The sequence below is a fragment of the Arvicanthis niloticus genome, chromosome 5, assembly GCF_011762505.2.
Source record: "Arvicanthis niloticus isolate mArvNil1 chromosome 5, mArvNil1.pat.X, whole genome shotgun sequence".
Taxonomy (NCBI): Eukaryota; Metazoa; Chordata; class Mammalia; order Rodentia; family Muridae; genus Arvicanthis; species Arvicanthis niloticus.
The window spans coordinates 15,495,198-15,550,131 of record NC_047662.1 but is presented as its reverse complement, the minus strand read 5'-3'; the positions used below and the strand labels follow the sequence as shown (position 1 = coordinate 15,550,131).

At 48.2% G+C, this 54,934-nt stretch overlaps 3 protein-coding genes and 1 long non-coding RNA gene across 4 annotated transcripts; 3 read left to right on the top strand and 1 right to left on the bottom strand.

The window, feature by feature from the left end:
* Positions 1-7,996: 7,996 nt before the first annotated feature.
* On the top strand, positions 7,997-13,948 carry LOC143442191 (uncharacterized). The gene is made up of 3 exons (XR_013110201.1): positions 7,997-9,409; positions 11,518-11,670; positions 13,152-13,948. It is a non-coding gene; the product is annotated as an uncharacterized LOC143442191 (long non-coding RNA).
* Positions 13,949-14,252: 304 nt separating this feature from the next.
* Positions 14,253-23,034, top strand: LOC117708304 (aldo-keto reductase family 7 member A3). The gene is made up of 8 exons (XM_034501831.2): positions 14,253-14,274; positions 14,688-15,104; positions 17,336-17,523; positions 17,724-17,828; positions 18,078-18,174; positions 18,410-18,509; positions 21,664-21,793; positions 22,655-23,034. Exons 1-8 carry the CDS (start codon positions 14,268-14,270, stop codon positions 22,814-22,816), a joined length of 1,206 nt encoding a protein of 401 aa, XP_034357722.2. The 5' UTR covers positions 14,253-14,267; the 3' UTR covers positions 22,817-23,034.
* Positions 23,035-24,523: 1,489 nt separating this feature from the next.
* Mrto4 (MRT4 homolog, ribosome maturation factor) lies at positions 24,524-30,017 on the bottom strand. The gene is made up of 8 exons (XM_034501832.2): positions 29,716-30,017; positions 27,491-27,549; positions 26,717-26,820; positions 26,135-26,216; positions 25,792-25,859; positions 25,388-25,539; positions 24,969-25,045; positions 24,524-24,856 (listed from the first exon to the last, which is right to left on the bottom strand). The coding sequence occupies exons 1-8, from the start codon at positions 29,741-29,743 to the stop codon at positions 24,704-24,706; spliced, it is 723 nt and encodes a 240-aa protein (XP_034357723.1). The 5' UTR covers positions 29,744-30,017; the 3' UTR covers positions 24,524-24,703.
* A 16-nt stretch (positions 30,018-30,033) lies between these two features.
* On the top strand, positions 30,034-54,413 carry Emc1 (ER membrane protein complex subunit 1). The gene is made up of 23 exons (XM_034501830.2): positions 30,034-30,182; positions 31,513-31,637; positions 31,958-32,023; positions 32,259-32,352; positions 34,074-34,202; positions 35,879-36,005; positions 36,486-36,635; positions 36,936-37,103; positions 37,240-37,311; positions 37,634-37,696; positions 38,767-38,889; positions 39,790-39,886; positions 40,174-40,296; positions 41,719-41,918; positions 42,046-42,195; positions 42,998-43,159; positions 43,721-43,840; positions 47,280-47,417; positions 48,335-48,508; positions 49,009-49,219; positions 50,929-51,013; positions 52,122-52,251; positions 52,363-54,413. Exons 1-23 carry the CDS (start codon positions 30,088-30,090, stop codon positions 52,540-52,542), a joined length of 2,982 nt encoding a protein of 993 aa, XP_034357721.1. The 5' UTR covers positions 30,034-30,087; the 3' UTR covers positions 52,543-54,413.
* Positions 54,414-54,934: the final 521 nt, after the last annotated feature.

Genomic DNA, 54,934 nt, shown 5'->3' with positions numbered 1-54,934 from the left:
TGGGATTAAAGGTGTGTGCCATAAGACAACCAGGATTATTTTATGTGTATTGTATATATGTGTATATGTCTAGTACTGAGGAGGTCAGAAGAGGGCATCATATTGTAGCAGTAGTAATACGTTAAACTTCTCTGAAATCCTGGCGGTGATCATGCGTCTCACCGACACCTGCCCGAGTTCTCTGGGTTCGTGTGTTGGGAGCTGACTTTAGTAGAAAGCGGCTAGATCAACTTTGCAGCCATCTGGAACCAAATACCCTGATGAGAGACTTGGTTGTCAAAAGCCTACAACAGCTGGAGCACACTCTGATAAATATATTGTTTATCCCACATAGCTTGTTTTGCTGTTTAGTGACCTCAGCTGTATGGTGCACGTGGTAAAGTGTTTTCACCTGTGTTCTCCTGCTTGTGTATATAAATACCTCAGAATTCCCTTCAATAAGGGAGACATGAGAAAATAGAAGAGACTGAATCACACCCTGTCTTGTCTCCATTCTTCGCGTCTCTTGCCCCAAGAGCCCCACACTCTCTCTTGACCAGAGCACTTAGCCCCAAAGCGTTGAGGCAAAGCATAGAGGCCGAATGTGGGCCTCAACATTCTTGAATGAAAAGACCCACACCACACCATACACACACACACACACCTTTTCTATTTTGATATGTCTTAAATAGCTCAATGGCTGGGCCACTCCTGAACCTCCACGTGGCTAACACACTCCCCTCTGATATGCCTAAATTAATGTTAAATCTATATCTCATCTGTACTACCCCAGACCCAATCGGGGGAGTGCCCCCCTGGGTACAATGTTTTTAAAGGCAAAACCCACAAAGACCATAATTTACTTAACACTTAAATGAGGCTAGGAGTAACCTTGAAACACTCATTTCTGGAAGAATATAGTAATTTTTTTTTCATATTATTTCAGACATTGCATGACAGCTATTTTTTTTTACTTATAACTTTATGAGTTAATGCTAAGTTTGTATATACAATAATTATTTTTGATTAATACATCTGGATCATACACAATGTCATGGGAAGATCTAATGTGTTGCCAGGCAACATTACTGTTGAGGAGATAGAAGGCTGAGAACCATCTAAGCCAGAGGGTCACTACCCCTTTAGGGGTGTTGATGGACCCTTTCACAGGAGTCACATATCAGATTTCCTGCATTTCATTTATTGACATTACAGTTCAGTAGCAAAATTATAGTTACGGAGTAGCAATGAAAACAATCTGAGGGTTGGGGATCACCACAACATTAGGAAGGGTGAAAACCTCTGGTCTAAGCAAACACAAAATGAAATCAGGACAAGATGGTGTTAACTTCCTCACTGGGTCCTGAACCCAGGACCACGCAAGCATTCAATCAGCCATAATCCAAACCCACTTTTGGCTTTTGAAACAGTCTTGTTATCTGGGCTTGGCAGACCTGTTGTCCTGTGTTGCCCAGAACAGCTTTGAACTTGTGTTGATCGCCAGACTCTGCTTCTGGGGTGCTGGAATCACAGGGGTGGGCCACCACTGTTGAGGTGTGGTCTTTTGCTGTATATTGGAATGCTAAGTGTGGGCCCCCAAGATGTGGTTGCCCAGAGATGAGAGAGTCCACAGGTAGAATCTACTGACACGATATGACCTGACCCCAAGTTATTTATGATTGGTAAATAAAGATGCTGAGTCATGAAAGGATGGTCCTGGGGGCTGGACAATTGGAGTTAAGAGTGGCCCAGATGAGCCAGGCAGTGGTAGTACACACCTATAATCCCAGCACTTGGGAGGCAGGTGGATTTCTGAGTTGGAGGCCAGCCTTGTCTACAGAGTGAGTTCCAGGATAACCAGGGCTACACAGAGAAACCTTGTCTCAAAAAAAAAAAAAAACAAAAACAAAACCAAAAAAAAAAAAAAAAAAAAAAAAAAAGTGGCCCAGATGAAACATAGTAATAACTCAGCAGATCTTCCCAGCTGTTTAAGGCTTACTGTAAATAGTAAAAGCTGTGTGTCTTTTATTGTGTTAAAAGTTTCTACAACACCTTCTGCTATTTGGTTCATGCTGGCCTGGTACTTGCTGTATAACCCCACTGACTTTGAACTGATGCCAAGCTTCCTGTCTCAGCCTCAAGAGTGCAGGGATTACAAGCAGGAACCACTGCCCCTGACTCCAACTGTCTTTTTAAAAGGTTATGATGGGAAAACTATCCATTTACCCCCACGTCACAATTTCCTTCAGTCTCCATTTGGTGTGAATCCAAATTCCCTACTGCATAAATTCTCAAAGATTGCCTGTAGTGAACCTTCGTTTCTTGAGATTCGCTCCACTTTCGATTCTCTGAACAGTCTGAGCTGCCTGAAAGTTTGAGGGTGTCTTCTCCTGGATTAACAAAAGTCAAGGCTGACAGGTCTTCTCTGCTGACCATGCACCGGGATCCTCTCTAGAGCTCCCAGCAAACCTCACTTTAGAGACAGCACCCCAGGGTTAACCCACATGCTAAACTCCTTCTAGGAGGGTACAGAGACAGACCCCGAGCAGCTCATGGATGCGCCGGGCAAGAGAAAGGTGTCTGCAACTTCCGACCTAGTTCATGGGGGGCCTGCCACCGACCTCCCGTTGGGTGTCACGGTTGTAGAGGGTTCTCAGCTCTGCAGAAATCTTGGGCAGTAGCCATTGCTTTCCTACCCTTTCTCCGCTAGCCCCGCCTCCTGTGGGAGTGGTCACGGAAGGCTACTTAATGAGGAGGATGACAACGAACCTCTACAGCAGCCAGCTACTGGCTTCAGTCTTCCTAAATCTCTCTCTGCATCTCTCTCCGATTCCCTTCCTCAGCACCGCCATGGACCAGCCACTGATGCGGACCTTGTCCGCCACTGTGTTGGGTGTCATGGAGACAGAGAGCAGCCTGGATGCAGCTTGCAGGGCGGTGTCCGTGCAAGCCTTCCTGCAGCGCAGCAACACAAGATAGACACCGCCTCCGTGTATGCAGATGGTCAGTCCTAGCCTATCCTAGGCGGCCTGCGGTTCTGGCAGGGCAGCAGCAGCTGCAAAGGTAAAGGTCATGCCTGTCATCCACCTGCAATGAGCAGAGTTGATTCCTCCCCAGTACAGCTTCTTCCTGCTCCTGGGGCTGTGGTCGCACCTTGTCCACCCGAGAGCTCTGAGAACACAGCCTCTGCAGGCTAGCTTTACACAACTCTGCAGTTTCCACCCTTTCAGAAAAGTGGCCTAGCACCCTGTCCCCACAATAGACCAACCCGGGCTCTGCCAAATTCCATGTGGCAAGCCTGCCTCTGGGACTTTGAGAACATTGGGACTCTCACACTGTGCAGCCTCTCTCTAAGTAGCAGGTAGGTGCCTCTGAGCCCATCATCTGATGGGCTCCCTGTTTTAGGAGTCAGCAGAGCCCCAGCAAACTCCAGCAAGACTTTGGAACAAGTGATAGATCTGCCTTCTTACTACAGCCTGGCTCAGGGGTATTCTTCAGGATTGAGACATTGAAGAAAGCTGGTCCCTGAAAGAGACCAAAAGTACCTGTAGGAGCCAAGTGTGCAGGGGCTTCCAGCTGCTGCTGAGGCAGGGGGATTCTGAGTTCAAAGCAATGAATAAGAGTAGGGGGATATGGAGAAGGGGGAGGAAGAGGAAAGAGAGAGAGAAAACTAAGAAAAACTCTAGAGGGCTTGGAGACAGGGACAAAGGCAACAAAATTTCAAAATACTGAGAGAGCTGGGTATGGCCTCCTTCTAGCTGAGGGCAATAGGTGTGGGGAAGAGCAAGGAAATGGTCTCCCACAGACGTATGCCACCAGAAATGTTTGCATGTAAACATTTTTTACATAGGAAGGTTCAAAACTGTTGCCTGGGGCTCATCACTAATTTATTTGTCTATTTTAATTAATTAATTTTGTGTATCCGAGTGTGTGCGCACATGCCATAATGTGTGTATGCGGAGGTCAAAGAACTGAAGAACCAGCCTGCCTCCATCTTAGGCTTAAAAGCCATCTTACAGATAAGACAGTCCTGTTTATGACTAAACCTCTGTTTCCCAAGGGTTGGACCATTCCCCTTTCTCAGAGGAGAGCAGTAGGAGGAGGAGCTGGGCACAAAGGGGCTGGGAGGAGGGGGGAGTTGTGATCAGGATGTAAAGTGAAACAATACCGAAACTAATGGGAAAAAAAAAAAAAAACAAAGGATAAAAGATATCTGGTACCAATCTTTTGAAGTTAATTCTATACTTACTCGCAGGCTCAGCAGGGTCATCTGTTGATATTTAGTTATATAAAGTCAACAATGATGATCCAGCAAAGTCTTTCATCAAGCCCACCAAAAGTTAGTGGAAATGTTTCCGGCAAACTCATTCTTTCTGTCTTGTTTTGTTAATTTCCTCGAGGGCTCACTGTATAGACAAGGCTGGCTTCAAATGCACAGAGATCTACTTGCCTCAGCCTCAAGGGCTAGGACATTTTTCTGGTTTTAATCAAAGGAAAAAAAAAAAACTGTGTTAACACAAACAACTATACACACTCAGGTTTGGAGCGTTTTTTTTTAAATCTACATGTGCCAAAACATAAGAGATAGCCTAAAGTCCTACAACTGCAGACCCAACAAATTAACATTGTGTTAAACTGGAGAATTTTGATGAGTAAATCTAAGTCCAAAATTGTGTGATTAAAACAAACTGTATTTTGGGGTGTACACAGGACTGGCCAGTCTGGCTGCCCTTCCCTAAATCAGGATTTGAGAGAGCAGTCCCTGCTGGCCTCTTGAAGTCCTTTTTATGAGACAGATGGAGTGTTCTCAGGAGCGAGAGTTGGCTGTCATACACTATTAGAAAGATACAACGAAAGGGGAGGACAGGATAAGGCTACCTGTCATGGGAACAGGCTCACAGGTTTAGTGAAAAAAAGTTTTACAGTTTAGATAGAAGAAACAAAAACTTATTTTTTCTTTTTTTGTTGTTGTTGTTTTTTTTTGTTTTTGTTTTGTTTTGTTTTTTGAGACAGGGTTTTTCTGTATAGCCCTGGCTGTCCTAGAACTCACTCTGTAGACCAGGCTGGCCTCTAACTCAGAAATCCTCTGCCTCCCAAGTGCTGGGCTTAAAGGCATGTACCACCACTGCCCAGCCAGGAACTTGTTCTTAATTACAACTAGAAATCTTGCAAGGATTTAACACAAGACAAACAGGAAGTTACTCTTTTACTACAAACAGACACATTAACCCACACACCTTAACCCACACAGGAGAAAGCAGTTACTCTTAACTGGGGTGGGGAGGTTGTAAAAGTGGAACTAGTAGGTGAGGAGGGAATGAGAATTTAAAGTGAATAAATAAGTAAATGAAGAAATAAATAAATATTGTGGTGTTTGTTTGTCTGCTGTTTGAACTTGGAAACTATTTCCCCAGTACTAATCAAAGGTGTCATCCATCAGATTCCTGAAGACAAAGCAAAGCTTTGGGAAGTTCATTTCATCCATCCTAAGTCGTGGCTCAGCAGTTCTGAGTGCCTGCAGCAGAATTGTGAAGAGGAACGCTCACATCCTAACCTGGGATAACTGGCTGGGTGTCTGATGTAAACAACCCCAGCTCTGAAGGGTACTGAAACAGGATGGTGCTGGTGCTGGCTGGCTGTCAGCCTACCTGAAAAAGCACTAGTCACAGATTCAGGGAAAGACTCCATCTCAAAGGAATAGTTGGGGAGAAATCAAAGAGGACACAGATACCCTCTTCTGACCTCTGCATATGTGCACACATGTTTACCCGTGCACACACATTTGCCTGTGTGTGTACATGCCTGCACACACATGATACTTAAAAAAAAATAAGTACTCTAACTTTAGTTATGAACACATCTATTTGGTTCTGTAATGAATACACACACAGCCGTGTAGGTTCAGCTGAGGTGACCTTGCTCTAATCAGCTATGGAGCCATGCCCTTGCCTTTGAGAAGCTTCTGAAGTGTGTTTGAAATGTAAAACTGAGATGGTGGTGCCATGTCCTGCAAGGGTTGGAAACTCTGGCTAAGGGTGGCAAGGGAATAAAGAAAAGACACAAGCTAACAGAAATAATTTTGCTAAAATGTTCACAACACATGTGTTCCCATCCCCAAAGCCTTTCTGTTCCTTCCACCAAGGTCAGAAGAATCTTCAGCCCCTAGCCTTGAGACTCAGGTGCACCTCCTCTGATCCTTCCACACCTCAGCAGCCTGGGAAATCTGCCAACTGGCCCAGACTTTGTCTCTGCCTGGCAGTACACAGACATATTCTCTCTCTCTCTCTCTCTCTCTCTCTCTCTCTCTCTCTCTCTCTCTCTCTCTCTCTCTCTCTCTCTCTCTCTCTCTCCTTCAGAGAGAAACAGCAAATGGTTCCCAACAGGCATACACCTAATAGTGGTAGGTTTGTGGTTTATAACCACCTAGTTTGTGGTTATACCCAAAGATGTAGGATCAATGGAACCTTGAACCCCAAAGTCTGAATGGTCCTGGTACATCAGATCCCTCTCACTTGGTACTCAGTTGGCATGATCCAGCCATTTTTCTTGCAGAGGGTACAGATCTAAGCTACTTCCCAGGAGGCATAGTTGTGTTGCAGGAAAATATTAGAAGTGGCACCATCCTGCGCTATAAGGAGCAAGACACCAGTGGGCTGGCCGACTATGCACTGGTGGGCAATAGCCAGCCTGTTCTCATCTTGTGGAGACTCTCTGACTGAGGGCTCCAAAATCTTCACCCAACTCGCTAAGTTCCCTCTGGTGGGTCGCTACCACACCAGCACCATGTTTCAAAACTCCAACGGTCTGGTCTTCTGTGGTGCACATCTGGCATTCCCACAGTTTTCTGCTGTACCTTTCTCTCTGGAACCCAGCTGAGCTGCCACGTGAAGGAAAACACCACACAAACTTAGTTCAGAAACAATGGTAACACAACCGCTTGACGCAACAGCTAGAATCCTAATCTTGTAAGCCATATTAAATCTCTCTTCAGCTGAACTTAGAGCTCATCATTTCCAATAGACCAGTTGAAACATGAGGCCCAGGATCTGAGTGAAAGGACTCAACTGATTCTTGCAAGTTGTTCTATTAATCCCAAAGATGGCGGACAAGGACCACCGACCCAAGTCATTGTGGCCAAGTTAATTAAAGCAAGTAATTATTAAAGCAAGCCTTTTTATTCCTGTGCATGGCTGCCTCCCCCTAAGGTAGGGTTTGAGAGGTCAGAGGAAAGTTTTCACCAAGCTGTGCTTAAATGTGCCTAAAATAAACTCAAAGTCAGACTCAACATTTAAAGCAACAAAGCCTGTTACCGTTGTGTGGAACCAAGCTCCCTTCTTGCCCTGCCCGAGGTATCCTTACTAGGCCAGCTATGGTGGCCGAAGAGACTCCCACAAGCTACATCATCCCACTTCCATATGTCAGTTGTGGGGACACTCCTCAGTACAGCTGAAGCCACTGCTAAACCAACAGGCACCCAGAACTTGGGAGCAAAGTCCAAGACCTTGAGCCAGGCTGCAGTAAGAAGGCAGATCTATCCCTTGTTCCAAAGTCTTGCTGGAGTTTGCTGGGGCTCTGCTGACTCCTAAAACAGGGAGCCCATCAGATGATGGGCTCAGAGGCACCTACCTGCTACTTAGAGAGAGGCTGCACAGTGTGAGAGTCCCAATGTTCTCAAAGTCCCAGAGGCAGGCTTGCCACATGGAATTTGGTAGAGCCCGGGTTGGTCTATTGTGGGGACAGGGTGCTAGGCCACTTTTCTGAAAGGGTGGAAACTGCAGAGTTGTGTAAAGCTAGCCTGCAGAGGCTGTGTTCTCAGAGCTCTTGGGTGGACAAGGTGCGACCACAGCCCCAGGAGCAGGAAGAAGCTGTACTGGGGAGGAATCAACTCTGCTCATTGCGGGTGGATGATAGGCATGACCTTTACCTTTGCAGCTGCTGCTGCCCTGCCAGAACCGCAGGCCGCCTAGGATAGGCTAGGACTGACCATCTGCATACACGGAGGCGGTGTCTATCTTGTGTTGCTGCGCTGCAGGAAGGCTTGCACGGACACCGCCCTGCAAGCTGCATCCAGGCTGCTCTCTGTCTCCATGACACCCAACACAGTGGCGGACAAGGTCCGCGTCAGTGGCTGGTCCATGGCGGTGCTGAGGAAGGGAATCAGAGAGAGATTTAGGAAGACTGAAGCCAGTAGCTGGCTGCTGTAGAGGTTCGCTGTCATCCTCCTCATTAAGTAGCCTTCCGTGACCACTCCCACAGGAGGCGGGGCTAGCGGAGAAAGGGTAGGAAAGCAATGGCTACTGCCCAAGATTTCTGCAGAGCTGAGAACCCTCTACAACCGTGACACCCAACGGGAGGTCGGTGGCAGGCCCCCCATGAACTAGGTCGGAAGTTGCAGACACCTTTCTCTTGCCCGGCGCATCCATGAGCTGCTCGGGGTCTGTCTCTGTACCCTCCTAGAAGGAGTTTAGCATGTGGGTTAACCCTGGGGTGCTGTCTCTAAAGTGAGGTTTGCTGGGAGCTCTAGAGAGGATCCCGGTGCATGGTCAGCAGAGAAGACCTGTCAGCCTTGACTTTTGTTAATCCAGGAGAAGACACCCTCAAACTTTCAGGCAGCTCAGACTGTTCAGAGAATCGAAAGTGGAGCGAATCTCAAGAAAGGAAGGTTCACTACAGGCAATCTTTGAGAATTTATGCAGTAGGGAATTTGGATTCACACCAAATGGAGACTGAAGGAAATTGTGACGTGGGGGTAAATGGATAGTTTTCCCATCATAACCTTTTAAAAAGACAGTTGGAGTCAGGGGCAGTGGTTCCTGCTTGTAATCCCTGCACTCTTGAGGCTGAGACAGGAAGCTTGGCATCAGTTCAAAGTCAGTGGGGTTATACAGCAAGTACCAGGCCAGCATGAACCAAATAGCAGAGGGTGTTGTAGAAACTTTTAACACAATAAAAGACACACAGCTTTTACTATTTACAGTAAGCCTTAAACAGCTGGGAAGATCTGCTGAGTTATTACTATGTTTCATCTGGGCCACTCTTAACTCCAATTGTCCAGCCCTCAGGACCATCCTTTCATGACTCAGCATCTTTATTTACCAATCATAAATAACTTGGGGTCAGGTCATATCGTGTCAGTAGATTCTACCTGTGGACCCTCTCATCTCTGGGCAACCACATCTTGGGGGCCCACACTTAGCATTCCAATATACAGCAAAAGACCACACCTCAACAGTGGTGGCCCACCCCTGTGATTCCAGCACCCCAGAAGCAGAGTCTGGCGATCAACACAAGTTCAAAGCTGTTCTGGGCAACACAGGACAACAGGTCTGCCAAGCCCAGATAACAAGACTGTTTCAAAAGCCAAAAGTGGGTTTGGATTATAGCTGATTGAATGCTTGCCTGGTCCTGGGTTCGGGACCCAGTGAGTAAGGTAACACCATCTTGTCCTGATTTCATTTTGTGTTTGCTTAGACCAGAGGTTTTCACCCTTCCTAATGTTGTGGTGATCCCCAACCCTCAGATTGTTTTCTTGCTACTCTGTAACTATAATTTTGCTACTGAACTGTAATATCAATATCTGAGATGCAGGGAATCTGCTATGTGACCCCTGTGAAAGGATCCATCAACACCCCTAAAGGGGTAGTGACCCTCTGGCTTAGATGGTTCTCAGCCTTCTATCTCCTCAACAGTAATGTTGCCTGGCAACACATTAGATCTTCCCATGACATTGTGTATGGTCCAGATGTATTAATCAAAAATAATTATTGTGTATACAAACTTAGCATTAACTCATAAAGTTATAAGTAAAAAAAAATAGCTGTCATGCAATGTCTGAAATAATATGAAAAAAAATTACTATGGTCTTCCGGAAATGAGTGTTTCACGGTTTCTCTGACCTTCATTTAACTTGGAACTAAATTATGGTCCTTGCTTTTAAAAACATTATTTAACTCTGAGCTTTTGTAACTGTGAAGCATGAACCCATTCTTGGTTACTGGCCAATAAAGAACTCATATACTTTCTTTTTTAAAAAATACTTATTTTATGTATATGAGTATAAGCTCTTTTATTTATTTATTTATTTTATTTTATGTATATGAGCACACTGTAGCTGTCTTCAGACACACCAGAAGATCTCGTTACAGTTGGTTGTGAGCCACCATGTGGTTGCTGGGAATTGAACTCAGGACCTCTGGAAGAGCAGTCAGTGCTCTTAAGTGCTGAACCATCCCTCCCACTCCCATAAAAATAAATCTTTAAAAAGAGAAATGTAATGGCTTAATTGCAGAAAGGAAATACTTTTTCTCATCATTTTTCCTCATTGTAATATGAAACTAGTATATCTTTGGATTGGATTGTTACTGTGTTTAAACTTAAAAATTACTGTTTGGATCACTAACCTGAACCTATCTTTCAAAACTGTTAAAATTTTGGCTTGTGATTAAAAAAGAATTTCCAACATTGTCTCAAATTGCCCTAAAAATAGTTTTGTCATTTTGTACCAAAAATTTAAGCAAAACAACCTTGTCAGCATTGGCACATAAAATTAAAATATTGATCAGTTCTGAAAAGCATTAAAGCCGGGCGGTGGTGGCATACGCCTTTAATCCCAGCACTTGGGAGGCAGAGGCAGGCGAATTTCTGAGTTCGAGGCCAGCCTGGTCTACAGAGTGAGTTCCAGGACAGCCAGGGCTACACAGAAACCCTATCTCAAAAAAGCAAAAAGCATTAAAAAGATGCTCTGAGTTGAGTTTACCAAATAGTTAGTTAACCATGATTTCATTTTGTATGTGAAAGTTAACAAGTATATCTATCTTGTTAGCATGGTCTTTTTATTTATTTATTTTTTAGACAGGATTTTTCTGTGTAGCTCTAACTGTCCTGGAACTCCCTCTGTATACCAGGGTGGCCTTGAACTCAGAGGTTCTTCTACTTCTGCCTCCTGGATGCTGGGATTAAAGACCTGTACCACCACCATTTGGCTGGCATAGTCTTCAATAAATGGAAACATTGTTACCAAAGAAGTTTTTTGTTTCACGTTTGTTTAGTCTGTGTGTTTGTGTGTGTGAGTGTGTGTGTGTGTGCATGTGTGTGAGTGTGCACATATGTGCTTGTGTGAGTGTGTATATGTGTATGTGTGTGTGTGTGCCTGCTGGTGTGAGTGTGTATGATTGTGAGCATGTGCGTGTTTGTGTGCGTGTGTGTGTGTGTGTGTGAGTGTGTATAGTGCATATGTGTGTGTGTCTGTATCTGTGTGTACAGGTATGTGTGTCTGTGTGCATGCATGCTTGGAGTGTGTATGGGTGTGTGTGTGTGTGTGTGTGTGTGTATATGTATGTGTGTGCACTTGCTCACAAAAGTCAGAGGGCAACTTTCAGGAGTCAGTTCTCTCTTTTCACCACATGGATCTTTATGTTTAAACTCTGGCCCCGTAAGGGTTCAGTAGTCTCTGGAGTCACTGGAGAGTCACTGGAGAGTCGATGGAGCCACCAAAAATTGGTCTGAAAGTACAAAACACTTTTTTTTCTTTTGAGACAGGGTCTGATAGAAGTCTGCAATGGCCTGCAACTTACCACATGGCTGAGGAAGACTTTGAACTTCCAATCCTCCTGACTCTATGTCCAAAGTTCTGGGATTACAGGTGTGACACACCATATCCAGCTACAGTAACTTCTTTCAGACTTCTTACCAGTGAGTGTTTTCTTTGTATTCCTGTTTTTATATACCTATATAACTGGAGCTCAGTAAATATTTCTCTAACCAAAAGAAGTGTCAAATTGGAAAAGTTTAAAAGGCCTTGTGCTCGGTGAGTCAGCCCTTGAGCTATATTCCCAGAACCCCAATTTTTATGTACTTGAGTGCTTCTTTTCCCTTCGTTTTTTGTTTGTTTGTTTGTTTGTTTTTGGTTTTTGTTTTTGTTTTGTTTTGGTTTGGTTTGTTTTTTCGAGACAGGGTTTCTCTGTATAGCCCTGGCTGTCCTGGAACTCACTCTGTAGACCAGGCTGGCCTCGAACTCAGAAATCCTCCTGTCTTTGCCTCCCAAGTGCTGGGATTAAAGGCGTGTGCCACCACTGCCTGGCGTTTTTTTTTGTTTTGTTTTTTGTTTTTTGAGACAGAGGTTCTCTGTGTAGCCCACACTGTCCTGAAGCAGCACTGCTCAAACCTCTTGATCCCCCTGCTTCTACATCCCAAATGCTGGGTTATAGGTGTAGCCTGTTACACTCCTCAGTTTATATAATGTGGGGACCAAACCCAGGCCTTTATGTGAGTTAGGCAAAAGTTTTACTGACTGAGCTACATCCCCAACCTCTATTTGGACATTTCGAATCAGAGTCTTGTTATATAACTTTAGTTGACCTGGTAGTCCCCATAGTGCCCTGGCAGATCCTGTGGCAACCCTTCTGCCCTAGCCTATGAAATGCCGAGTCACCATGACGTGGCTGTCTTTCTTTCTTTCTTTTTTTTTTTTTTTAAGATTTATTTATTTATTTTATGTATATAAGCACACTGTAGCTGTCTTCAGACAGACCAGAAGAGGCCATCGGATCCCATTACAGATGGCTGTGAGCCACCATGTGGTTGCTGGGAATTGAACTCAGGACCTCTGGAAGAGCAGCCAGTGCTCTTAACCACTGAGCCATCTCTCCAGCCTGTGGCTGTCTTTCAATTATTATTTTTTTCTTCTTTGTTTTGGAAATATGCTCTCACACTGTAGCCCAGGCTAGACTGGAACTCACTGTATAGTCCAGGCTAGCCTCCAGCATGATACAATCTTCTCAGATATGAGTCATCACGCTCAGCACAGTCGCCTATTTTAATGTGCAGCTATGATGGTTGATGACAATTGCATAGAGTCTGGCAGTCATCTCCACAGTCAAGATACAGAAGAGTCTCATCATGCAGCAAAGCTCTCCATCACCTCTGCTCCCAAAGGCCCCTGGTGTGTTTTCCAGTGCTGGAGTGTTATGAGAGATTCAGGATCCAAGCACCCAGCCTTTCTGGGAGTGAGCTTTTAAACACAAAAACCACATTTGGGGTTGGAATATTTCACTTAGCAAGAACAGCTAGCCAGAGTAGGACCTACAAAAGCCAAAAAGCAAGTTTAGTACATTTACAGACTTTCTCAGAACTATGGACTTTGATGGATTGGGTCTTTGTTTTCATTTTGGCAGGAGGTGCTGTCTCCATGCTGTGTTTTATGGCCTGCATGGTACTTCCATCATGGAGTCAGTTGTGCTAAGGTCTGGGGCCTGCTAAGGCCTGGGACTCTGTTACAGAAGGAGGCCAAAGAGGGTCCTGAACCTTCTGGAACTGAAGCCTCCATATAAGTGCTGGGATTGAACCAGGTCCTTTGGAAGAACAGCCAGTGCTTTTAACCGCTGAGCCATCTCTCCAGCCCTTTTGAGTTTTCTCTTGGTCCAGTCTTCTCTTTGCAGCAGCAGTGTCATCCGTATAGAATTACAGTGTGTGGTCCCGAGTCTGGCTTCTTTTACCAGCTGGCATTCATCCGTTACCGTGAGTTCACACCAGCTGGCATTCATCCATTACTGTGAGTTCACACCAGCTGGCATTCATCTGTTACTGTGAGTTCACACCAGCTGACATTCATCCGTTACTGTGAGTTCACACCAGCTGACATTCATCCGTTACTGTGAGTTCACACCAGCTGGCATTCATCCGTTACTGTGAGTTCACACCAGCTGACATTCATCCGTTACTGTGAGTTCACACCTCAGGTCTTTGTTTCTTCCACACTTGAGGGACATTTGGATTGCTTCTGTATTCTGCCATTTACAATGGAACAACTATAAATTCTCCTTCAGGGCTGGAGTCGGTAGAGTGGCTCGGCATCACATAATCCTGGCGGGATTGTGTACTCCTGTCATCCCAGCACTTAGTAGGTGTAGGCCAAAGAATCAGAAGTTCAAAGTCACCCTCAGCTACATAATGAGTTGTAACCAACCTGAGATACACGAGACTCTATAAAATTATATATGTGTATACATACACATATGTATATATGTGTATATACATATGTGTATATATGTGTGTATATGTATATATGTATTTGTAATTTTAAAAACCAAAAAAAAAAAAAAAAACCCACTTGTATATGAGCTTCTGTGTGAACATAGCATTTCATTTCTTTGGATTAAAAAAAAACAAACAGAAGAATAAATTGCTGAATCATTTCCACTGACCTTTGGTAAACACCTAGGTGTAAGACTGATAAGAAATATCAGTCCCCACCCTTCTCTTTTCTCCCCAACCCTGGCAGAACTTCTCACATGTTTGGTAAGTTTATACCTAACCTATGCCCAAGCCTCAATTCATCTGCCAAGCTATAGTTTCTAAGACCAGGTCTTTTGTAGCCTAGGCTCGCCTCACACTTGGTTTGTAGCCAAGGTGTACTTTGAATTTCTGATCTTCTTGTCTCCACCTCCCTTTTCAAAGTCCAGGGGTTACAAGTCCATGCCTGGAGTTAGTTAGTTAGTTAGTTCATTAAAACAAAACAACAACAACAAAAACTTGTGGCAATTTTTGTCCCTCAGACTCCGGAGTGTTGGAATTAAAGGCATGAGGTCACCCACCCCTAAACTTCATATAGCAGGGGACAGAGATCCAGGATGGCTCAGGAGCGAGGCAGAGAGAACAGGGGAGGGGGTTCTAGCCTTCACCAACTTAACTCAAGGGGACCTACCACCTAGTGCCAGGTGGCACTGGTGGAGCAGGTCCTCAACTCTACAGAAGTCCGGTGCACCAGCCAGCACAACCCCGCCCCACTTCTGCTCGCCAGTCCCTTGGGCGTGGTCACAACGTGCTAGTAAAGCTGTGGGAGCCTCTGCACCTTCTAGAGCTGCTGACTGCTGGAGCCAACGTCCTCTCTTACCCTCCACCTTCTGCCACCTCCACCGCGGTCATCATGTCGCAGGCCCGGCCTGCTACAGTGCTAGGTGCCATGGAGATGGGGCGCCGCATGGACGTGACCTCCAGCGCCGCGTCGGTGCAGGCCTTCCTGCAGCGCGGCTACAACGAGATAGACACCGCCTTCCTGTATACGGACGGTCAGTCCGAGACTATCCTAGGCGGCCTGGGGCTCGGGCTGGGCCGGAGCGGCTGCAAAGGTAACCATCACCCCTGTCATCCCCTTGTCCCAGCATAGCTTCGTCTGGCTCCCAGAGCTCTGATCTCCCCCTGTCCACCCAAGAGCTCTGAGAACTGCAACTCTTCAGACATGCAAACTATTCAGGAATGTCTAGCTTTGCATACTTTCCACATCTTCTTCCGCGAAAGTGGCCTACGATCCTCTTTACACGATGTGCCTAACCTTGGTCCGGCTCCCGGCTGCTGTCCAGCAGGGACCCCTGATCTTCAAGGACCCCTGTCTTTGTGGCACTGCTCAGCACCAATTCAGACCGAAACCTGCTTTCTTCTTTGCTAATGGCCTGGAATCCTGTAGATGGTGAGCCTGTTGGTTAAGAGAGCCTCCTGCTTTGTGGTGGCCATAAGAGCTACAGTAGCCCCGAAAGGGAACAGGGGCCAGGAGTGGTGTAGGTGTCTTGAGGTATTTTTTTTTTTTTTTTAATTGGTTTTTCGAGACAGGGTTTCTCTGTATAGCCCTGGCTATCCTGGAACTCTGTAGACCAGGCTGGCCTCGAACTCAGAAATCCGCCTGCCTCTGCCTCCCAAGTGCTGGGATTAAAGGTGTGTGCCACCACCGCCCAGAGTCTTGAGCTCTTGACTTAGTTGGTCCCCTGCCTTAGTTTCTCTCTTGGTGGAACTACACTTCCCTGGGTGGCCGCTATCATTATAGAACACTTTCCCCTCAGGCACTGCTCCACGCCCACCCCAAGCACCCTGCTATGGAGTTTTGCTTCATGATTCAGTACTTCTTGATTTGTGGCACAGTGGGAGCCAGAATAGGAGCAGACCTGTGCACTCAGTGGCCTGCTGTTTCCAGATCTCCTGGCTCTCCCCCTGGGGAAAGTGATGGGTTCTTTATATTTTGTGAAAGGTTCCCACTGCAGATTAGGAGAGCCTAGGAGAGCCTAGGGTTTGCACGTAGCTCCTACCTCAGCCTCCAGCGTGCTGGCATTACACACATTACGAATTCCCATGAGAACCTGGATCTGACTTCTGTCTGAGTTGTCTTTTTTTTTTTTTTTTTTTTTTTTTTTTTTTTTTTTTTTTTTTTTTGCCCCTCCCTCCTTCCCCTGCTTGGGCTCAGGGTGAGTTGGGTGAGAGACACAGCTTAGATCTAAAGCTGATGTCACATCAGGAAGGGCAGGTCAAGCACCAGAATGGAAAAGTTGCAAGTATGTGATTCCTCAGGTCTCAAGGGCTCTGCTCTGCTTTTCGGCTGCTGAACTGACTTTTCAGATATGGAAAGTTCCTTTGTCTCATCCATCCATCCGTCCATCTACCCGTCCGTCCATCCATCCTCCAACCATTCACCTGGGCTTCTCAGCAGGGACAGGGAGAGGAGCAGGGACTCACAGATGGTCCAGTACTGGTCTGTCTTGATGAACAGAGTCTGTAGCTGGCCCTGACTTTCCTTCTCACAGGCGCTCAGCAAAGAAGCCTTCCTGTGTCTGTCCCCAGTTCCTTTGGCACCTTTCCCCCAACCCCCGTGATCAGACCTGCCCATCGTTCACAGGGCATTCAGGGTCATCTTTCAAACATCTTAAGATGACCACAGAGCCCTGGACCACAACCCCTAGTTTAAAGTCAAGACTCCACATGGGATACTCTCAGGGCCGTTTGCTTCTGGTCTGTTGCCTTTTCTCTTTTCATGTGTCCTCTGCCTCAGACTCAGTGCTCTGGTACCTGGGGTGGCAGGTATAACTCTCACCCAGGACCTTCTTGCTCATGGATTTTAAAGCAAGGTTTACAGGTCCAATAAGCAATTGTCACAGGGAGGATGCTGGCTATTCCTAATGCCCACTGTCAATTAAGCCTGTTCAGCCCTCAGGACTTCTCCATAAGCTGTCCCTCTCATTGTTACTTACAGTTGGCAGACCTGAGAAGCGATCAGTTTAATCAAAGCCGGAGCTCCGAATGGCACCGCTGCCATTTGAGCCCAATTATATCTGTCTATGTCTGTCTGTATATTTATCTCTCCCCATCTTCTCTCTCCCTTTCTCTTTTCCCCTTTGCGCGTATGTTGATACAGTGTTTCACTTGAGCCTAGACTTGTACTCTGTACCCAAGAGTGACTTTGAGCTCTTGAGTCCTCAGGCTTGGGATCGGAGGAGGCATGCACCACTATGCCCTGCCCTGCCCTGTTTCTTTACCATTACAGTAGATACTCTGTTTGATAAAGTGACTTCAACTTACCTTTTTCCTCCTTGGAAAGTAAAAATTGCCACCAAGGCTGCTCCCATGTTTGGGAAGACATTGAAGCCTGCTGATGTTCGGTTCCAGCTGGAGACGTCACTGAAGCGGCTGCAGTGTCCCCGGGTGGACCTCTTCTACTTACACATACCTGACCACAACACTCCTATAGAGGACACACTGCAGGCCTATCACCAGCTGCATCAGGAGGTGAGGGAGGGCCCTGATGCCCTCTGACCCTTTCATCTTGACCCTGCCAGGAGAGCCGAGTGCTGGGAACACACACAGAGCTGGGCACAGACTCACTCCAGGCTCCTTACACAGTCTCCCCTTTCTGGTCTCCTGGAGTGAGCTGAGCTGTGATGGAACCTCTCCCTGAGCTGGACTGTGATGGAGTCTCTCACTTATAGGGCAAGTTTGTGGAGCTTGGTCTGTCCAACTATGCTTCCTGGGAAGTGGCTGAGATCTGTACCCTCTGCAAGAAAAATGGCTGGATCATGCCAACTGTGTACCAGGTGAGAGGGATCTGCTGTGCCTGTGCCGGGACCATTCAGACTTGGATCAAAGGCTCCATTGATCCTGGATCTTTGGGCATAACCACAAACTAGGTGGTTATAAACCACAAACCTATCACCACTAGGTATATGCCCTGGTTGTCAAGATCCAGGATCATTAAAGACTAAACTGAGGGACTTCACAAAGGTACATTTGGGGTCCCTTTTTTTTTTGACACATTTCCCCCCTTTCCAACTGTCTCCCTTTAGGGCATGTACAATGCCACCACTCGGCAGGTGGAGACTGAGCTCCTCCCCTGCCTCAGACACTTCGGACTGAGGTTCTACGCCTACAACCCTTTGGCTGGTATGGGCTGCCATGGGGACAGGCCCTGTGGGTGGGAGAGCATGCCCAGCCCAACGCTGAATTGCTGCCCTGGTGAATGCCCAAGCCAGACCCTGGGAGTCAGGGAGCTTTGAGAAGGGGGTGCCCAAGTCCCCATTTTTCCAGGCTTCCTTCTGCTCTCCAGTTCCTAGCCAGGAATGACCTGGATGTCTCTGGGAGGAGTCTGGGCCAGGGTCTAACTGCTGATTTCCCACAGGGGGCCTGCTGACTGGCAGATACAAATACCAGGATAAGGACAGGAAGAATCCTGAAAGCCGATTCTTTGGGCATCAGTTTTCCCAGATATACAGGGACCGGTGAGCTATGGTGCGGTCTGTGTCTGAGGAAGAAGTGCTATAGGTTTCCTTAGTTTGAGGGAGAATCCTTTAGATTGCTTTTCTGGGGACCTGCCCTTTGGTGGTATTCAGACCTAAGACTCTGGATATTAGCTGTCTTGGGCATTTGAGGGACATTCTTGGGCTGTCATTTGGATCCTGTGATGTCTGTACTTTTGTTACTCTATGTATCTTTCTTGGGAAGAGGTCTTCCAGTGCCAACGGCGAGAGGACAACCCAAGATAGACCTCAGGGAGTCTGGAGCTTGGTGTTGAGTCTCTGAGTCTATGTCCTGTGACATCTTACATCTTGGTAGTAAAACTGTCATCATTGTCTCAAGCAGTCATAGTTAGACAGTTGTTGGGGACAATCTCCTTTCTCTTCTTCCTCTTCTTCCTCCTCCTTCTCTTCTTCCTCCTCCTCCTCCTTCTCCTCCTCTTCCTTCTTGAGTCAGGATTTCTTGTACCCTTTGTAGCTTCAACTCACTTTGTTGCTGAAGATGACCCTGAACTCCTGATTCTCTTGTCCCCACATCCACAGAGCTAGGCTTTTTTTGTTTGTTTGGTTTTGGTTTGTTGAGCCAGGGTTTCTCTGTGTAGCCCCGGCTGTCCTGGAACTTGCTCTGTAAACAAGGCTGGCCTGGAACTCAGAGATGTTGGGATTAAAGTGTGTTGCGACCCAAGCTGCCCCACGTTGGGCACCAGAAATGTTGCTGCCCAAGCTGCCTCAAGTTTGGGGGCCAAAATGTCACAGACTGCTCTGTCAATGTTGGAACCCACACTGCCAAAAGCCTTGGGGGCTAAATTGTTAGAGTCCACACTGCCCCAAGCTGCTCTGGTCCGAGGGTCTGGGTTCAGCAAGAGAGAGAGTGAGGATTGACTCTCGAGGAATGGAGACCAGACAGAGTGTGATTCAATCCTGTTTATTCTTCAGTCTCTCTTCTTCTCTCCAAGTCCCAAATCTTGAGTTCCTAGTCCCTAGTTCCTAGTCCCTAGTGCCTCCAAGTTCCAAGTTACTTCTTCCAAGTGCTAAGTGCCTAATGTCTAATTCCAAGTTCTTCCTCCAAGTGCCAAGTGCCTAATACCTAATAATTCTTCTTCCTCAATGCCTAATTCCTACTCCAAGTTGTACTCCAAGTTGTACTCTCTAACCTAATTCCTAGTTCCAAGTTGTACTTCTGAGTGCCTAATAATCTGTTGTTTTTCTTCTGTCTGCCTCTCGCCTTTTATATGTCTCACTTCTAAGCCACACCCTTAAGTCACACCTTTAAGTCATGCCCTTAGGCCTTGTCTCTAAATCTGATCTCTAAGTCATGCCCTTAAGTCTCGGCTTTAAATCACAGCTTTAAGTCTCACACACCCAAGGGAAGATCCTGGGTATCTAAAGCAAGATGTTATCAGAGTGTGCTCAGCTGTTGTAGGCTAATGTAATCAAATCTCTTGTCAGGGTATATGGCTCAAGATGGCTGCAAGGATGATAGCTGCCTTCTGTCGGCTCCCCACAAAAGTGCACCACCATTACCTGCCCAAAGAGCTAGGATTACCAGTATCAGTCATCATACTCTGCTCCAAAAAAATTTATTTTAATTATTTATTTTACATATATGAGTACATTGTAGCTATCATGAGACATACTTAAAAAGGGTATCACATCTCATTACAGATGGTTCTGAGCCAACATGTGGTTGCTGGGAATTGAACTCAGGACCTCTGGAAGAGCAGACAGTGCTCTTAACCACTGAGCCATCTCTCCAGCCCACTCTGCTGTAAATTTTAAGTATCTAAAATTTTGATCCAATAGGGGAAGCCGAGGCAAAAGGATTACAAGTGTGAGGCCTGCCTATAGCTCGGGATGGAATGCTCAAAGCCTTGGGTTCAATTCTCAGTACTGGGGGAAAAAAAGGTTAAAGTTTGAAAACTCATCAGCTATTGTCTTCTTTTTCCTTTAGTGACTTTTTTTGTTTGTTTGTTATTTGAGGCAGAGTTTGGCCCAGGCTAGCCTGCTAGTTGTAATCCTCCTGCTTCAGCCTCCTGAGAGGTTGGATTAGATGTATGTGTCCCCGTGGTCAGACACTGTGAAATTCTTACACTTTCTTCCTCTCTGTCACCTCAGATGCCATGTCCCCAAGGTTCATTTCTGAGCATAAGCTGATACATTTGCTTTTTGTATTCTCTGTCTGGGAAGGAAAGGCCCAGCAAGCAAGTTCCTGTGTGAGGACCCAGTGCTGGTTTTGTTGAGAAGGCCAGAGGTGTAAGCAGCAAGCAGTTTATGCTAGCTTTCCTTGTGTACCCTGCTTGACACAAGCTCTATCTGTTGGGAGTGTGTTGCTTACTGCTAGAAGACTTGTTGAGTGTGCATGAGGCCTTGCATTTAATGCCTAACACCTCACAGCAAAACAGCAAGTCACACACTCCTCCTTGTAGCTTTCCCCACTACAGTCTGTGATCCTCCTGCCTGGGAGTAGAAACCATGGCCTTGAACAGTTGTTCTCAAGTTCACACACTGTCAGAGCCCAGGCTTCTCTTCTGGAGAATCAAGGCCTGGTGGCCTTCACCATGGTCACTCCCTTTAGTCTCTGCAGCATGATTAGCTCTTTGCCTGGTGAGGACCCTGAGACAGGTTGGCAGGGAGTGTTCTCTCCCTCAGTAAGCAGATCAGTGAGTGTAGGGAAGGGAGGAGCCTCTACCAACGCCACAGAAGCTGGACTGGTGCCCAGGACTTGCTCCAGGCTTTTGTGTGACCCAGGGCTTACAAGTATGGTGCTTTGGGCATCTAAGAGGGCATCAGATCCCATTACAGATGGCTGTGAGTCACCATGTGGTTACTGGGAACTGAACTCAGGACTTCTGGAAGAGCAGTCAGTGTTCTTAACTGCTAAACCATCTCTCCAGCCCCTGGAGCTGTATTGTTATCATTTGATGAGTATGTAAAATGCCAGGGTTCTTCTTTTCCTCTATGTTTGTCCCTGATCTGGCAAGAAGCCTGGAGACCTGTTTGTTCTGATACTTACGGTGCAGCCTGTTCTGTACTTAGGGGTAGCCTGAGGGCATAGGCTACTTCAGGGATGCAGGGGTTGGGTCACCCTCTTGTGGCTCTCAAGATCCTGACCCTAGTGTCACCCTTCCTACCCACCCAGCTACTGGAAGGAGGAACACTTCAATGGCATCGCCTTGGTGGAGAAGGCTCTGAAGTCTACCTATGGCACCTCTGCCCCCAGTATGATCTCAGCTGCCCTGCGGTGGATGTACCATCACTCACAGCTCAAGGTAGCCCAGCTGGTCCTGGCTGCTCAGCCTCCACTGTGAGGTCGGATGGGAGGAGGTGGAGGCATAGAAGTGACAGAGGCCAATCACTGAGACTGTCTTCTCTGGCCCAGTTTCATCGCTCAGGATGGTGAACCATGTTAGCACTATCTTACCTGACTAGGTGTCAGTGGCTACGTGAAGTCTAGTCATCTTGATTTGTTTTTTTCTCTTAAAGATCTCATTTTGATGTTGTATGAATGTTTTGCCTTATGGGTTCCGGGTGTATGCAGTGCCTGCAGAGGCCAGGAGAGGGTGGCAAGGGTTAAAGGTGGTTGTAAGTGGGTACCATGTGGGTCCTGAAAAGTGAATCCAGGTTCTCTCCAAGAGCAGACACTGCTCCTAGTGGCTGAGCCATCCCTCCAGCTCTAATATCTCCATTTTCATGTGGAGAAACTGGCTGAGAGGCTGGTTTACCTAAGGCCCACAAGTTCATGTGGCAGGAACTAAGCATAGCTCTGACTCTGAAAATTACATTTAAAGAAGTATTTAATACAGCACTTCCTGGAAAGAGAACTCAATTCTATGTTCCTGGGGGAGCGGGGTGGGGTTAGGGAGAATCTCTTCCTGCTGTCCCAGCCTCTTCTACCTAACTCCTTTCTCCAGTGTGGGCATTCTTAGGGTAATGGTGCTCTTTTTGTATCTGGTACATGGCAGGCTTGGAGAAAACTGACTCCCAAACTGTCCTGCAGAAAAGCCTGTACAGCCTTGCTGTCTGCAGGGAGTAGTTATATCTCCAAGCAGCAAAATGGGCTTAAGTAAAAACAGGTCCCAGATCTTAGCAAGGGACAGGCAGAAGTGTGTTGAAATCAGGCTCTCTTGTAGGGCGCTCATGGGGATGCAGTCATCCTGGGCATGTCCAGTCTGGAGCAACTGGAGCAGAACTTGGCCTTCGTTGAGGAAGGGCCCCTGGAGCCGGCGGTCGTGAAAGCCTTTGACCAAGCCTGGAACCTGGTTGCCCATGAGTGTCCCAACTACTTCCGCTAAGATGCATCTGATTTGGGAGGTGCAGCTTACAGGCTGTCCCTCCTTGTCCTGGACTAGATCTGATTCGGTTGTTCTTTCCCTCTCCCTGCTGACTTCCTATACACCCAGTTGCCTTCAATGTCAGAGCTGGCTGAGCCCCAATACTTCCTGTTGAATAAAACTGTTATCTGTCACGGCTGTAGCCCAGGCTACAGCAGACCTGGTGGCCTTCTCTTGAATGCCTGAGGCTTGCCTCCTTTTTCTTCTGAGGGCCCAATGGAGATGGGCAGGAGTATGCCTGGTCTTTAGAGAGCAGGGGCTTGGCAGTGGCACAACGCTTCCCTCAGAAAAACTGCCAGGTTCTATCTGGCACCAGATTCATACTTTCCTCCCGACTGTGGAGTCCCATGGCAGTGGACAGCAGCTAGGTGCTCTCCGCTCCAACGCTCATTTGCCTAAGACATCAGATTACACAAGTTGAAGGCTATGCACTTTAAACAACCATCCTCCACTCAGGACACAGGCAACAAGAAGCTGAAAGGCCACCTGGTAAGCCAAGGCTCTTCCCCAGGGTCAACAGAGCAGGAGGCAGGAGCTTGGCCTAAGTAAAAACAGACCCCAAGGAAGGCAGTGAGTACTAAGGAGTAGGGCTGGGGCATCTCTCTGGTCCCTTGGATTTTGAGACAATGTGCCTATGTAGCCCTGTCTTGAATTCTGTCCCCCAAGTGCAGCATTAAAGATGTGAGACATCACCAACTGGCCTTTTCAAGATAGGATGCCATACATTCTAGGCTGGCCTTGAACTATGTATCAGGCCCCCTTGTCTCTAGTTCCCAATTTCTGGTGTATATTACCAAGCCTGCCTTTTTTCAACCTCATAGTTGATTGGTATCAAACTTTTTTTTCCTTGAGACAGGCTCTATGTAGCCATGGGTGGCCTCCTATTCAGAAACAGGCCTGCTCCAGCCTCCCCAGCGGTAGGACTAAAAGGGGTATGCTGTTATATCGGGCTTGACCTCAAACTTCCAATCCTACCTCAGCCTCCTGAGGTGCTGGGTTTCCAGGCATGATCATATTGGCTTCTCCTGTTTTTTGTTTATTTTTTTTTTGGGGGGGAGGGGGCATGATCATGAAGACCTAAGGCCCGTCTCATTCAGTCTTGCTATTCACCACACACAACCCTCCTCTAGGGTAGAGGTCAGGAACCCTGAGAATTTTCTGACCCACAGGCCCAACAACATCATCACAGTTTCTGTGTTGCTGCTAGGAGAACCTGCCGGCCTTAAGCATGGTTTCTGATAAAGGCAAACGCTTTACCACTGACTTGTATAGTTCTAGCCTTCTGTGGTATATGGCTCCTAGCCAGCCAGGTGTGGTAGCACTTGAGGACCAGAGGCCAGAGAACTGCTTCAAGTTCAAGACCAGCTTGTGCTTCAATGAGAGCCTAAACAACCGCCTGTTCCCAATTCCGACAGTAGCCTCCCCCTGCCTGAGTGGCAAGCCTGTGTTCCTGGCATGTCAGTCTGAGCCCTGGCTGGCATGTTTATGTATTAAGTGATGAAGCTGTCAGAGAATTAGCCTTCTTCAGCAAACCCACTGCAAGCAAAGGGCCAGAGGGGAACCCAACTCCGGGAGTGTTCTCAGCTATCTTCAGTGCTGGCCTTCACAGCCCTAGCTCCAACTAGGTTGGAGCAAAGCCGTAGGCCTTGTTTACTAAAGAGTCTCCTCTTTAGTAACACCCTGCAGACACAGTTTTATTCTTTATAGAAATGCCATTCCCTAGCACCCTCCCTTGTCTTTATCCATAGCAAAATAAATAGCTGCTCCCTCCAGAGGGGTGACAGCAGTCCTGGGGGGTCCAGCAGATATGAAGAACTTGCTGGAAGGCCTCAGTCCTGGCTCTTAGAGTCAGCTGTCATCATCTTCCTCCTCAGATTCTCCCTCAGACTCAGGTGCGCTCTCGGGCAGATCATCATCCATCTGCTGAAATCTTCCCGACTGGGCATCCCACATGTATTTGATGGTCACTTTGAATTCAGCCATCTCATATCCTAACAGCTTCTGTCAGACGGGGAGGAAGGGGAGTGAGGAGGAGCAGCCATCTTCAGCACAGGGCCGTGCCCTGCAGCTCAATGGCAGCAGCCCCTCTCCCAGGTTGCAGGTCCAGACTCACCAGGACACGGGCCTGCTCTGGGGTCAGCACGTCACCCTCCTTGCATACCTCATAGTCAGACAGCAGGGTCACCACACCTGTGGGAGGGCAGCACCATGTCAACCCTGGCCCTCGGAAGCATGCAGCCACAGACCATCTTCCCCGCAGCTCAGTACCCAGAGGGTCACTGACTGCCTCCTCTCCACAGCAGACAGTGCTCAGCTCTGTCTTCACAGGACAGACTGGAGAAGCAGCTCATCTAGGGGAGTTGGGGCAGGTGCCCTGAGCTGCTCCTTGCTCTGTACAAGTGCTCTGCCTGCATGATGCCTGTGGCATCACATGAATACCTGCTGTCTCTGGGGGCCTGATGTGGGTCCCGGGAATCAAACCCATGTCCTCTGGAAGAGCAGCCAGTACTCTTATCCTCTCCAGCCTCCTACCTTTCTTGAGGGCAGTGGGCAGACCCAGCTGCCTCAGCTGTGGCTCCATGGAATGAGGGAACTGCTTCAGGGGCCCTGGATCCAGGCTCACAGTACAAGTTGCTTTGTTCCCTGCTCGAGCAAAATCCATTTCTGTATACTTTGTGAACCACCTAAGTTAGAGAGAAAGGTGAGGGTAAAGTTCCTGGAAACGCCACCATGCAGCCGAAGTCCAGCCTCCTTTGAGTGTCATGATCCGGGGCTTCCTGTCCCTAGCCATACTGGATTCGGACTGGCAGGCAGAGGGGAAGACCATGCCAGAGAGAATAACAGAACCCTGGTTACAGAAGCAGTTTCAGTAAGAGGCTTGCATCCCTTCAGCTTTCCCTGACCCCCAGCCTCTCCCCTCCTTCACAGACACTCACTCATTCACCTCCTCCTTCGCGCGGTTGGTAAAAAGGAGCCCAACTTCACCCCTCAACTTCTTGCTGACCTGAAAAACACAAGTGAACACCACTGCTTCCTCACCAGGAGCAACTAACCTATAGGAGACACCTGGTGTCATCTACAACGTTTCTAGTTGGTAGAACTCCTAATATGCAGGTTATAAACGGGCATAGTCCCATGCATGGGTCTGGAGATTAAGAACACAGAGTTAGGCCAAGCTTGGCTCTTCTGAACCCATAGGTCAGTCACCTAGCTGAAAAAGAGCAGGAGGTGGCAGCTGAGCTTCAGCCTAGCCTCATGTAGTGAGGGCCAGTGACCTACCTGATGTAGGTTGTCTTTGTATTCGTCAGATGGGCTTCGACCCAAGGCCACCATCATCACCTTGTTTTTGCCAAAGAACATCCTACCATGAAGAAGAGGGTGTGAGCTAATGCCCAGGAGTTCAGGGAGCCCAGAACCAGACGACAGGAGGTGTGTGTGGCCAGAGTCCCTGTTTTCCATGCAACCCACCCATGTATCCCCAGGATTCCTGTTTTCATCTTCTTATCCACAGAATTGGATCTTGCCTAGAGTTTGAGACAGCTCACTTCGAACCTCAAAAATCACCTGTCCATGTCTGGTGGGCAGAAGCGTGTTCAACAGTCTTTACAGGAGCTGGTACAGCAGTACAGTGACCCCAGAGCCATCTACACAAGTACTGTAACCCATCAGCTCCTGGAGCCTTCTTTGGGGGTCACTTTCCTGAAACATCCCAAGGGACCAACAAATCCTGTCCCCAGCAGCTCAGGAAAAACCCAACTCTAACAGAAACCATGCTTTTCAGCAGGCAAGCTGCAGACTGGAAGGGTCAGCCTGCTCCTGTGCTCTGATGAGGGAGAGAGCCTCTTCCCACGGAGAGCTCACCGGCTGTGCTTCCAGGCATTCCGGATGTCCTTCAGCTTGCTGTTCCTCATGTTGGCCACAGAGAAGATGAAGAGGTACTTGTAGGTATCCACACATTTCCGAAGCTGTGAGACAGTTCATGAGGCTCTGGAGTTGAAGGGCAGCACAGGCCGGACAACTCTGGCCTCACACAAGCGAGGGCAAGAGGCCTTTAATCTTCCACTGGTGTGACTGACACTAGGGTCACCTACTCCAGAGGGTGAGCAGGGACCCAAACCCTATGGTCTTTCCATGACCAATGTGGAACAATCATCCTGTTTCCTCTGTCCACTTAACTGATCTAGAGTCATCTACCCACCCTGGGAAGTCCCCACTAAATCAAAACACAAGGAGCCTCATCTTATCACCAAGGAGAGACACTTCATCCTTACTGCCCTGGCCAGGCTTCTGGCTGAAGCCGCCCTGTGGTAAATAAAGCTCCATTTCCAAAGAATGGGGGATTTGTGCACGGGAGATTGTACTTACCTTGTCCAGAGCCAGCAGGTCAGCTGCAGATGGATGGCCACAGTCACCACCTGGTGACCTCCAGCCTTCTAATACCAGGCAGCATTAAAAACTCACTAATAAGCTTTAGCTACCCCTAAGCGCAAAACAGCAGTAGCATCACGTGGTCCTGGGTCACAGGGATGCTGTGGGGAGGTGTGGAAACTCTGACACTGCTAACAGTTCTATCCCAACTCTATTAAACAAATACACAGCAGAGGTGGGGTAGGGGGAGGGGGAACAAGTACTTACCTCTTCTATCAGATGCTGCTTCAGTTCCAAGCCTTTCTTGGCAGTTTTTGTTAGGGAAACTAAAACCAAAAAATGGAGATGGTGGTGAGTGTTGGGTCTGGATTCTGGATGCTCTGGTGACTCAGTCTGCTTCCCTCTTTGGAGGCTTGGCTAAACTGAGCCAATGTGACGGAGGCAGCAATGGACACTGTCATTCCTGGCATTCAAGGCTGACAGAACATTTGCTTACCTAGTATTCTTGTTTTTCGAGACAGGGTTTCTCTTTGTAGCCCTGGCTGTCCTGGAACTCACTCTGTAGACCAGGCTGGCCCTGAACTCAAAAATCCACCTGCCTCTGCCTCCCAAGTGCTGGGACTAAAGGTATGTAGCACCACTGCCCGGTGCTTACCTAGTATTTTTGGACCCAAAGATCCCTAAATACATCCGCCTAGCTCCTGGGGCTGACTGCTGGGTTTATTGCAGTTTGGTAACAGGGCTCACTCCTGCTGACAGAGTGCTGTCGGTGGGAGGGAGCCCTAACCTGGGGCTGGGGCAGGACTCAGCTGCTGTAGGAATGGTGCACAGGCCCTCAATGGCTAGGCTAGGCTATGGAATGACAGGGACCAATTCTTCCTTTTGTAAAACCCAGGATCTTGCTACAAGGTTGTGTAGGCTGGCCTTGAACTCAAGATACATTTCCTTGCTTCTGCTTCCCAAGTGGAAGGATTACAGGCATGTACCACGCCATCCTGTTGGTAGTGTGTTTTTTCAATTCTATTATATACACTTCAATTAAAAGTAATCCAGGCCCTATTTGTCCTACTTCCAAGAGTTACTGGCATTTGTTTACATCTGACCAGGGGCTCCCTCCAGACCCTAATGACTCTATGAACTCACTAAAACATCAGCTACAATGCTCTGGGTGTCCCCAGGAGGTTATATGGCCCTTCATCTACCCTGCCTGACACTCTCAGTCCTTCTATACAAGGCACAGAGTCAAAAGCCAGAATGACACTGAGCAAGTCATTCCCCGGGCTCTGCACCACCAGGATTCTGGTATGACTTAATACACTGCTGGTGGTTACTGGCCTTGCTGCCCTCGTATTCTCCAGGCTTTCAAGGGATCCTTTCGACGAAGCAAAGCCACACCAAAGGCCAGATCTTTTCCTCTCAAGCCCATTTTGTTCAATTTACTACAGCCACACTGGCTTTTGTTCCACAATTGGTTAACCACACCACAGACCCCTTTCATTTGTGTTCCCTCTATTCAAAACGACCATCTTGTTTGTCATCTAACTGCTGAGACGTTTCCTGACAACATTATGCAAAACAGTATCATTTCCACCTCTCCATAAGCTACTTTGACTACCTGACACATTACACTTGACAGGGATATAGAAGACAGACAAACACACACCCCTAACTAGGCGAGCCAGTCCGATGAAGCCAGACCCTTTCTGTTCAACTGTTTTGTTTTGTTTGTTTGTCTTTTCAAGACAGGGTTTCTCTGTAGAGCCCTGGCTGTCTTCGAACTCACTCTGAAGACCAGGCTAGCCTCGAATTCAGAAATCCGACTGCCTCTGCCTCCCAAGTGCTGGGATTAAAGGCGTGTGCCACCACTGCCTGGCTCTGTCTTGTATTCTAACAACCACAAAAGCACCAGCCCACTAGGTGGATGTAGTGGCTCAGTCTGGAATCCTAGTATCTGGGGTCAAGGCAGACAGATAGAGAATTCAAGGCCCCAACATTAAGTAAACGAACAAAACATGCAGTAGTCGAAACTGTAAATAATCCCTACATTCTGGAGAGAATGAGACCATCCTGGTCTACACAGCAAATCTGAGATACATCGCAAGATCCTCTCTCACACAACACACACGGACGCGCGCACAAGACAGGAGGATGTAGCTCAGTGCTCGGCGGGCAGTGCTTGCTTAGCTGGAGTATACTGTGTTCCATCCCTAACTCAGCATAAACTCGATTTAGTGATGCATGCCTGTAATTCCAGCAATCGGGAGGTAGAAGCAGCAGGATCAGCAGTTTAAGACTACCCTCGTTGGCGACTTCGAGGAGAGCCTGGGATACAAGACTGTCTCAGGAACTGCCTGTCGGCCCAGACCAGTTTCCAGCTCTCTCGGTGACCTGCCGACGCCAACTCGTTATCCCGGCCGCCGAGCTCCTTAGAGAGGCCTCGGCGTCTCACCGGCATCCCCGTAGCTCCCATGACGCAGGTTCCCCGAACCTACCTTTCTTGTCTCGCTTGGATTTCGGCATCCCGCTAAAGGCACGTGCGGCGGAAGACCCGGCAGCCGATCAGGACCCGGTGCCGCAGGGGCTTGTGGGACGGCGCTCGGGGCTGCCCCTCGCGTGCGCCTGACCCGAACTGTGGCAAGCCCTCTCTTCCCCGCCTGCGCTTTGCCCAGTGCCTGGAAGGCCACTTCTCTGCCCAGGTTCCAGATCCCTTCAGTCCCTCCGGCCCCTCCAATCCCGGTGGCTTCCGAGTTCCGCGCACTCCACCAGGGCCCTCGCGAACCGGTTCCTCTCGATGGCTCTGCGGAGGGAGGGGCTTGAGGTCCGGTGCATGCTGGGCTGGCGGCGGGCGGTGCTTGGGCTTAATCATGGCGGCCGCTGTGGCGTCCGGGTTCTGGCTCTGTGCTGTGCTGCTTGTCCCTGCGGCCGCGGTCTACGAAGACCAAGTGGGCAAGTTTGACTGGTGCGTACGGGTGACCGCTCCTCCAGGAAGTTGGTGTTTGCTTTCTCCGCATCTGTCTCCCGCCTGCTAACCTGAAGGAGATTTGTTATGGAGCAGAACCCAGAATATAACTTACAGGTGGCGGCGGGGTTGGGAGGTGCTTTAAGGGAGAGGTGAATGAGTGAATGCTGCACCCTGTGCAGAATGAAAATGTGAGCGTCCCTTCTTCCGATATGAAGAGTTTGAAGACGTCAACCCAAGCGCATTATGTTAAGCACGGATGGAACTCTTAAGCCGACCTGTATATGATTGTGCAGATTGCACCGTAGCGGAGGCAGCTCTGTCATCTAGGCACGCATGCTTTATGGGTTTTGGTCAGAGGTCACTAGTTTCCTCCTTTTCTGTCATGTCCGATTTCGTGGCTGTCAGATTTGTGTTCTCCTCGGTGTCCGAGGTCAGTAGCCCCCCCAGTGAACTTTCACCCTCCTGGAACTAGTTGGTGTCACTTAGAACTTCTGTCCTACAAGTTCTAAAGTGAGCCTTTTCCTCTGAGGGACTCTCTGGGCGCAGTGTGGCTTCTCCCTCTCCAAACTTATCAGCCTGACATTTGTTTGCTCTCCCCTTCCTTCCGACCATGCTTATTTCAGATTGAATAAATATTTGGCCACTTAATGGTTGTATGCTTCTGGGGAAAATTGACAGATAATTAACAGTAATAGTTTTTTTTTTTGTTTTTTTTTTTAATTTTAAAAAAGGTGTTCATTTTGGGTCCTAGGCCTAACAGTCATTAAGCCTTTTTGGACTTTGGTGGCTCACAACCATCTGTAATGGGATCTGATGCCCTTTTCTGGTGTGTTTGAAGACAGTGACAGTGTACTCACATACATTAAATCAATCAATCAATCAATCAATCAATCTTAAAACAAAAACCCAGAAGCTCCTTTAAAACAAACTAAGCTAAACAACACAGTGGTCTAAGTGAGGGATGCAGTCTAAATGCCAGGTTTGCTCAGCGTGCCTCAGACGGCAGCATTTCTCCATTGCAGCAGCATGCAAGCACCTATGCCCCTGGAAGTCTGTTTGTTGCAGCTAAAAATTAATTAGGCCGAGAACTCTTTGGATGTTGCCTGAGTAGGTAGGTGTTATATTTAGCTGGAAGACTGGTATTCTCCCTCATATATTTGATGGCAATTCTCTTTTATCTTCTTTTGCTTCTGAGTACATTGCTGAAATGTTGCATATACTCGCAGCTCTCATTAGCACACATCTCATCCCTGTGATGAGGGAGATGTGCTGATATGAGCCAGCAGTTTGTCTTTGTGCCCTGATGTTCCCCTGCTCTGGTCCTCAGGAGACAGCAGTATGTTGGCAAGATCAAGTTTGCCTCTTTGGAGTTTTCCCCCGGATCCAAAAAGTTGGTTGTGGCCACAGAGAAGAATGTGATTGCGGCATTAAATTCTCGGACTGGAGAGATCTGTGAGTGAACTGTGGAGACCAAAGGGAGGGAGGCTTCAGGGAGGGAGGCTGATATGTCCACGGTTTGCCTTCTTTTTATCTTCTCTAGTCTTGTCATCTTTCACTGTGTATATTTGTGGCACTGGCCTTTGTAATTCATCCCCTGAATCATGAAGGTCCTTAAGATAACATTGCAAAAGTTACATTCTATCCTGTTTTGCAGTAAAAGCTTGAGTGACTACCCGTGAGTTATTCCTGCTGCTGGGATTGTTAGTTAGATAATGCTGTACACATGAAGGTCCCAGTCACTCCTAGCAATGTCTGACTTTCTTATCTCTCAGTGTGGCGCCATGTTGACAAGGGCACAGCAGAAGGGGCTGTGGATGCCATGCTGGTCCATGGACAAGGTAAGCAGAGTCTTTCCTGGTGTCCATTGTGGGTTCAGCTCCATCTCCCTTTCCTTAACTCTTTGCTTAGTATGGGTCTGATGAGGAAGGGAGGAGAGGTGCTTCTGACATTGAAGGAAACAAGGTACCCGGTTAATGTCTGCTTACATCCGTGAGCTGGAGGCGGGGTCATGACGCAGCCCTTTATGGCAACTGAGCTAGTTTTGAAAATGGCTGTGGTCTTTATCTTTTCCAGATGCAATCACTGTATCCAATGGAGGGCGCATCATGCGTTCTTGGGAGACTAACATCGGGGGCCTGAACTGGGAGATAACTCTGGACAGTGGCAGGTAGGGAAGAAGTGGGGCTTCATGGTGACTGAGTGAAGGGACCTGCAGAGACAACAACTCTGGGCCACCCTCAGGAACCACTGAAGAGACATAGATGCCCATCCTTTAAAGTTTTTTTTTCTTATGTGTATGGGTGTTTTGCCCGCTTGTATGTCTGTGGTCCACATGAGTGCAGTCTCTTTGGAGGCCAGAAGAGGGTGTTGAATCTCTTAGAACTGGATTACCAGCTAGCTGAGAGCCATATGGATTCTGGGAATTGAATTCAGGTACATTGGAAGACCGGCCAGTGCCATCTCTCTATCCCAGTACTTCCCTGCTGCCACAACCCCCTTGAGGCAGGGTTTCCAGGCTATCCTGGAAATACGTAGATCAGGCTGGCTTTGAACTCAAAGAGATCCCTCTGCCTTTACCTCCCAAGTGCTAGGATGACTTAGATGCCCATTCTTGATTTGCTTACTATAGCACATGTGTGTTTATTCACTGAGCAAATGAGATTATGGAAAGAGAATTTATTAATGATTTTCTATGGATTAGGAGGATTTAGTTAATTGATCACCTATTAGATGCACAGCTCTGTATTAGACACAGTATTTATTCTGTTCTTGAACACTGTAGAATCTTAACATAATATACAGGCTTTGCATGCCGTGTTCTAGGTAGAAGAACATAATACAAAGCTTTCCATGTTTTTTATGTTTGTTTGCTTTGAGATAGATCTCACATAGCCCAGGCTGCCTTCAAAGTAGCTATGTAGATGAGGCTGATTTTGGACTTTGGAAATAATTTCAGTTATTATCATCACGTATGTGTGTCTTGGGGTGATATGTGTGGGAAAGAGAGCGTGCATGGCACGTGATGTAGAGGTTAGTGAACAACTTTGGAGCCAGTTCTGTCTTTCTACTTTTTTTTTTTTTTTTTTTTTTTTTTGACTTTTTGAGACAGGGTTTCTCTGTATAACCCTGGCTGTCCTGGAACTCACTCTGTAGACCAGGCTGGCCTCGAACTCAGAAATCTGCCTGCCTCTGCCTCCCAAGTGCTGGGATTAAAGGCGTGCGACACCACTGCCCAGCCTGTCTTTCTACTTTTATGTCAGTTCTGGGGATTGAACTTGGGCTGTCAGCCTTGCTCAGCAAGTGCCTTTACCTGCCAAGCCATCTTGATAGTCCTGGCCTTCACCTTCTGACACCTGCTTCTACCTTGCAAGGTCTGGGATTGTAGAGCTGTACCAAGATGCTTGAAACTCTGCATTTTAGTTCTCTGTTAGAGAACCGCTTGGACCACTGGCGCACCTTTGCTGAGATTACTCTGTGGGCTTGTTGGCGTTCACTTGTCTGGCTTACCATAGTAGTTCAGTTCATTAGCATTTGGTGGACCACAGGTGATGAGAGCATGGTGAATCTGAGACAGCTTTGTCCTTGGGGCCATGCTCAGTTGTGGACATGGTTCTAAGCTTTCAGTGGTAGCATTGGATGGTGGGGGCATGCTATAGGGTTAGTAGGGAGAGGAAGATGTAACCTGTAGGAGATGTGGAGCCTGGAGGGCAGTGTGCCTAAGTGGTTGCAAGGCAGATTCTCAAGTTGGCAGAGCCAGGATCAGGCAGACCTGGCACTGGGACCCAGGTCTATTTGTTTTCTGACTCAGCAAACTTCAGCGAGCAACACCAGAGGCAGCAGTGGGGCAGCCACTCTACAGCTGCAGCCCTCACGGGTACCTGTGCTCAGTTTTCAGGCACTTGGGCTGGTGGGCCTTCAGGAGTCAGTGAGGTACATTGCAGTTCTGAAGAAGACGACCCTCACCCTCCATCACCTCTCCAGTGGTCACCTGAAGTGGATGGAGCACCTGCCAGAAAGGTAAGGCTATCTCCTCTCAAGTGATAAATACCTTGTCCCAATCCCTACAACACTCTATCTCCATGAGGATGCTTGGGCAGGTGTCCTCCTGTTGGCACCACGTGGGAGTGGTATACCGGTGCACAGGGGGGGCGGGGGGCGGGGGCTGGGTGGAAAGGCTGTGGTTAAATACTTGGAGTATACTTGGAAGGGTGGAGAAAACTCAGACTGGGGCACCAGAGCTGCCACATGAGGGAGCTGCTCCTGCTCACGCACACAGGCCTCTGGGCCTTCCGGCTGCTTTTTCATAGTAGTCTGATCTTTATAGTAAGAGTTACAGCTACAGGGCTGGAGATGGCTCAGCAGTTAAGAGCACTGACTGCTCTTCCAGAGGTCCTGAGTTCAATTTCCAGCAAACACATGGTGGTTCAGAACCATCTGTAATGGGATCTGATGCCCTCTTCTGGTGTGTCTGAAGACAGCTATAGTGTACTCATATACATTAAATAAATAATATTAAAAAAAAAAAAATTATAGCTACAGGGAGGTTTCCAGAGGTCTCGGGGGTTAGAAGCATGAAAGCTAGGAAGGAACAGGGTAGGTAGAGGTCAGGCAGGGATTGGCTTCAGCCACTTGCAATTGTTTCCAAAAGGTTTTCAAAAGTGAAATTGCCAAAGTTAAGGCTGGAGATGGGCTTGGTAGCAGAGCCTGCCTGGCACGCACAGGGCCCTGCATTTGGCTCTGTTTTTTCTTTTAGGTTTTTTGAGACAGGGTTTCTCTGTGTGGCTCTGGCTGTTCCTGGAACTCACTCTGTAGACCAGGCTGGCCTCGGACTCACAGAGATCTGTCTGCTTCTACCTTTCAAGTGCTAGGATTAAAGGCATGAACCACTGCTGCCTGGCCTTTGTTTGGTTCTTAGCCTTACTAAAAAAATGGGTCAAATTTCTGATTGAGCATGGTGGTGTGCATCACACACACACACACACACACACACACACACACACACAGACACAGACACACAGATATACAGAAAAACACACACACATAGACATACATAAACACACAGAGACACACAGACATACACCCCTAACTCTAGGGGAAAGAGCCTAGATATGAGGATAACAAGTTCAAGGCCATCTTGGCCTACATAGTGAGAGGTTTTTTTTTTTTTTTTTTTTTTTTTTTTTTTTTTTTTTAGAAAACCAAATCAAAATCAGAAAACAGATAATCCAAATACCCAAAAGTCAATATCCTAGAGACCTAAGCAAAGCATTCATGAGTTTGGCCTACCTGATGGGCCTACCTCCATAGCCTTACTCAGCCATCTGGTGTGGTGCCCACATACAAGTGGGCATGTCACATCTGTCACTTAGGAGAAGCTGGCCCTCTGGTTTATATATGTGATAGCAATTTGAACATGTTAATGAAAAATTCAAATTAAAGACAAAGGCTAGACTAGGGGCTGGGCTGGGTAGTGGGGCACCTGCCTAGCATTCCTGAAGTCTTGGGGTTTGATCCCTCACACTGCAAACAGCAACAGAGAAGAACCCAAAAGCCAAGGCTGTGAGCCAAAGAACTCCACTTGGGGCTTTTCAGCTAGGGATCTCTCAATAGGAAATGGCAGCTTGATTTTGGAAGCCCCTGGAAAGCTCAGGTCTAAGGACTCAGCTGGCCCTGTCCTTTCTTCTGTCTCTTAGTGACAGCATCCTCTACCAGATGGTGTATTCCTACGGGTCCGGGATGGTGTGGGCCCTTGGCATCGTTCCCTTCAGCCATGTGAACATCGTCAAGTTTAACGTGGAGGATGGAGAAATTGTTCAGCAGGTACAGAGGGCATCTGGCTCCTTGTGGGTGGGAAGGAGTTGATGGAGGCTTTCTTTTCATGGGGGTCCAAGGAATTTGGCAGGGCAGCTGCAAAAGCGCCTTATGTTCCTGATGTCCATCTGTTGCTGCTGGCTTGTCCTCACATGTGTTTAGAGCACTTTGTTAACACACGGCGCTCTTCTCGGCCGGCAGAAGAGCTACTCAGGTGTAGGCACTGTCTTTAAGAGCTTCTAAGGGAGATATGAAAGACCGGGAGTACAGCCGGGAAGAACCCCTGTGACCCCTCAGGCTGTGAGTCTCCTAGGGCTTCAAACTCACAGAGCATCAGGGACCTCTGCCTCCCAAGTGCTGGGATTAAAGGTGTGCTACCATGCTCACCAGGCACGTATTTTGAGCTTGAGTCTTTGTGGGATTCCAGCAGTTACTCTGCTGATTTGCTGCTGATGATCTTCATGAGTCTGTTGTGAAATGTCTCCACAGGTCAGGGTTTGGACTCCATGGCTGCAGCATCTCACTGGGGCCTGTGGTGTGGTAGATGAAGCTGTCCTGGTCTGCCCTGACCCCAGCTCACACTCACTCCACACTTTGGCCCTGGAGACAGAGTGGGAACTTCGGCAGATCCCCCTGCAGGTTCGAGGCTCTTTCGGTCTGGGATGTCACTTGCTGTAGGATGGAGGAGGACTGGCAGGATTGCTTGGGACAAGCAGTGTTTTCCTGTGAGGTTGCTCATGCTTTCCTGAGCTATGACAGCCATGGGGAGAGGGTCAGCCTCTGGCTGACCTGTTGTTAGAGTCTACAGGCCATGGTCTCTTTTGGGGACCTCGAATAGGAGCTTCTGGAGCCATCTGACCTAGTTTAGAACTGCAGACAACCCTGGTCTTGATGGTCTGAGAGGGGCAAGCTTCTCACCCTTCTTCTTGTCTCCCCTAGTCTCCTGACTTAGAATTTGGAAGTGGATTCCAGCCTCAAGTGCTGCCCACGCAGCCCAGCCCAGTGGCTCCTTCTCGGGCCCAGTTCTTTCTGCAGTTGTCCCCAGGCCACTACGCTCTACTGCACTACCACCACGGTGTCGTGACTCTGCTCAAAAACTTCCCTCAGGTAACTGCAGGCAGAGCGGTTGCTAGGACCAGAAGGGTCTTCCGGGACAAAGCTGGTAGGAGGCAGAGCTTTTGAACCCTGACACATTTGTTGTAAGTCCCACTGTCTGGGAGCTGCTATCTCACTTTCCTCACAGGCCACACTCGTCAGCTTCGCCACCACAGGAGAGAAGACAGTGGCTGCAGTCATGACCTGCCGTACTGAAGTGGTGAGTCCCATGGGTGACAGCAAGCACGTGGGCTTCCTTATCTCTGTGGGAACCCTGACAGTCGGTGTCAGGGTTCGTCTGTCTGTCGACACGGGTAGGAGGCCGCAGAGAGATGAGTTCTCATCTCTGCAGCTTTCTACAGAGACTCCCTCAGTAGGATCAGCATCCTAAGGTGTCTACCTGACTCTCCCAAACTGTTAGGGGTTCATAGGCTTGTGGGGAGGGCCATGAGAAGTAAGATTTGCCTTCTGACTGTGACGAGGTGAGAGAAGTTTCTGGGAAGTAACCCTTTGGCTGAGGGTTTTCTGTCTCCTTTCTCTAGCAAAAACCTGCCAGTGCTGGAGATAGGTCTGTGTCGAGTTTTCCTGAGACATCTGGTGCACAGGTAGGGTGTGGCATTGGCGGGCAGGGTGTGCCATTGGGTGGTGGGGCAAATCTGGGAACACAGGAGGTCATTCAAGAAAGCCATGATCAACTGAGACTAGCAGGTTCCCTAGAATTCTCAGCTTCAGGTGGAGTCCAAGTACTGTCAGCTAGATGGCCTGTCTTGTCCCTTCTCATGGCAAGATGAGGATGTAGACTCCAGAGATCTCGTTTTCCTGACTTCCTTCTCTGAGCCTCAGTTTCCCCAATCCTCTGGGGTGTCTAGCTGGTAGAGCCCAGCGGTGTTCTGTAGTGCACGGGGTGGCTATGGGGATCTGACAGAAGACCTCATATCCCCAGCCTTCCCTTTCTTTCTTCATATCTGGGAATTCTGATTCCTGTGCTTCTGAGATGAGTATGGTGGCACTGGCTCCTTTCCGAGATGAGCATGGTGGCACTGGCTCCTTTCCGAGATGAGCATGGTGGCACTGGCTCCTTTCCGAGATGAGCATGGTGGCACTGGCTCCTTTCCGAGATGAGCATGGTGGCACTGGCTCCTTTCCGAGATGAGCATGGTGGCACTGGTTCCTTTCCTTTCCGAGATGAGCATGGTGGCACTGGCTCCTTTCCGAGATGAGCATGGTGGCACTGGCTCCTTTCCGAGATGAGCATGGTGGCACTGGCTCCTTTCTCAAACACACATAGTACTTGTACTTGTCACATCTGTCACATCTGGCCTTCTTATTTTTCTTTTTTTTTTTTTTTTGGTCTTTTATGACAAGGTTTCTCTGTTAGCGCTGGCTGCCCTGGAACTCACTGTGTAGACCAGGTTAGCCTCTGGCTCCCAAGTGTTGTGATCCTTGTGATCCCGAGGATGCGGCCCCTGCCCAGTTTCTGGCTCCCTTCTCAGATGCACACTAGTTGTGATTTTGTTCATTTACCCAGCAACCTTGTTTCTGCTGTGGGCTTTAGCTCTCTTTACTCCCCTTTGCACACTTTTCTTCGGGCCTATTCCTTCTCTAGGGTGTTTGCACTGTCTTTTGACACACTTTAGGGAACTTTATTGTTGGCCTCTGCTGTGTGTACCTCTAGGTCTCTCTGGCTTGCTTCAACCAGACCTACACCATTAACCTATACTTAGTGGAGACAGGTCGGCGGCTACTAGACACTTCGATTTCCTTTAGCCTGGAGCAGAAGGGCACTCGACCTGAGCAGGTAAGACAGCCTTGGCCCTCACACTCCCTTCTGTGGGCTTCATGTCCTTGGGGCTGGGCCATAGCTGTGGCCCTGGATTAGGGCTTTCTAAACAAGGCTCCTGGTTCCTCCAGAGCTACTGCCTGATGCTGGTGTTGCTGTTGTTTTAGATTATTTTATGTATTTGAGTGTTTTGATTGCATGTATTATGTGTACCACATGGGCCCGTGGAGCATTTGATCCCCTGAGGCTGGAGTTACGGATGATTTTGAGCTGCCCTGTGGTAACAGGAATTGAACCTGGGCCCTCTGCAAGAGCAATGAGTGCTCTGACTCTCCAGCCCACTGCTGCTGTCTGCCCAGCTGTCGCTGTGTGCCCGCGAGGCCCTGCACTTAGCTTTTGTTTATGCGTTACTCCATAGGGCATCTTGGCAGTCTTGTGGATTAGTTGTTACTGACCTGGTTTGTGAATGTGCTGGTTGCCCAGGGCATTTTGAGCCATGGAGCTAGTAAGACATGTTGCTGGGATTCACACTCCAGACTGACTCCCTAGATGTACTAATAATCTTACCCAGTGTTCTTCTGGGGACATTGAATTCTGTCCTTCAGCTTCTGGGATAGGGTCTCTTCGTTCCTAAAATGGGAAGTCCTGGCCTGGCATTCTGCATTGTTGGGTCTAACTGGGGCATGAAGGAATGATAGCCCATCAAATACCTACTGCCCTTCATGGACACATCAGCGAGAGCCTCAGTTCACTGCTGGCTCTGTAGAGTGTATGCTTTTTTGCCGATGTCCAGATAATCGACGAATTGTGTAGACATCGAGTCATGCCATGGCCTGGACCTCAGCTGACTCCCAACCCTCTTTGAATCTTGGGGTCTAGTACCTTGGCACCACTTGGCGTCTTACTGTTGGCTTTTAGCTGTACATTCAGGTGTTCTTGAAGAAGGACGACTCAGTGGGCTATCGGGCCTTGGTGCAGACGCAGGACCATCTGCAGCTGTTCCTGCAGCAGCTTGGTAAGTGCCTCATGCAGCCATGTGTGCCTGCTTTAAGTTCCTATCACTGTGGGAGAGGTGGGTGGGGGTTGTGCTCAGGTTCGGGAAAGGTTCAAGCAGAGTATACCCTGCGAATTTGCTCAGTTCCTTTCCTTGGGGTGTGAATTGAGATACAGACGCTTTCTCACTTGACTGTTGACCCCAGCCTCATGAGATCTTTTACATAAGACTTGAACTCTGAGCCAGCTCTAAGAGTCTCCTCAGGGCTAGGTAGCCAGGCTGAGCTCTTACAAACTGGTTCCTTGTAGCCGGGAAGGTGGTGTTGTGGAGCCGAGAAGAGTCCCTGGCAGAAGTCGTGTGTCTGGAGATGGTGGATCTCCCCCTGACTGGGGCACAGGCTGAGCTGGAAGGAGAATTTGGCAAGAAGGCAGGTAAGAAGCAAGGGAGGCGGCTCCAGGGAGGGTTAGGTGGGTTTGTGGACCTCACTGTGTCCCTGGCTTCAGATGTTCAGAAGAAGTCCTGTGGCCAGTTTCCAGTGCAGCAGCAGCCCCCATGGCTTATGCAGCCACATTTTTTCTGAGTCCCTCTAGTGAAAGATCCTGAGGCAAAAATGTCTTTGCTTAGTATAATAGTAGGTGTCGTTGCCTGGATATCTAATGATGTCAGGCTCCATGTCACACATCTTCACCCACTATCTCCAATGCCACAGCTACATGTGCTTAGAGAGACGTGATTGGAGATAGCCCCGAACTCTCTGAGCCAGCAATGGCTCCATCAGTGGTCATCTGATGAGCTTGATTCATTCCTCTTCAGTCCAGTCCTGTCCTCCTCACCCTTCCTTCATCCATTCATCCAGCTATCCAGTAGGCATCTGGATCTGCTGAGGGCATCTTCTGGGTCAGGTACACTGCTAGGTGTTGTGTATTTTCTTAAGCTGAGAATTAACTTACCTTTACTATCTGTTTCTGCTGCTGGACCCAGCGATTCAAGGTAAATGTTGCCTTTGCTGCCTGTTATGCCTTGCTCGCTCACATGGCTAGCATTTGCTTACTTGTTTTTTTGACGTGCATCAGTGAAACACACACTGTGTATGTGTGGATTGTTCCTCTTGTGACTTGCTGCTCTCTCTCTCTCTTTGAGTTGTGGTTGGTGGAAAAGAGATGAGCAAAGATTATTCCCTTAATGAGACTTCCCATGCACTAACATTAGTACAACAGATCGTATGATCTCTTCTTTATATAACAGGCCTCTGGGTTACATCCATCTAATAGATGAGGGACCAAAGGGACAAAGGTTAAGCACATTTCTCAGGGTCACACAGCAGTAGGCACTGGAGCTGGGATTTTAATTTATGCTTAGACCTTCCTCCTTATCATGGTATCCTGCACCTGTCACATCTCTAAGGGACGACACTTTGAGGGAGTTTGCCTCACCAGTGGAGTCAGGAGCAAGGGAGAATGATGGTCTTAGGAACAGGTTACAGAAAGGGATGCTGGGAATAGGTTAGCCAAATAGAGTGAAGTAATGGAAGCACCATTCATGCACACACCTGCTCCCGCTGCATCCGAGGCCCACACTTCTCTGCCTTCCCTTGGTTGTCCCAGCATGGCTGCATCCTGCATGGCTGATTCTTACCTCTTAGTTTATTACAAGATTCTAGGTAGGTGAAGTCCTAAGAGCCAGGTAAGGAGCCTTTGGAAGATTCTGCATGGCTGTTCCAGAGTGTGGGACTGCGGGCATCTTAAGCAGACTGTCTGGAGTGGGACTGACTGGAAGGCCCCTCCTGGGAAAGCACACACCTTGTTGCTGGACTCCTAGTCTGATGGAGCGCCTTCCTTCCTTCCCCACACCAGATGGCTTGCTGGGAATGTTCCTGAAACGTCTGTCGTCCCAGCTCATCCTGCTCCAGGCTTGGACTTCCCACCTCTGGAAAATGTTCTACGATGCTCGGAAGCCACGAAGCCAGATTAAGAATGAGATCAACATCGATACATTGGCTAGAGATGAGTTCAACCTGCAGAAAATGATGGTGATGGTAACAGCCTCAGGCAAGGTGAGCGTGCGAGCCTGAGGGGGCAGGCGCAGGCATAGGCAGCAGGCTTGCTCTGTTCCAGTTTGTGAGGATAGAATTGGTTCTTCAGTTTTTTCCTGTCACGAGTCAGTATTTGTTTTTCTTGCAGCTCTTTGGCATTGAGAGCAGCTCTGGCACCATTCTGTGGAAACAGTATCTGCCCAATGTTAAGCCAGACTCCTCCTTTAAGCTGATGGTCCAGAGGACTACTGCCCATTTCCCCCACCCACCCCAGTGCACACTGCTGGTGAAGGACAAGGTGAGGCCAGCCACACGGACTGCAGCCGCAGTGTGCTGCCTTTTGCATATTTCTCCCATGTTTTGGGCATTCCATGAGAAGCTCTTGGGTTGGAGGTCTTGGTTTTGCCAGTTTCTGGCCTGGGTGGAGGAACCATACATCTGTGATATGGAACTGGCTAGGAACCAGATCCATCTTCACCAGCACTTTTCCTTAGGAATCAGGCTGTCCTGGTAACTGAGTGTCTGTTTTCTCTCTGTGAGAAAGCAGGCTATTATATAATCACAAAGCTCTTATGATTTCTGCCTCCAGAATTTGAATGGATTTTTGTGGATCTATTCTAGCTGTACTGTGAGGTAGGGTTTGGTAGATATTCTTTTGCACCCAGCAATCATTAGATAGTTGAGTTATGCTTGACTTGGTTTTTAGAGCACATGGTCTCACTATATAGTCCTGATTAGCCTGAAACTAGCTATGTAGACCAAGTGGCTTCAAACTTACAGAGCTATGAAGATGCTAGGATTAAAGGCATGTACCACTCATGTACCACTCATGTACCACTCATGTACCGCTCACATCAGTAGACTTAGATTTGCTCTTTGGCATGCTGAGTTCTTAGCTAGACTTGAAGCTGGAAGCAGTCCAGCCTTTTCTCTTTTCACATCAGCCTAGGGGACCTGTCATCTTTGGCCAAGATTGTACCCTTCATGAAGATGGCCAAAAGCAGGGTGTTCTTCATGGTTTAGTTCCTGAGCTTCCCAGGCTCACCTGTAGGGTGTTGCTCCCTCTGTGTTGGAATCAAACTCTTTTCTTCCCATTGCAGGAAACAGGAATGAGCTCTCTGTTTGTCTTCAACCCTATTTTTGGCAAGTGGAGTCAGGTAGCTCCCCCAGTGCTGAAACGCCCCATCTTGCAGTCACTGCTTCTCCCAGTCATGGATCAAGACTATGCCAAGGTGTTGCTGTTGGTGGATGATGAATACAAGGTACTTTGTCTTGTGGGGAATGCAGTCTTCCATGTGGAGCTGGCCATGGGATGGGATGTCACACACAAGTGCTGGGACTGAGGTTGCCCACATACCAGACAGCCTGTTTGTTGTCAGGCCACCATCAGCAACAGAACTGCCCTTGTGAGCACCTGGGTTCCTAAGGTGCTCACCACCACACCTAGCCATGGTTTTTTATTACTTGAATTATGTGTTTTTACGTGTACTTTTAGGTGCAGGTAGCTGCACAGGCTGGGAACATCAGATCCCTAGTGCTGGAGTTATAGGTGGTTGTAAGTCTCCTGATGTGGGTACTAGGAATTCGACTCACGTCCTCTGGAAGAACAGTACATGATTTTAACCACTGAGCGAACTCTCTGGCCCCCAGCACTGAGGTTCTTAACAGAGCCATATTTAAGCCTTAAATTTAAGTCCGGTGACTTGTTTTATGATTTACTGCTTTATGCTTAAAGCTGTTTTTAGTGGGCAAGCACTAATGGCTCTTGAGAAATGGGCTTCAAGGTTTTTGAACTTGAATTTAACTCTCCTGGGTTTTCCCAGGTCACAGCCTTCCCAGCTACCCGGAATGTCTTGCGACAGCTGCATGAACTTGCCCCCTCCATCTTCTTCTACTTGGTGGATGCAGAGCAGGGGCGGCTCAGCGGGTATCGGCTTCGCAAGGTAGGGAAGGGCAGCTCTGGGGGTTTTCTGTTGTTTGGTTAAAGAATGGCCCCGATGCACAATTCACGTGCACTCAGTTGTTGATGCTGGGTGGGCTGCTGCTGTGTGGACTTGGCCCTCAGTGCTTCAGAGTTGGTGAGACAGATCCTGTAGCCCAGGAAGGGTGTGTCATTCTGCTTTGAGAAGGGAGGCAGGTCTGAGGCAGGTCTGAGCATGTATACAGAAGTGATGCTGTTGACCACACTGCAGCAGTCATGTGCTTTGGACTCTTTCCAGAAATGCATCAGTTGGCTCTGAAGGAGTTCATCCCTTGCCAGTATCCATGCATGCTGGCCTTGAAGTTTACAAAGGGCTGCTTTTGGCCTCGGTAGCAGAGCTGTCTAGAAGGAACTTTGTGTGGTGTTTGGTCACCAGAGAGTCCTCCTCTTCTGTTTTGAGAGGCAAAGTGAGACCAGAGATGAACAGCTTAGACCCAGCTGCAGGCTTAGTGGCTCAGCTTTACTACTTGCTAACTTTGTGGTCTAGAACATACTCTGTCTACAGCCTTGAGTGTACACAATAAGACAATGAGGGTAACGAGGAGGAACAGCAGGTGAAGGCGTGCATTCCCAAACTTGACAATCAGAGCTCTAGCCTTTAGCCCCACGTGCTGGAAGGAGGAAACTAATGCCCACAGGGTGTTCTTTGACCTCTGCATATGTACACTTGTAGGTAGGTAGGTAGATAGATAGATAGATAGATAGATAGATAGATAGATAGATAGATAGATACAGGGATACATAGATGGATAGAAGGATGGATAGGTAGATAGGCAGATAGATAGAGGGATAGAGGAAGGAAAGATGCTAAAGCAGGGAACTGGGAATATAGCTCAATCCACAATCCCAGAGCTCAGAAAGCTGAAACAAGGATTCCTAAGAGTTCAAGACCAGCCTGAACTCCAGAGTGAGGCCCTGCCTCGAAATAACAAATAGGTGACTAGGGTTTGAAGCAGATAAGACGTTGAGAATGCAAGTAAATACAGATCAGTTCCCCGAGGAAGAAACAATTTCATGAGACACGTGGATGCATGTATCCCTGCAGCTATGGTTACAGTATTACCGACAGACGGCAAATGGTTGGCAGGGACAGATGGGAATGGGGTAGATAGATGTGTATGTGTTGCTCATGACAGGGTCTCTATGTAACCCTGGCTGTCCTGGAACTCATGAGGTAGTCAAGGCTGGGCTTGACCTCACAGAGCTCTGCTTGTCAGGGAAACTTTATATTGATGTGCTTTATATCCTTCACCATGACAATGGGTGCGGGTCTCTGTTCTGGAGGGTGTCCCACGATGGTCTCCAGCCCGGCTGGGGACAGGGTGCTATCAGGGAGAGTCCGCTGCTGCCTCCACCCACATCTCCACTGTCCTTTGGGAGGTACGGGCCAAGGAGATAGAGTGCCAGTAGGGAGAGTCCGCTGCTGCCTCTGCTCGTGTCTCTGCTGCTAGTGGGGAGGGGGATCCCGAAGGCGTTTCGGAAGAGCAGACCTCTTCCCAAGTGTTACAGCTCTAGTGTTACAGCTCTTGCGACAGAAAGAGCTCAGACAGCCGGACAGTGGGATGATTCTCGCCCACTTTTTACTTCTCCTGAATATAGCCCTTATATATTATACAGTTTCGGGGTGGGTTAGGGTCTGGTAGCAGATAACGCCTATTGGCTTGGTCTGAGAGCCTGGAGATACCTCATCTACATGTGGGAGAGCCTGAGGCAGTGTTCCTTGTGACTAACGGCCACAGACCTTTCTGTGGGAGGGGCAGTGGAGGGCTGAAGCTGAATGAAAAGAACCAGGGCCTGGGAGCAGAGCCGAACTCCTGCTGTCCGATAAAGGTAATAAAGGTCTGGGGTTCGAGGCCTATTCTCGACCAGGCACCCAGCTGCTTCTCACAGACTACTGCCTCACAAATGGGTTTACAGATTACTGATTTTTTTGGTTATTCCTTTTATCTTTATTTACATGTGTGTGGTTTTGCCTACATTTATGTTTGTGCACCATGGAAGGTCAGAAAAGTGTATTGGGTCACCTGGGCCTGGATTCACAGGTGGCTGAGTTGCTACATGGGTGCTGGGAAATAAACCCAGGTCCTCTGCGACAGCAGCCAGGGTTCCTTACCACAGCCTCTCTAATATTTTTAATAAAAATTTTATTAATAAGGACTGGAGAGATGGTTCAGTGGTGAGCCATTATTTGAACCAAGGTTGCGCCTCTAGAGCCAAACCCAGGTTTGGCTCCTAACACCATGTCAGGTTTTGCCTGTAACTCTAGCTCCTGGGAACTCAATGTTCTCTTCCTGCATTCACTGGCCCCTACACACGTGTGCCCTTACACACATGTGCCTTTACACACATAATTAAAAATAACAGTAAGAGCCAACGAGGTAGCTCCGAGGTTGAGAGCACCAGTTGTTCCTGTAGAGGACCTGGTTCATTCCCAGCACCCACATGGTGGCTCACAACAGTCTGAACTGCTGTCACAAGGACCCAGGGCCCTCTCTTGGCCTCCGAGGGGACTAGGCATGCACGTCTGCAATCCAACTGCTGTCACAAGGACCCAGGGCCCTCTCTTGGCCTCCGAGGGGACTAGGCATGCACGTCTGCAGTCCAACTGCTGTCACAAGGACCCAGGGCCCTCTCTTGGCCTCCGAGGGGACTAGGCATGCACATCTGCAGTCCTCTTGCTCTGCTTCCTGAGGTTGTCAGCTAAGCAGTATTTCCAGCTCCCTCCTTTAGCATCTCATTTTCTCAATTAAAGAAATGACTTTTATTTATTCTGTGTGAGCGTAGGGAGGCTGAGCACTGCTTGTTTGTCATGCTTGGCAGCAAGCACCTTTACCAGCTGAGCCATCTTACCAGTGCTAGACTCTTTTTTTCTTTGTTTGAGTCATGATCTCACTGTGCAGTCCTGCCCAGCTGTTGTGGCACTCAGAATGTAGACCAGGTAAATCTGTATTATTCAGAGACTTTCAGACTTCTTCACAGCCTTTTGTGTGTGTGTGTGTGTGTGTGTGTGTGTGTACATGTTTGTGAGGGTGTAAGTGCACATATGTATGTCTGCTTAGTGGCCAGAGGACGGCTTTGCCTGTCATTTCTCAGGTGCTGTTTTTCTTTGTGGGGTTTCTCACTGGGCTGGAGCTCACCAAGTGTGCTAGGCTGGCTGGTGAGTGAGCCTCAGGGATCCCTCTGTCTCCACCTTCCCAGTGCTGGGATTGTAAGTGCAGCCACCACCTCAAACTCAGCAAGCATTTCACTGACTGACCGACCCATGCAGCCTGAGCTGAGTCTGTTCCTGGTCCCTCTAGTACTCATGCCTCAGTTACCACACTGCAGGTGGGCCAGCTGGAAGATGCCTCTGACTGGCCCTGGCCTAGCTCTGTATCACAAGCATTCTTGTTCTTTCCTAGGATCTCACTACAGAACTGAGTTGGGAGCTGACCATTCCCCCAGAGGTGCAGCGGGTCGTCGAGGTGAAGGGGAAGCGCAGCAGCGAGCACGTACACTCCCAGGGCCGGGTGATGGGGGATAGAAGTGTGCTCTACAAGGTATGATGCAGCACCCTGCTTGGCCTGGAGCTCACTTTCTAGACCAGGCAATCCTTGAACTCACAGAGAGCACCCTGCCTCTGACTCCTGTGTGTTGATATTTAAGTCATGGACTACCATGCCCTACTTATATTATTAATAAGTATTATATCATTGTGTTAGATTATTACATTATTTTGTATATGTGGGGATGGGGCATGTACTATGGCATGTGTGTGAAGGTACTATGTATGTATCCAGGGCTTCTGTCATGCTAGGCAAAGTACTCTGCCATCAAGCTATGTGCCTAGCCTATACATATATACCGTCCTCCTCGGGATCTGGGCATCGCATGAGCTGTAATCTTCTCTCACTGCTTGCTCTGTAGTTCTCCTCATTAGATGATAGTTTTATTAATAGTGGAGGTAGGACTACAGTCTTCTGGGGTTAAAGGTTAATCAGTCCATCAGAAATTTCACAGAGGTTGTGGGACATTTTGTGGGCTGAAAACTATAGCCCTTATAGGAGTGTGGCACACTTAAATTCTCACTCAGGAGGCTGAGGCAGGAAGATTGTAAACTTAAGGGCAGTTTAGACTACATAGTGATTCTCAAAAAAAAGTGGTGGCGAGCTACATGGCCTAGCAGTGGCTCAGCAGACAAAGGCTCTTGCACCTGTGTTTGATCCTCAGAGCCCATATAGTGGAGGGAAAAATGGCTGCATCATAGGGTTTCTGAGACGACTAAGGGATACACTAGGCATTCAATGTGGCCCCAGTCCTTGTTGAGAAACCACATAGGGAGCTGTTATGCTTAGCAGTGCTGGGTCATCTGCCAGGCTGCTGACTCCATATTGCCTCAGGCCCCAGGGCTTACAGAACCAAGTACATGACATGCTACCATGGTTTCTCAAGTTTGTTGCTATGTTTCTCTCCCCAGAGTCTGAACCCCAACTTGCTGGCTGTGGTGACAGAGAGCACAGATGTCCACCACGAGCGCACCTTTATTGGCATCTTCCTCATTGATGGTGTCACTGGCCGTATCATCCACTCCTCCGTGCAGAAGAAGGCTAGGGGCCCTGTCCACCTTGTGCATTCAGAGAACTGGGTGGTGGTAAGGACTCACTGCCAGGGACACAGAGCAGCTCAGTAGGTCCCTGAGTCGTATGTCCTTTCCAGAAACAGCAGCTACTTTGTGCTTTCTTAAGATTCCAGCCCTGGTAGGTAGCACAGGGTTGGACGGGAGGGTCCCTGGGAGTCAGGGCTGACTGCTTGGGCTGTTCCACTCTTCCCATTGACTGTAGACCCTTGAACTGATCTTGTGAGCTTTCTGGTTGCACTGTGAAATAAGGAGAGTGGTGGTTTCCTCGGGGTTAACTCAGTACAGTGTACCTCATAAGCACTCAGAGGTTGGCTGCTGTCACCAGAGAACAGTGTCAATTCCTGTGTCATGGACAACTTAGGACAACCTAGACAAAGTTGTTAGTAATGGAAGTTAGTAAAACTGCAACAAGGCAGAAGAGCAGAGAGCAGCTGTGTGTTTTTCTCCCTGGTCTGCAGCTGTTGTGACCCCATACTAAACCCAGCTTGCCTCCCCTTCCCTTCTGCTCACAGTACCAGTACTGGAATTCTAAGGCTCGGCGCAATGAGCTGACGGCCCTGGAGCTCTACGAGGGCACCGAGCAGTACAACGCCACCGCCTTTAGCTCCCTGGACCGACCGCAGCTGCCCCAGGTCCTTCAGCAGACATACATCTTCCCCTCCTCCATCAGCGCCATGGACGCCACCATCACCGAGCGCGGCATCACCAGCCGGCACCTGCTCGGTGAGTGTCGGGAGGACAGCTTCAGCTGAAGGGAGGCTGTGCCGTAAGGGCGTCTCTGCTTGCTTAGTTCAGCTCTGCCTGTCTTTGCTTAGTCCTGGACTTCATGCACCACTTCCTTCCTTTGGTGCTTTCTCCCACCCACAATTGAGAAACCCATCTTCAATGTCATTTATTTTAGCTACATACATTTTTAGGTCAGTATTCAAAATAATGGGTTTCCTTAGGCGTTCTCAGAGCTATGTTGTTCTTCTTTATGCCCGTCCCCTCTGCTGGCCACCTCCCTCCCTCCACAGAGTCCTCCTTGGACTTCCCTGGGCTCTCTCAGCCACCCACCATCTCTTCCTTTTCTTTCATGATCCTCTTTCTACTTTTATGACCTCAACACACACACACACACACACACACACACACACACACACACACACACACCGAGAGAGAGAGAGAGAGAGAGAGAGAGAGAGAGAGAGAGAGAGAGAGAGAGGTGGAACTTGTCTTTCTGTGCCTGACACTTCGTGTCATTCTTTGTTGTTGAGACAGGATCTCATATTGCCCAAGGTAGCCTGGAACTCCTAATCTTCCTGTCTCCACCTCGTGAATGCCCAGCATCCTGATTTTTGGTTTGTGTTTGAGACAGGGTCTCTCCACATAGCCCTGGCTGTCCTGGAATTCACTATGTAGAGGCTGCATCGAACCCCAGTGATTCTTTCTCTGCCTCCCAAGCGCTGGACTAAAAGTGTATACCCCACTATGCCTGGTTCTGATGACATGTTTTAGCTTCCTAAAGATTTATTTTATGTGTATCAGTGTTTTGCACATATCTGTGTTCCACATCTATGCCTGGTGCTCAGGGAGGCCAGAAGAGGGCACTAGATTCACTGGAATGGAAGTCACAAGTAGTTGTGGGCTACCATGTGGAGTTGAGAATCAGGCCCTGGTCCCGGAAAGATGCTAGTGCTCTAGCCACTGAGTGATCTCTCCGGTGCGCCCCCAACCTCCTCGTCAGTTTTTTTTTTTTTTTTTTTTTTAAGATTTATTTATTTTATGTATATGAGTACATTGTTGCTCTCTTCAAACATACCAGGATTCGGCACCAGATCCCATTACAGGTGGTTGTGAGCTACCCTGTGGTTGCTGGGAATTGAACTCAGGACCTCTAGGAGAGTCAATGCTCTTAACCACTGAGCCAGCCCCTGCCCCATGTCATTCTTAACATAGCCTGTGCAGACTTGTGTGGAAATGAGAGCTCACTTGGTAGAGTCTGGGATTAAGACTCAGTGGGAAACTAACAGACTCCTGCTCAGGTTTACCCAAGATGTTTGGGGCTCTGAGCTTCTACAGGCATCTAGTGTTACTTGTTAAGCAGGAGGGAGCTAGCTCTGGCCATTACAGGATCTTTGAGCACCGTTATGAAACTGCTGTTGTCCAATGCTTGCTCCTCTGCATTTCTGGGTGCATTACCCAGCAGCCCACATGGCCCCAGGTTAACTAGACTGTGTGAAGAACCCAGTGTCTTCACGTTAGGCACAGTCACCCATGCCCATGTGTATTAGTGCTTTACTGTTTCTAGGGGTTTCATTTTGTTTTTGATTATTTAACAGGACCTTTGTGACCTGTTTTTTTCTTAACTTTAAACTCTTCATTGTAAACCTCTATGTAACTGGCCTTATCCAGGATTCGGGAAATGTGACTCTTCATCTCTTCCCATGCAGTTGGGCTGCCTTCTGGAGCAATCCTTTCCCTCCCCAAGGCCTTGCTGGATCCCCGGCGCCCAGAGATCCCCACAGAACAAAGCAGGTGAGACAGTTGTGGGCACAAGACTGCCTGTCAGGACTGAATCTAGTCCATGCTAGTGCTCAGCCTGCCGTGCTAGGGCCCTGCCTCTGGGAGCTCATGTGTGGGTGGGATGACATACAGTAACAAGCTAAGTGAATGGTATTGCTTACCGGTAAATACTGAGAGGAAAGAAAATCCAGGAAGCTGTGAGGGTGTCAGGGATGTATGCGGAAGAATTTGAGATGGGGCTCTGGGAAGTCCCTTGGGAAAGGTGATCTGAAGGTGGTTGGTGGGTGTAGGCTCTTGCTGTATGGGTATCCTGGAATGTTCCAGGCAGAAGAAACGGCACCACAGCCCAGGAGTCCCGCCTGTTGAGTCTGAAGGCTGAAGTAGTGAAGGGTGAAGATATAGGAAGGGAAGCAGGTGAGGAAGGGAAGCCTAGAGTTTCTGAATCTCTGCCTGTCTCCTCCTCTGTATCCCAAAGTCTTCTCCCTTAGGGAAACCCAGAAAGGCAGTCAGTGGGAGGAACAGAGAATGGCTTGAAGGAAGAGACAGGGTGGAGCTAGAACCTGTACTCTTTCTGAGGATGAACCAGACTAAGACAGTTGTGTGAAGAGCTGGAGTTGCCAGTGGTTCATTGTGTTGGTTTGAAAATGGCCTGACTTTCTTCTGGTGTGCAGTGCTGGCCATCTGTGTTATGTTTTCTTTGTTTGGTTTTTGAGACAGGATCTCACCATAGCACAGGCTGGCCTGGAAATCACCATAGCACAGGCTGGCCTGGAAATCACTGTAACCCAAGCAGGCCTTTGAACTTGAGACAGTCCTGTCTCAGCTTCCTAAGTGCTGGGAATTATGGGTGTATGCTCCATGCTTGGCTTATGTTATGTGTTCTTACCAAATTTAGAACAATTTAGGAGTCTGGTGCTTAACCTTACTCTTCAACCAGCCTTCCTTACAGCCCTTCCATGCTCGTTCAGTTGCTGTGTTTGTGAAAACCTGACTGAAGTAGGCCTGAGAAGAGACTCAGGTTTAGTGTGTGTCCTGGGACCTGGACCCCAGGAAGGACAGCCAAGAAAGAGATCCCTTCATAGCAGCTTTTAGAGTTCCTGTCCCTCCCTGTGTTTTGCAGAGAAGAGAACCTGATACCGTATTCTCCAGATGTCCAGGTCCATGCAGAGCGATTCATCAACTATAACCAGACAGTCTCTCGAATGCGAGGCATCTATACAGCGCCCTCAGGCCTGGAGTCTACTTGTTTGGTGAGTGGCCCCATGTGGCATCTGCAGTGGTGGCCTTGTGCCTTGAGGATCCCATCTCATTGGCTCGCTGGCTGTCTTTATTCCCCAGTTCTTATTCTAGCTGTCTTTCAGGTTGTGGCCTACGGTCTGGATATTTACCAAACTCGAGTTTACCCGTCCAAGCAGTTTGATGTCCTGAAAGACGACTATGACTATGTGCTCATCAGCAGTGTCCTTTTTGGCCTGGTTTTTGCCACCATGATCACAAAGAGACTGGCACAGGTGAAGCTCCTCAATCGAGCCTGGCGGTAAAATGGGAGCATCCTGCCAGAGTGGGTGGGGCCTTGGTGAAGAAGGACAGATACGGCCATGGACTGTTGGATCGTTGAGGTTGGGCTGGGTTCTTGTCTCACTTAAGTATGGGGAAAGATGCACTTTTGTATAGAACTGCTTTGGGAATGTGGTGATGGACACTCTTTGTGGGTCAGATGCCCACCTCAGCGAGGATGCCCATGCATTGATCCACTGCTCTGTCTCCTTTAGGTGCCCATCCATGGATGTTGTGGGTTTTTTTTTTTTGTTTTGTTTGTTTGTTTGTTTGTTTTTGTTTTTTCCTTTCATGAGACCTCTGGTTTCTTTCTTGCTGTGGCTGTTTAAATTGACTTTAGTTAGCCTTCTGTGTTTCCAGTCTTACTAGTCTCTGTCTCTTGCTTTCAAGCCTGATGGGTCAGTTCTGCCTTTAAGGTGTGCTTGGCTGCCTGACTGATGGGGTGGATGCGGGAGCCATTCTTAGCCAAGGTCTGAGGACTTCTCTCTGAAGAGAAGTTGAAGGATCCATACATGGAGTGAGAACTAAGTTTCATCAAGCTTTCATTCCATACCACCGTTATTTTCAGCCTATCAAAGCCAAGCACATAACAGCAATTTGGTTTTTCATCCACAACCTGTGCTTTTCTTCTGAGCTATAGCAAGGCTAAAACTTTTAATCCCTTTCTCTCTCTCTTTCTCTCTTTCTTGCTTGCTTGCTTGCTTTCTTGCTTCCTTTCTTCCTTTCTGTCTTTCTTTCTGTTTGGTTTTGGTTTTTGGACACAGGGTTTCTCTGTGTAACTCTGGCTGTCCTGGAACGTCCTCTGTAGACCAGGCTGGTCTTGAACTCACAGAGATCTGCCTGCCTTTGCCTCCTGAGTGCTGGGGTTAAAAGTGTGTGCCAACACCTGCCTTAGGGCTAAGGTCTTTTAAAGCTACCAGACTGTCTGAGCCTTAGTGAGATCTTGAGGTCCCAGTACATCATATCTCATTGTCCCTACAAGTCCCTCTAGATACCTTACAGTCCAGCTGGAGGAAAGGGTCTTTGTTAAAACCTTATTTATTCATTCTTAATTTAGTTTTTTTTTTTTTTTTTTTTTTTTTTTTTTTTTTTTTTTTTTTTTTTTAGATAGTTTTGCCCCAGTAGCCCAGGCTGGCCTGGCCTCAAACTTGAAATTCTCCTGCCTTAGCCTTCCTGTGTTGGGATTCCAGGTGTTTGCCATCATGCTTGGTAGTGGGCAAGTTTTAAATTTCATTGGTATAATTTTCTATGTGGCATTAGGGATAGAATCCATGGCCTCTCATGCCAGGCAAGTTCTCTGCACTGAGCTCTCCCTAATGTGAGCCATGAACGCTGTTATTTTTCTTAAGTAGTTTTAAAATTTTAATAATTTAAGTTTTTGAGAGGCTGCTGGAACTCAAACCCAGGGCCTCATGTGTGTTAGTGCACACTCTACTTCTACTGCTGAGCTAGAGCCTCAACACACCTGACCTTTTTACTTATTTTATTGAGACAGGGCCTCATTATGTAACCCTGGCTGGGCTAGAACTAGGTGTGTAGACCACCAGGGTTGGGTTTCTGTGTGGAGTGTGTGCACTCCTGTCTGGGCTCCTGTGTGGTGTGTGTGTGTGCGTGTGTGTGCGCACTCCTATATGGGCTTCTGTGTGGTGTGTGTGCATTCCTGTTTGGGCTTCTGTGGTGTGTGTGTGTCTGTGTGTGTGTGTGTGCACGCACGAACTCCTGTCCGGGCTTCTGTTTGCTGTACAGAAAGAATCCCAAGTTTTACTTTGCTTGTGAACTTGGGGGCTGATTGTTCTTTTGAGAAGGGAAGGCAGTGAGTTGACCACACTCCCTGGAATAAAGCTGATGATCAGTGGCTCTGGCCTCAGTTCTGTTTTGTGTCTTCACAGTTCACTTCTAGGCTACTTTTGTAACCAAAGACCCCCCCATACCCCCCCAAAAAAGCCAGATGTGGAGGCATACCTCTATAATAGCACCTGAGAAGTAGAGGAGGAAGGGTCAGAAGTTGAAGTGTGTAATTGAAGTTGAAAGTCATCTTCAGCTACATATTCAGCCTAGGCTATGAGAGACAGTGGTTAAGAGTACCTGCTGCGTTTTCAGTTAAGTTCCCGGTACCCACATTGGGTGCCTCACAAGCACCTGTAACTCCACCTCCAGGAGATTCAGCATCCTCTCCTGCCCTCTGAGTATATACATATGCACACACATATTTTTTTTTTTAAATTAGGAAAAATGGAGTTATGTAGGTCAATATGCCAACATCTTTGTCAGTGATAACCAGTTTTCTCTCCTGGGTTAGTGAGCATCTGACACTTCCAATGACAGTCCCTGCCTGGACTGCTGGCTTTGTGAAAAGCGACCTGGAAGAAGGCATTG

Coding starts and splice junctions, on each gene's coding strand:
- Emc1 (XM_034501830.2), top strand. CDS start 30,088: ATGGCGGCCGCTGTGGCGTCCGGGTTCTGGCTCTGTGCTGTGCTGCTT. Junction 30,183..31,512: donor CAAGTGGGCAAGTTTGACTG/GTGCGTACGGGT, acceptor TCTGGTCCTCAG/GAGACAGCAGTATGTTGGCA. Junction 32,024..32,258: donor CATGCTGGTCCATGGACAAG/GTAAGCAGAGTC, acceptor TATCTTTTCCAG/ATGCAATCACTGTATCCAAT.
- Mrto4 (XM_034501832.2), bottom strand. CDS start 29,743: ATGCCGAAATCCAAGCGAGACAAGAAAG. Junction 26,217..26,716: donor AATGCCTGGAAGCACAGCCG/GTGAGCTCTCCG, acceptor TCTTCATGGTAG/GATGTTCTTTGGCAAAAACA. Junction 24,857..24,968: donor CAGAGCAGGCCCGTGTCCTG/GTGAGTCTGGAC, acceptor CCCGTCTGACAG/AAGCTGTTAGGATATGAGAT.
- LOC117708304 (XM_034501831.2), top strand. Junction 17,524..17,723: donor ATCACCAGCTGCATCAGGAG/GTGAGGGAGGGC, acceptor TCTCACTTATAG/GGCAAGTTTGTGGAGCTTGG. Junction 18,175..18,409: donor CGCCTACAACCCTTTGGCTG/GTATGGGCTGCC, acceptor GATTTCCCACAG/GGGGCCTGCTGACTGGCAGA.